Genomic DNA, 68,832 nt, shown 5'->3' on the forward strand with positions numbered 1-68,832 from the left:
AACCGAGAGGCTGGAGAGACAGGGGGGTAAAAAAGGTTTTATTTCCTATTTTTTAAATCTGTTTTTGAATGAATAGAATCACTTCCACTGCTATGCGGTGTTTTTGGGGACCTACCTATTATTTCCCCACTTTCATCTCTTACCACTGCTTTGTCATACGCTCCTAGACCGCTGTTTAAAAAAGACAGTAAGCCATGAGATTTCCGTTTTGATGCTGGGATTTATTAGTGTGTATGCGCGCATTTACAATACAAACCCTTTGGAGCACTGCAGGTCAGGCCTGTTAGTCAGAAAGTCAGGAAGGTAGCGGTTGAATTGTGCCACAGTGGGCCTCACCGTATCATTATCAGGACGTGCCAGACACCTTTTAGCACAGATTAAACCAGCTGTTAAGACAAATAAGAAGAGTAGGGGTTATTGAAGTCATGTCTTTGTTCATGTTTAGACAGTAACATCAAAAACTGCATGCAAGTATGTTTTTTTAATGCTTTTTTCATTTAAGAAATGATTCTCACATTCAATTGCAGGACAGAAATGTCCTACATTGGGACCGTTGGTGTACAGACGACAACATTTGGATTGGGGGTTCAACCAGTCAATGAAATCATCCACCCACGAGTTCGCAGGGATAGCCACATAGGATCTAAAGTTGAGATCATATAAATAATTATTTATTCTCATAATCATCAAATTCAGAAAAAGGTAAGAAACAGCAATACCTTGTTAGTCTGTTGCATTAAAAGTAACATTATCCAGCACTTCCAAGCAATAATTGATCATTTTATTCAAAATTGAAGTTTAAAAAACCACTTCAGTTTGTGTTTTAAGGGGTTCTGTGCTTGAATATTTGGCCATTTTTCTCTGTCTTTCTCTATGCTCAGTATGCTTCAGGAAGCTAACAACCTGTAGCTACTTCAAATGTAATAATATCAGTCTCATACTTAGTAAATTTCAAACCATCTATCTGGATCTGGGATTATGTACTGAATATTTCTAAATAACTACAGCTGTGTTTAAGAAGGCTCAGCAGCACTTTCACTTCCCGAGGTTGCTGAAGAAGTACTGTGTAGATGAGAAACTGCTGGTTTGCCTTCTTTCGCTCACTGAAAGCATGCCAGCGTACTGTGTTACAGCGTGGTCTGCCGGATGCTCTGCAGCAGATAAAAGAAGCTACCCCCAGGGTAATAAAGACAGCATGAAAGCTCACTGGCTCCGCTCTTCCCTCCTTGGAAGAGACTGAAAAAGCAAGATACCTCTCAAATGTCTTAAAAACCCCTAAAAACAGCTGTCACACTGGATACTTGCTATTTGACCTGTTCCCCACTGGTAGACGCTACAGCTCCACCAAAACAGAGGCAAACAGCTCAAGCCCTAACTCAAGCAGGGTTGCTGTAATGCACCATGACACTTTCTATTTAATTCTTTGCTCCTTTTTCATTCATAATCATTCATTGTCTTCTACTGAAAGGCCTGACTTTACTGTGGGAATGACTTTGTTGTTTTATTGTGTGAATGGCTTGTTTTTATGCTTGGGGCACCTGCACAATTAGCATCTCAATTTAACTATTTTATAACACAAAGATTATTAAAGGCGTTCTGATACAAATCTTTCAGTTAAATTTATTGGAGTTCTTAATGATAGATTTATTGTTCCTGTTTTATGAGATGCTGTTTGCCAGCTGATAAGGCTGCTGATAAATACTGGCACTATCACTCAGAGACACCCTTCATCTGCTCTGTGGCAATTATGTTGTTGAGTTTATCATTAACTGATCTGACTGGAAAGTGTGTAACAGGTTGCTACTACGATATCAGCAAGGTCAAGGATATGTTGTGATGTGAAGGACACATGCAGAGTATCAGAACTGTTGCAAGCAACTGGTAGATACAGAGTTTAAGTGAGCAACAATGGTACAGAGTTTGCTTTTAAAGCTTAAAGTTTCCCGTGTTCAGATTATAAACAATAAATCCACTGACTCACCGTTCAGGGTAGTTTGTGGCGTACTGGATCTTCTGAGTCAGCGAGAACTGATCACAACCCACGCTGGAGCAGACTGCATTCATGCCCTCCACAGAGGTGAAGTTGAACCCCTTTTTTGTTACAAAATAAACAGGAACGCCAACTTCAAAGTACTTGTTCAGGTACTGGAAATAGGTCAGCATGTATGAGTCCTGCATCGAAAACAGAAATATCTTTGTGAACAGGTTTAACAGGAAGAAAATAGTGTCATTGCCATTTATACATAATTGTGCTTACTGACCTGAGGCATAGCCAGCTCCTGATCCAAACCCACTTTCACATTCATCATGAGGAATAAGGCTCCACAGAACATAAAGATGAAAACTACTATCTGAGGAGAACATAGAATAGAGTAAATTTATCAAACATCTGTTTAAAAACACACACATCTCAATATGAGTTTGTGTTCATCTCATTAAATTTCATCTCGCAAGATTTAACATCAGTGAGACAGCTGAGGTCAGCGGTTTAGAATAACTGTGGACTGAACATATTTTATGTTGTTGGTGAGGCATTACCACTATGATCCTGGTGTAGCGGTGCAGTAGAACAGGGGCATAGTATTTCTTCATGAATGGCATCAGAAAACCCTTATTTGGCTTTTTTGGACGCTGTTTTGACACTTTAATGCAACAGAGAAGTTCACAGCGGTTGTTGTCTTGGCGCCGGGCATCCAGGGACAACAGCGCAACAAAAGCTGTCATCTGGAGGGCAAAGTCCATGAGCACAGCCAGAGCAGCATATAGAGCAAAGGACTTCACTGCTGGCATAGTGGACAGGGCCCCTGAAACAAACATGGATAGAGGGTAACGCACCAGACAAAACACCAAGTCCAGCTTGGTGTAAAAAATTTTTATTACATTTTTAAAACTAAGGATTCAACTAAGGATATCAGATTATATACCTAGGAAGAAGCAGACAGACTCAGAAAGACTGCACAGGAGCATGCTGGGAGCCACGTTTCCAAGGACACGCCCGATCTGCTCCTCTCGCGTCTCGTGAGGCCTCCGCACATCTCTCTGGAAGACAGGAAGAGTAACTTAATAAAAATTCCACCATGTTAAAAAAATGGCACCATTGTACATTTATGGCACACATAGATATACAATACCTGGTACTCCAGAACAAAGATGAAGATGTTGTCAGCTCCCACGGCGAGCACCAGGAAGGGAACGACCTGAAGGATGACCAGTGAGGAGGGTATGCCAATCCAGGAATAAAAACCCATTGAGGCCAGGACAGAGCAGGCGACCACCAGGATCCCACCCAAACCAACCAGAAACTTAGAGTCCACCTACAGGACAAAGAGATGCAAATGTACAAACGTCTCAGTGAACCCATTGACATTTCTTTATTACGCTGTAGTAAGAACAATAATCCTGACATAGGCATACTGTATCAGCTTCTCCTTATCACGTACAGTAGGTGATATATACCATTCTATCATTTTTTCTCTCTGTACAGAAGCCAGTATAACCCAGGGGCATATTTTATGCTCACATTTTTACAGCAACAACTAAATTCATGTTTTAGCAACTTAAAAAAAAAAAAAAAGCTCCGATCATAACGCTTTCAGCTCTTGGTCAGAGGGTTTAAAAAGCATGTTGTTTCTAGTCAAATATGGCTTTATTTGCCATGTTATCAAGGTTACTGCACACTATTATCTAATCTAGGTCAAATGGACAGCAGCTAACAGTTGCATCCAGCACCACACTTAAATGTTAGCAAAAAATGACATTATTCTGATACCAAATGAATGCACATTAACACTTATGTTAAATCCAAACTTAAGTGTTAAAGTGTAAGCAAACCTAACCCATAAGTGTGTATTCTTATGCTTTGCAGTTACTAGTTAGCATCAACGATGTTACCGAACATTTTTAGCATGCTAATCAGCACGAAACAAAACATACAGCTGAGGCTAACTGGAAAGTAATTTCTTTTGCAGATGCTAGATTTGGAAAAATGAAAATACTGACATAACTGTGCTACATAAAAATGTTTGGGCTCCATCCTGGGCAGACCATGAAGGTAGGTGTTAAGACATTTCACCTAAAACCACACAAGTGAAAAGGCAGAGTGTGGCAGGGTTTATGAACACCCGTTCAAAGACTAATGGCACTAAAGGGATTAACTGCTGATTTGCAAGTTGCAATACCCGGGAATACCTGATGCTACCCATTCTGCGGAGACGTACCAGTAAGCGTTTCCATGAAGAGTGCTCTCCAAGTGCCACAGCGATGTAAACGAAAATTACAGCATAGCTGATCATGAAGATGGGGATATCTTCTGCAGTTGTTCGATTGATCTCGTCCTCCAGAGATCTCTATTAACAGAGCAGAGAAGTGAGTGATTAGATGTGTTAAAGGTCACAGAGAGGCCAACTTAACGTTTCTTAGAAAAACAGCAACAGCAAGTCTTTGTCAGTATGCCTGGTAATTGCTTCATTTTGCTTTCTTGAGCATTTTGATCTTTATTAGATAGGACACGACTGTGAGCAGGCAGGAAACGAGTGCAAAGATGGTGTAATGACACGTACAAAGGTCCCTGGACCACCTCAGACAAGTGACACGCGGCCAAGGCCTTAATGGAGCTTTTCTACTCTGCTTCATCACTCAAAGCATTTTACACCTCATTCACCGAATCACTTTTTTCTAAGTGATTCATTTCTATTTCACATTCACACACATGTGCGATTCTTACTCAGCACAAAGCATTGGGAGGAACTCAGAGTTAATTATCTTGCCCCCAAACACTTTGGCCACAAACCCTCAAACCTGCCAATTCTACTTCTTGAGCCACAGTGACTCACGTAAATCACAGGTAACTGCCCCAAAATCCACACAAATTTCTCATTTGAACTTAAATTTTGTAAATATACGAATAATGCATACTCATAGAGTTTTTACCTCTGCCATGTATGCAAAAGTGAAGCTGTTTTTCCGGTCTTTCTGGTATTCTTGGACAATTTTAAGAAACTCTTTCTCCCATTGCATAGCCACTTTGAATTTAGGGTCACTGCGAGCATAGTTGTTCAGGGAGAAGGTCAGGATGAAGGCCTCAGCACTGCTGAATGCATCATCTGGGAAAAGTCAAGTGTAAATTGTTCAAGTGAGTTAGAAGCGCCTTTTTGTGTGTTGTACAATAATTTCAGGGATAAAACAGTGGTTCTAAAAGTCTCTTACCCTCATATCCTCCCACAGCCAGGAATGGGAAGACTGGAGCTCCATAGTCAGCCATGCAGCTCATACCTAAATCTGTGATGTCTTTGAAGGACAAAGGAGAGCTTGAGGAGAAGTGGAAAAAGGGGGAGAAAGGATGGTTTTATGTGCCGGAAGGTGAAGTTTATAAAAATGAGCGGTGTTGGTTGCAGTTTTTTTAAATGAATGCTTACCCAAGGCAGTAGATGAGGTGGTCTCTCCAGTCCACCTCTTTGGTCACTCCCAGCTCAGTCATGTTCACTTTAGCGTTAATGTGGTCTAGGCTGTTCTGGAAGTACTGTGGCAAGCTGTTGACTGCACAGTCAGTCAAGGAAGGGTTGTTGGGATTTAGCGGCGCAAAGCACACATCCTTCAAACTTGCTGTCCGGTTCAGATCATCTGACCAAAACTGAATATTCTAAAAACAGAATGAGGGGGGTTTCAGTTAGTCAACATGGAATGATGCACCTTTTCAAACACTGTCAGCAGTCAGCTTTGACTTTGAGTACCTGTATTCGTGTCTGGAGTTCCAGCAGCTCAATGATGAGCTCTTTGGACATTATCCCACTAAAGTTTTGCGGTCCAAACAGCAACGAGTCATAAATGTGGCTTTTTCTGCCTGGTGCTGTCAAGATTACTTGATTTGTCCTGTAGAAGGGATCAAAGTACGTGTCGTGGAATTCTTTCTCTTGGCGAGCCCGGCTGTTAGGGGCAGACCAAAGTTCAACTGGATCGGTGGTGAGTTTGATGTCTTTGAGGCCAACAGATAAAACAGCCACGACAATAAGAGACAGGAGGAGGACCTTGAAAAAAGATCAAATATTCTTCAGGCGTGGTGTCTTCGTCTGGCTAACAATATACTTTCTCTTAAATCCACTGTGTAAGGTAAGGTTAACGCAAGAAGTCAGAAATGTGCAAATTCTACTTCAAGTGGCTTTGAAATGGGAACATATCTATACTGAATTAGTAAATAAAATATAGATAATAGGGAATTATTAGTATTCTTTATATTCCAAATGTCACTTTGAACAATAAAAATGTAATCTTCCTCATTTTAGTCCACTCAGAGGATTTGTTGCTATAGCATAACTGGGTTTGGTATGAACAGCATCTTATGATTTGACTTTAATTCTTCCACTAAAGCTAAAAGAAGGCCTAGTGGGTACATACGTCCTACTTTTACTGGATCAAAGTACTTACAGTGAGGGGATAAGAGGCCATGATGGTTCCCCAAATCCGGAACTGTGAGCTCAGGTAAGCCTGAGCAGCCAAGCTGTTTGTCTCAGCACATGTCACCTCTGAGGGATGGATGATCTTCTCAGTCACTTTATCACTGTCCTTGTCTTTGCCTTTACCTCTGTGTATTCCTTTCTTTTTATTTTTTTGAGATGCCACCCACCAGGAGACAGAGAGGTATAGGACAAAGGAAAGTATCAGGAGAATGAGCAAGATGATAGAAATTACAAGGTAACCATTGGTGCCCAGCAGTGTAAAGGGGCCAGCGACCGGTGAAGGAGGTAGCACACTTGGACACGATTCTTGGCAGTCCTGGCAGGAGCAAACGTCCCCTCCTGTAGGTGTGGTCTCATTACACATGAAAGCGACCCCGTTGTAGGGAATCACACCTTCTGGCAACCCTGTGGTGTCTCCTTCTTGTATTATTTTAAAGTCGATGTCCAGAGGAGCCAAACCGTTACTCGAGTCCCCTTGGAAATCGTACCAGCGCTGGGGAGTGCATAGCTTTGACCCATAGCGACCACACATGGTGGCAATGGCATAGCCTCCAATCGTGGCAGGAATCCGGACATTTTTACATGACTGGAAGGAGGTATCAGCAAAAGTCTTGCCGATGAATGCCTGGTAACCCAACACGGCCTCCCTCGTCCTATTCTGCTCAGTGACATTCATCACCCTTGTGACCTTAACTGTTTGGCTCTGGTTAGGACTGCAGGTGTTGATGCAGTGCAGGTGAGCAAAGTTGTAAGCACAGGAAGGGCAGCGGACGAGAACAGCCTTGGACAGGGTCAGGCTCTTTTCCAGTGATCCCAGCTGTTTGATCGTACAACAAGCATATGTGCTGCTCTCTCCCTGGTCAAACATGGGGCACACCTGCAGCAGGAACAAATGTAATTATAAAAGGATTGTAACACGCACTTATTGAGAATAGACAGAAATCTACCTCTGCCACACTTCATTCAAACTTCTTCTCTTACAGCAGTTCACTCCACCAAGAAGAAGGATATACACACACCTGTTTGAGTATCTTGTAGTGGTCTCCAGTGACGAGTTTGGCACGAGTGTAATTCAGACATGGGACGATGGGATCAATGAGGGTGTTATTTAGCAGCGGGTTACGACCACACTCATCATAAAAAACACAATATCCCGGCTCATGCTGGGCCTCTGATAGACTCTGCGTGGACGAGACGAGTTTTCAAGAGTAAGTACAATAAAGGCAGCAACAGCGCTTTTAATGTAGAGTCTGCTTAGAAATCAAAAACTTCTCAGCACAGATGTTCGATTATAAAAATTATTTTCCTACTCACAAACATTACAGTTAACACGAAGCGATAAGCTCAATGATATGTTTTCCAAAAACTTGTATAAGTTTGATAGTGTTTATTATAATGCCTATAACATTTTCTAAGGATAACTCGTAACATCTCACAGCCCTGTCACAATGACTCAAACGCTACACGGTGTCCTGCCAGCTCAGCTTCTTTATTGCCAATTTGCAACAATAAAATGGAGATTGTACTAATAAATTGCACACGTTCAAGGTTAATTATAACCACAAACTACATGCGTGCCTACAATACAAGATAAAAAAATGTAAATACTAAGTACAATAAACTTTTAAAACTAGTGTTTGATTTCTGTTGGAATATAAATTGACTTTTATTTTTTATAGCCAAACACAATGTATTCTTGTAACATGCAATGTGATTAAAGGTGACTGTTGCCAAACCTACGGGGCTTAAAAATGTCATCTCTAATTTTTTACAGTTTAAAGCAAAGGCAAATAAAATGTCATGATATAAATTTAATCACCTTTAACACGAGAATAGAAATTTGGGGGAAAGTCACAAATGTGTGAAGGGCATTACCTTTGAAAGTTTTAAATATAATAGAAATAATAATAATAATAATAATAATAATAATAATAACAATAATAAAATGTTATATCATACTTTGCATGAGAGTATGTGAGATAAATATAATTGTGACGACTACATTTGAATGGTCAGTGATGTAAAATGTGTGAAACAGCTTTAAAAAATCACCCATATAGAAAAATATTACATGCACATATTTATGTATGCATTATGTGCATATGTTCAACACAGTTTAAATCTAAAACCACAACAGTGATTTTACCTGAGACGCTGTTTGCACACCTTCTTCTCTAACCTCAACTCTGGACATAAAAATCACTACTTACTTATATTTATTTATTGTATTGCTTTTAATTTGGGTTTCTTATCTGCGAATGTACTATAAAAATACATATTGATTGCTTGTTTAAACAGTTATATTCATTTAGGATTTTAATTAAACGTTAATCTTTCTAGTTTTAAGTGCTGATCACAGATCAAATGATTAATACATTTCAAACCCCCCCCCCCCCCCCATCATGCTGTTAACTGAAAAAATGTACAGTATTACATCTTCAATATATTATAGAAACCAGTGCACAACTGCAATAAATTCCCCAATAAAAAAAGAAGAAAAAACTTACCACAATATTTATAAAAATGACAAGGGCTGCAAGACGCATCATGATTCCTGAGCACGATTCAACAACAGAAGAGTCAGATTCTTAAATTTCAGTAAAATAGGAGTGTAAGGAGTGTTTCACTGTTGACCTATTAGAAGATGCATTAGGAAAGAAGGTGAGAGGTGATGTGGGTAGTCTCTGTTGTCTGTCTGTCTGTCTATCTTACAGTGTTAGGGCTACGTAAGGAGAAACGTGTTCTGGTGTGATGTTGCTGCCGGCCAATCACGGGCGAAAGCTACCAGTTGCTCCGTTTGATAATTAACACAGAAAATAGATTTTGATAGGGTTGCTGGGGTGATTCAGCAGAGCTGGGAGAAACAAAATCCCACCCAGATGTCTAAGCCACACCTAGTTCTTCACTTGTGCTTCATCTTACATTGATACTTGAACTGATACCACCTGGAAATTTGTAGTTTTATTGACGATAGATAAACATTCTGAGTGATTTGAATCGTGTCAATCCCTTTACAGCAAGAAGCATGTGTAGGCTGTTGTTGCTTGTTTTCAGAGCAGTGCATGTAGGAAACATCCAAAGTACAGCACACTACTACTGAACCTTTAGACCATCATCAAAGTGACTATCTGATCTATAGGGTACAGTGAGAGAACAATACCTGTGTTCCTGATATGATATGATGGATCATTTTTCTTTAAATCAAAAAGTCATTTAGTGCTTTGAATGGTCAGTAGGACTAGAAAAAAACTAAATGAATACAAATATATTACTTTCAAGTCCAGTGATGGTCTGTAAGCATGCCAAGCCGACATGATCAACTTTGTAATTAATGCTCTTATCATATGTCAAGGTCACAGCTGAGATAAAGAAGAGATCCGATGGTCCAGATGCTATCGTCTGAGCTTTCAGGGTGAAGGTGCGTGAGCATTTAAATTTGTGATAAACAGACATGGTGCAGAAGATGGGAAGAAATGGCAAAGATATGAGGATGTTTATTGTTCTTTCGTGATAAGTGGCAGCATAACAGAATTTTGTAACTATTCATAAAGTTTAGGATTTATCAGCATCTCTATCTATCTACTTTGCGCCGATTTTCAGAGCGATTGCAGCAGTTCCTGTGCAATTCCAGAGTTATAACGGGAGCAGGTTTCATTCAGCAGAACAAATCTATTTCTGATGCTACACCGTCCAAACGTTTATCACTAAATTATTTTATTCTCATTCTGTTATATCATGTTTTTGTGACGTTGGTAGATGCGGTGCACCCTGGCATTTATTCTTTATGAGCGCTATTTCTTAAAGGACTCTGCCCAACCATAAAATGTAAAGTGCTGGAAACAGCACTTTACTTCATATCATTTATGTTTGGTGCCAATCAAAGTGATTCTGTGGTTTGTTTGTTTTTTCAAATCATTTATATTTTTTATTTTGTTTTTGTGTGTTTATTTAAACCTGTTTCTTTCATTAGCTTGTGTTTTTGCTGTGCATTCCCTTGCTTATATGAGAAACAACTGTGCAGACCTTGAGAAATTGAAAACATTTACTAATTTTGGAAATAAAAATGAAGAACATTTTAAAGTTAAAATTATTAAAATTATTAAATTAAAAATTATGATCAATAAATCAGGATTTGAAAGCAGTTCCTTTGCAGGACTGGTTGTTGTGCATGTTTTTTTTTCCTTTTTTTTTTCAATTCGGTTTCGATACTTTTCATGCACGAAAGACATGAACATAAATGTGATGTTGTCAGTAACCTGCATTTAAAACAAAATAAAACACCAGGACACCCGATTGTCGCATAGAAGGTGACAGCAAAGGACCAATAAATTAGTGGGATGACCCCCACTGGTGGGCAATCCAGCCACTGCAGGTGGGGGAAGATAAGCAGGGGAAACTGACGGGACAGGTGTGAACCTTTTTGCTTCATGCTAGAAAAGACTGAGGACTCTCTGCACTAAATCAACATTTCTCTGACAATCCAAAAAAATAACTTATATTAAAGAAAACAGAAGTATAAAATATAAGTACTTCATACATATAGGTATAAGTATCGCATTATATGTTTGCCTTTATGTTGTTGTTTCAAAACAGCAGGAGAAATGTTTCATTTAACTTCTGTTTTTGATAATGTTGTAACTGATCGCATCAAATTGAATTAGGCATTAAAAACTATCTGTCATGTGACCTAATGTGATGCATTTTGATGAGTATGATTTTGTTTAACTTAAGAACACAAAGCACATCTTTCAGTGTGGGACACCAGTATGCAATAAACAGCTGAATCAATTTTATGCATGGGTCTGTTATATATAGTAGATCATTTAAATACTGTAACAGACTCATGTGCAATTATGTAATTATTTCTAATGATGGCAAAATACTAAATGTTACACAACAAACGTACAAATTTCTCTAAAAGGGTTATTGGAAATAAAAAGAATGTACCTACTGAAGTTAACACACTGACAGTAACAGTATATTATATATTATATATATATGTTTAAGTTTTTGAAGATTAATAATATTATCACATCGACATGTACTAATTAGCAACAGCACAGACAGTTGTGAGTTTAATAGTCTTAGATTTTTATGGCATAAAAAGAAAAGAGAAAGAGCTGTAGCATTCAGGGTGCAGTCTTCAAATAATGCCTATCTAAACCATTTTAGAAAACAGATTTTGCATCCAGATAGCGTACATTGTCCCCTTTTTATGATGGGCTCCTTATCATTATTTATGGACCTCATGTTAAGCTGAACTGATCTGGGGAGAGCCAATCATCTTGACTTGTTGGACTCAGATAAAGGTGAAAGGTAGTTTCCTTAGAAAACCCTCAGTATCAGATTAAAAAAACAACTGTATTAGCAGATAAATCTGTTTCTACATGAGGGAGATTCAAGTTGTTTAAGTATCTGCAAATAATATCAGTGTTTTTCCCAATAACAGTAGAAATATATATTTATATTAGCTGTATTATTTAAGATGTTATTCAGACACTGATATTTTACATGTAGTTGATTTTTCCTCCAAATTTAGTGGTATTTTTACTTAAACTGTACCTCACCTATACAAATTTTACTTGTATTTTTTTTCTTTATTCCCACAACCGTGCACCAATGCAGTGTGTGCATATATATATATATATATATATATATATATATATATATATATATATATATATATATATATATATATATATATATATATATAGTACTTGTAATTTACGTTTGTTTCATTTTGTTCAACTTTACAGATCTGCTTCACTACTCTCATAACTAAATATTTCTCTTTTTACTCCACAGCTTTACCCGTTCACTTTTCAGCTCATAGCCAATGAAAACCATACATATGCAAATGTTATATTTTCATTTTTCTGGATAAACTGAAAGATTAGATCTTCTATTTTTCCCTGAAATTTCTGAAATTCTTGTTTAGATATCCTCCTGAGGACCGAGGAAAAAATAATCTTCCCATTGAACTTTCTTTGTGATTTTCTTCCTCGTTGGAGTTGAAAGAAGCCGCCCAAACACATGAATTATCGATGGAAAGCCTGGGATGTCCTCTATTTAGTACATCAGGACTTAGTAGGGTAGTTCAAATAAGTCGAAAGATATAGACCAAAAACAAATGTCCATTACAGAAGACAGAGAATAAATGAATAGGCTGGTTCTCAGGAGGATATTAAAAAATGAAAAGATTCTGGAGTCGCTGAAGGATTGTGTTTCAGTGCCTTTTAAATATATTTGGTAAAATTTATTTGTGTATTTATTTATTTTATTGATTACATAAATGTGTTATATTAATATTACTTTTCTGGGGACCACCAGAGGTCAGTATTCAATATACAAGGGTTCGTCAAAGTGTTTCTATAAATTATGGTCTACTGTGCTTATTTTGTTCTTTATATCTTTGGAAAAACCTCATGTTACATACATATGAAGTATTAAGATTTGATGCTAGAAGACACATAGTTGTAACACCAACAGACTGTAATGACATCAGGATCATAAGTTTGTGCAAACTAACAAGGAATTTGACTGGGCTTCACTTTGTTATCTTTGTGCAAAAAAAAGAAAAGAAGCGTTTTTTTTTAAATACGCAGTGAAGTGTGATTATATGACCTCAGCTTTTTTAACTCCTGTAGCTGAAGCTACAAAGTGTTGTGGAACTTAAAGCAATTTCACTCCATCAATACAGCCCTTACTGACAAGTCTGATTTTTTCAAACGAAGAAAGTTTACAAGACGGTTGTGAGGCCTGCTATGATGTAAGGTTTGGAGACTGGAGACTTGGCTCTGACAAAAAGATGTGAGGCTGAGCTGTCGAGCTGAGATGGTCACCTATTAAGACTGATGTGGACAAGGTTAGAAATGAATATATCAGAGTGACAGCTCAGGTTCAGCAGTTTGGAGACGACTTTAGAGAGATTGTTTGGACATGCGCAGAGGAGGGATAGTGGATATTTTGGACAAAGGATGTTGAATATGGAGCTGACGTGGAAAAAGAAAGAAGATTACGGAGAAGAGAGAGATGGAGGCAGACAATCCACTGCAGTGACCCTTAAATGAAGCAGCTGGAAGAAGAAGAAGAAAACAGATGAAGAAGTTTCTTTATGAAACAAAATCGCATTTGTTTCCATTTAGACTTAAATAAAAAAAATACATGGCTGCACAAAGAACTTGTTACTTCTGCATGTTTGTATCATCCTGATAATAAGAATGTTTTATTAAGTATGACACAAACCAAATGAAAAATATGTCAAAATCAGAAACACTTTCTGTTGTATTTTCTAACTGATACTGGCCTGCCCTCCACCCTCCCCATATGAATCAGTACCATTTACAGCTCTGTTCACATCTAGCTTTGCTGTGATTCTTCTCAAAGGGTTGTTGTCCTCTGTGCCGTTTCACACTGCGTGGGCATGAGTGTTTGGACTGTGCTTTATTTGTCATTGAGCAGTCATCAGTCCTCTGCTTTCTTCTCGGCTAGTTCAGTGATTTTATACTGGGGAGCCACTGAAGGGAAGCCGGAGACAACCAGGAAAATGAAAGGGAGAAATTGCTTTTAAAAGGTATTAGTTATTTACAGAAAAAACAAACAGGAGTTTGCTGATTTTTGTGTTTACCTTTTCTTGCTACTGATAGGAGGAGGGGGAAAAAAGCTTGAATCACTGGGCTTGGCAGTGGATGAGTCACAAACAACCTGTGTAGATTACAAAATGGTGAAATCCACATGCAGGGAGTTACTTGTCAATTAATAAAACACTGTGCTCATAGGGAAAGAAGTGTTAATTATTAAGTGTGATAACAGCTCTTTGCCACACATAATGTTTCAAAGCAGATTTTGTTATTTAAAGGAAGAGTGGTGAAACAAAACCTGTCTGCATTTCTGTATGTCAAAATGCTTTTTCACTAATACTGATGTAACAGATGCTCTCTCTATCAGGCACAGTAAAACTATGATGTCAGTAATTAATGTGTAAAGTTAATTTCCACTGAAGCAAATATCATGTCTTCACTAATAGTGCAAAATCAAAACAGCAGTTGCTTCAAGCTGCTTGTATTGTACAGTAAAGATCCTACAATGAAAGAGAGAAACCCCCAACAATCAAACAGCCCCCGATGAGCAAGCACATGGAGACAGAGGGAAGAAAAAACATTTAACAAAAATAAACCTCCAGAACAACCAGGCTCAGGGAGCGGCAGCCTGCACAAGGGGGTGAGGATACGCCTTCACATTACCTTCACATCTGCGAGGCTAACCTGTGTTAGATGGCGAGTTTGAGAGCAGAGAGACAAAGAGCGCCAGTAGCGTAATCTGCAGGTGGATCATTAGTGCACCAACACTGCGTCGAGGTAACTGTACACTGTATACGGGGATCGGTCTAAATTATATGTATTATAGCGCTGCAAAAATCAGGTCGGGTGAACCTAACTCACACATAACATAATAACATAATCGCTGCGTTTACTTTTGAGATTTATACCACTGAATGTTGTCGCTAAGGTTGTCTCCTAACCAGCTGTCTGATCATGGAAACCAGTTGACTACGTTAGCTGTAGCGGTGATGAAAAGCGCCTGTTATTGAAGCGGAAAACGCCTTTTGGAACTCTTATCTATCTGAAACATGAACATAACATAAACCACTTTTTTACATTTATTATTCCTGTTTTCAGCGAGGAGGCTGTTGTAACTGTAAAGCCTTGAACTGATCAAAAACGCGCTGCACCCACAAAACTAACAGAGGCTAAAAATAGACATCGTATTTCTCCTGTATCAGCTTCTCCTCGCTGGCTCTCTGGTCAATCTAGAGTTGAATTTAAAATGCTTCCCCTCACTAACAAAGTATTAATTATAATCTGGTTCAATCAAATCTGAAATGCGTGCCCATGAGAGGAGCCTGGCAGCGCTGACTCTACCAAGATGAACATCTCTTAGTTGAGCTGCTGTCAGGATGCTTGGGGACCTCCCAGGATGCACTGAGCATTTCTTCTCTACTCACCTTTCCCCCCCCTCACTCTCCAGGTATTTATAGGCTGCTACTACAAGTCTATGACTTCTATCTTCTCTCTCTCTGAAGATTTGTCTCTCTGTGCTCCCCCAACATGCTTCCTCATAGGGGATCATCACCTCATCAGGGTTTTCTCTTATACTGAAGGGTCTTTACCTTGCTATATAAAACGTCTTGAGGCTACTTGATGTGAATTACCACTATAAACAATTAAAAAACACCAACTGAAATCTGTCAATGACTGTGACATTACCGTTTCCACTATCAGTGGGAAGCCAGATTTGGGTATTCAGCAAAACATGCAAGAAGTTCTCAATATGTGTGAGGCATTTTTTCCCCCTAGTTATCAAAATAAAGCAGAAAAACGACCGTGCAAAAGCCCATGTTTCTCGCTTAATATTTAACTGCAACCTATCAGTAAGACTCAGGTTTATGGAGCTTCAAAGCTGTGATAAGACGTACTTGCTATAAATTGCTGACATTTGCATTTCACTTTTTGGTAATTAATAAATCAGGCACAGATGACCAATAATCAATATTGAGTGCCAGAAATGCCACTCTTTACTTTGTTAGTGACAATACTACTCACACTACTGTGCAGACAAAAGTCACTATTGTGTGCAGTCCTGAGCTTGCTGAGGTGATTCTACTCTGAATAAACCAAAGCCTTTATTTAGGGAATCAGGAATTTATTCCAGAAAAGTTATCATAACCAGGACAAAAGCCCTTTCTACCCCTATGAAAATACATTAATGTGAGAAGTAAAGTAAAACACATGGCTCATTTTGGAGTTTTTACATTTCAGAACTAAAAATAATCAAAAGTACAAATAGGCAGGTACAAAAAAAATGACATGCAGTTTTCCAAGTTCAAAAGTTAACACTAGCCGAACTTAAAAGTACAGTGAGTATGAAAAGGAAGGGGGGGGGGGGGGGGGGGGGGAATTAAGCTTGCAATTCAAAATCTGCGTTGTTTATTAGGAGGTCCATAATCTCCAGGGCCGGGGAGGCCTCTGGGGAAGCCACCCTGACCACCTCCAGGCATGCTGTTGTTTCCTGGCCCTGGCAACATTGGTGAATTCTCTGCAGCCAAGCCAGGAGTACCAGCTGGACCAGAGCTGCCCCCCAGAGAGTTTCTGTTCATGGGCATCCCATGACCACCCATATGCATCCTCATGTCTTGCTCCCTGTTCTCAGAGAAGTTGCCCCTGAAGCCCTCCTGCTGCCTCTTCATAATCTCCTCATTGCGCAGCCTCATCTCCTCCTCTCTCCTGCGGCGTTCCTCCTCCTGTCGGAGCTCGGCTTGTTTCCTCTTCTGCACTTCCTGATTGTGGAGCTCCTCCATCCTTCGCAGCTCTTCCTGCCGCCTCAGGAGGTCCTGCCTCATCAGCATCACCTGATGCTCGTGTCTGGCTGCCTCCATCTCAGCCTCCAGCTTCTCCTGCGCCTCTTTCATGTTGCGGTCCACCATCTCATACTGCTGCTTCTCCATCTCCATCAGGGCCTTCCATCGCATGGCATACTCATACTCGAAGGAGCCGGGCTGAGCGAATCGTGGCGGCTGCTCACGCTCTTTGTGATACTGCTGGTTTTTGTTGACCAACTTTTCTGGCAGTCCCTCCTCTTCATCAAACTGTTCCATAGGCTCCACTGTAACAGGCCGGGGGAAAGCTGTCAGAAGATAAGCACCATCAGAGCACTTATCCAAAGCCTTTCTTGCAGCTGGCTTTGAGGTGAACTCCACTATGCCCTTCCCCGTAGGTCTCCCTCGGTCATCCACTATGACCACAGCTCTTTCTATCTGGCCAAAGACTGCGAAGGCCTCCTCCAGGAGCTCGTTGGACGCAAACTCTGGCAGATTCTTCACAGTTAAAGCAGCTCCGTGTGTCGCAAACCTCACCCGTATGGGCCTGCCTCTGAAGGGGGTATCATCTAGCTCGGCTCTGGCAATCTCTGCTATGATTCTCGTTTCGAGCCTAATGAAGCCGAAGCCTCTTTCCTTGTTAATAAATATCTCGCTGGCTTTTCCATACTTGGTGAACAGCTTCTCCAGGTCCTCCTCGGTAACACCCGTTGGTAAATTACCTACAAACAGCCTGCTCCGCTGGGTAAAGGTCTTTTCCCCGGGCTTTCTGAAGCTCTGCAGGTCCAGGGTTAAGGCCTCGTTGGGGTTGGTCTGCTCGTTGGGCTCTGGCTGCTGCCCGTTGCTGTTTGTTCCTTCTCTTTTCAGCTGCTCTCCCGGGCGGTTTGGGCCGCGGTTCTGCTGGGGGCCTCTGTTTCCTTGCATTCTCGCAATGGATTTAAAATCTGAAGTAGCAAATGGCTTGTTAAAAACACAGAAACTCTTTGCAAACGGTAGCGCACAAAGAGCTATGAAAATGGCGAAGGTACGCGCTACGCTATTGTGACCTCAATTCGTTGCGACATCGGCGACGTAGTTTATGTGCGACGGTACGAGAAAAAACAACAATAAAACAAAAACGATGCAGTTATTTAAAAAAAATATGTAAAATGTAAGTGTATAAAAATAACAAGGCTGCTTAAAATGTGTTGTATATATGTTTTGTTCCTTACTACGGGTGCTTTAGATTTTTGACTTTTTTTAAATGTTTTCTTACTTCTCGCGATAGTTTGCCCTCGTACATAGAGACTGTCACCGGTGAGCGGGTGATTTCGCGGGAATTATTCCTGTTGCTCGCAAGCTACTGAAAATAATCGTCGATATCTGAAAATATCAACACACTTGATCTCAGAGGAGTAGCAACTGAAGTGCAAACGTCTATTTTCTTCGGTAAGGTCGTTATATCTGTCATATTATATTAATTTTCAGGGTATTCACATGAAAAGTCGGGGTGTTTAGGAAAAACCCAGACAACTTTACTTGCACTTGTAAGCATGTTGACTGTGCTTTAAATTGATAGCCTTTGAAATCTAAAATAGACCCATTTCTATGTCTCCTGTGCTTTTATTCAGGACAGTCATGTTCTCAGACCTAAGTGTACAGAAGGAGGGCTCCTCTCTGCTCTGCCGTCCTGCCTCGGAGGACCAGGGCCCGGTGTTTGAGAGGACGTCTCTGGCTTATAGTCAGTGCTCTGAACGCTACAGAGTTGGGGAGCGGAGCTTCAGCCGCCAGTATGCTCACATTTACGTAGCACGACTCATGCAGATGAGGCCTCTGCTGTCAGAGAGAGCTCAGCAGAAGTGGGGTAAGCTCAGAGCAATCTTACCTACCTACATCAGGGACACTGAAACATTTGATTTCTATTTCTTAATCTGTTTTTTTTTTCTGTTCTGTATCTGTCAGGATCAGATGTGGTTATCAAGAAGCTGTGTGATCTAGAAACAGCGGAGCAGTGTTGCATTGTAGGGACTCTGTTCAAGCGTATGGCCTTGCAGCCATCTATTCTGAAAGAAATCAGTGAGGAGGTTGGAAGTAGTGCTAAATTCACCCCACACATTGAAAGCAGCTACTGAATTGTACTTTAACAACTTTCTTTTTCCTTGCTCTCCAGCACAACCTCCTGCCCCAGCCTGCACGAGCAAAATACATTCATGAATCAGATGAGTTGATTCTGGAGGATGAACTGCAGAGGATTAAACTAGAGGGGAAAATTGACAAAGACAAGTGTGTCACAGGTTGGTAGTTTTTCAGGATGTCAGCATCACATGAGCTGTGGACGTATGAGTCTGATGTAGGTGTTTCTTGTTGTCTTTCTTAGGCAGCGTCATTGCAGTATATGGTGCTGAGAGGAACGATGGGGAGTTCACAGTTGAGGACTTTTGCACAGCGGATCTTCCTTTGCAGAAAGCAAGGCCTGCACTTGACTCTGACAGGTATGAAAACACATCTAATTGGTGTAAATCCCTGCCTGTAGTGATAAACAACATTAATTGCTTTGCCTGCCTTCATACAGGTTTGTGCTCCTGGCATCAGGTCTGGGTCTTGGCAGTACTCATGCTGACAGCATGCTGGGCCTACAGTTGCTTGTCGACATGGTAACTGGTCAGCTCGGTGACCTCGGGGAGCAGAGTGGTGCAGCAACAATTTCCAGGGTTCTGCTGGCGGGAAACCTCCTGAGTCAAAACACTCAAGACAAGGATGCATCAACAAAGGTGGGAAAAATGGTTTGAACCTTGTCATATAGTCACGTTCCTCCCAAGTCACTCATGTGAACTGGTTTACTTAAAACATAAAAATAAATATTTTACCCTTTCTCTGTTTTTTTTTGTTTTTTTCCCCAGGCCAAGTATCTTACTAAGAAGACTCAAGCTGGCAGTGTGGATGCCATTCGTTTGCTAGATGAGTTGTTGCTTCAGCTGGTGGTAAGTCTGAAGATTTTGACACAGTTTACTTTAATGATAAATGTTTATGTTATGATTCATAACATCCAAGAGAGCCAAGGGAGGACCTGTGATACTGTATGAGAAAGTGTGGAAGGAATGATAGATGGGGATGGGATTAAACCAGGGATTGCCTTTGAGCCCTTAGTTTTTTGCAGTGGTGACAGGCTGACATATGAGTTCGGGCACGAATCGAATCTCCATGGAGTATGATATAGTTAGGCAACACTGCGATCTGTAGTAAGAGTAAGGAGCAGGTGGTGGAGGAGCTGGGGAGGTGGAGGAAAGTCAGTCGAATCGAAACAGAATACATGTGTGTGTGAATGACTGGGAGACGGGTTTGAAGGCGAAGGTGTAAGAAGCAGAGGTAGAGAAGGTGGATGAGTTTAAGTACCTGGGGTCAACCATCCAAAGCAAGGAGTTAGGGCTACATCTAAAGATAATTTGGTAGTCAACTAATCTGCCTTTTTTTTTTTTTTAGTCGATTAGTCCATGATTATTTCAATAACTCTTATCTCCGTTTCCTGTGGGCAAACCACCTGTTCTGGGCTCCAGTATCTCATCTGCCCACCAGTGAATATCACCCTGTTATCTCGTCCCACAGCAAATTGGAAGGAAAGCTCTGCTTTGCACAGTCTGCATTTACTTTATTTGTTTTCTGTGAAATTCTTTCACATTTTTTTTTTTTAAAATCCCCGTTTCCATTTTCTTCTGTCCTGCTTTGCAGTTAGCACTACTTTCTTCTTCTTTAGTATTGAGTTCAGTCTTGGCAGACGAAATAGGGGATACTGCCCCCATGGCCCCCTGTAGTGTATTGCATTTAAAAAAACAGATTTACGTGGTATTAGAATGTGACACGTCGACAATAAAATTACATGTCGCTAAATTTTAATTGTTGACGTCATTGATTATAATAAATCGTAGCAGCCTCATAAAGATTACACTAGAGAGGTGAAGAAGAGCAGGTAGACGAGCTGGACATGCTGTAATATATGATGTATTGTATGGAGAGGGTGGTGCTGACAAAAAGACAGGATGTTGAGCCTGGAGGAGGCAGAGTTGAAGATGCTCAGAGTTTCATGGAGAGTGGGCAGGATGGACAGGACTAGAAATGAATTTATCAGAGTTACAGCTCAGGTTGAGCGGTTTGGACACTAAGTTAGAGAGACAGGCTGAGGTGGTTTGGGCATGTGCAGAAGGGTGATGGTGGATAAACTGGACTGGAGGAAAAGAGGAAAAGCACAGATTATTACCGTCTAAACAACTCTACTGTTTTGTTTTTTTTCTTTTGCTACACATTACTGTCTCCTGCTGATTAAGGCCTCGGTTCCTGTGGATGTAATGCCTGGCCAGTACGACCCCACCAACTACACCCTCCCACAGCAGCCTCTCCACCGATGCATGTTCCCCTTGTCGTCCGTTTACCCCACACTACAGCTGGCATCCAATCCATACCACGCCAGCATAGACGGAGTGAGGTAAGCAGCGTCACACATGTTGTTACAGTGGGCATGAAACACTACAAGTATACAGGCTAATTTACACCATAGAGCCCTGCTCTCAAAAACTAACATGGATATAACTCTGTTTGTGTAGCTGGATTTGAAAAATAAGTGCTTACAGTTTAAATTTTCAACGTGTTTAGCACTATTTCTTAAATCCAACTTCACAGACGCACTTAGCCTATGTCAGTTTTTCAGAGCAGGGCTCCATTTATGCCTCATATCCACTTTAATATTCACTTCTAGGTGCAAATATGTTTAGGTTTACATGTATTTGCTTGTTTCCTTGAAGGTTCCTCGGTACATCAGGGCAGAACGTCTGTGACATTCAGAGGTACAGCAGCAGGGACAGCCACTTGGAAATATTAGAGGAAACGCTTCGACTCCGACATCTGGCCCCGACGGCACCTGACACATTAGGTTAGTTGATACAGAATAACACGCAGATCCTCTGGTAAATCTAAACACACTATTGGTTTATTGACAAGATTTTCTCTGAATTGCTCAGGTTGTTACCCATTTTACCAAAAAGACCCTTTCATCCTGGAAGAGTGTCCCCATGTTTACTTCAGTGGCAATGCCCCTACTTTTGACTCCAAGCTCATCAAAGGTTAGTGCATGCCATTTGCATGTAAACAGAAGAAACTTTGTGGATGTTATCATATGATCTGTTTTAAGCTACAAATGTACTATTCACACAGACTAATGTGTAATAAATAATTAACTGTTGCTGCTCGTATTCTCATCCCGCCAGGTCCGGATGGCCAGGAAGTCCTTTTGGTTACCGTTCCAGAATTCAGCAGCACACAGATGGCGTGCCTCGTCAATTTACGCACTCTTCACTGTGAGCCAATCAGCTTTTCTGCCTTCTCTGCAGATGAAGATGAGGAAAGTGAGATGAACGTAAGCCACTGAGGACACAGCTGATGCTTTTTTTTTTCCTTTTGGCCAGAGAAGGATCAAATTAACTTCAATCCAAAAAACACAAGCTTTTCAATAAGATACATTTACCTCATGGGTTCCTTTCAGTGTTTCTGTTAAAGTAACATTTGTGTTTTTGTTTTTTTTCATTGAACTGAAAGAAAACCAGCAAATGAAAAAGAAAGGAAGAGACCCTCGTGGTTTAATAAGAAGCCTTTATTTGAAAAATAACTCTTCTAACCCATCTGTGTCTGAGAAAACATGATAAAAACCTCTGTACTCCTTCATCTGTTACCAAGTTCTCCCACATTTACTGAATGTTCACACTAAAAATATTTCTGCCATATGTGAAGATCGTGTAAATAACAGTTTTTTTTATGTGCATCCACAATAAACTTCTTTTCACGAAGCATTCGTAGAAGTGATTGAACGAGTCAGAGAATAATGAAGTGTGATCTTTGGGGGAAAAAAATCTAAAATGGTTCCATTTCTGTGAAGAGACCTTATTTCAAATGTTGATTAACAGATGTACTATTTTAATATAGCTGATATTCTGTACATTCCCATTGCTTACGTCGTACAAAGACGAGAGCCCTAATTTGATTCTTCAGCCAGCTCTAAGTACAACACGGCAACGTGAACTACAGTTAAGAGAGGACGGTGGTTTACTTGAAACAAGCCACTTGTGTTTTCTTTAATAGTCACTGATCTTGTAGTCATAGTCCATGATGGAGTCTGTGAAGCCGCCAGGAGTTGAGGACTGTCCCTCTCCCCAGACCCAAGATTCATACCAGGATGTGGTGGCCTCTGTTGTTGTGGGAATTGTGGTTGTGGTTGTTGTAGGGGGTAACGTCGTTCTCATCGACATGGCCTTCATTAACTTCCGCTGGCGAAGACGACGGATGAGAGCGATCTTGCGCTTCCGTCGCTGCTCAGGACTGAGTCGAGAATTTGTGGAAGACCCATTACTGGCACCGATCACACTCCTGTGGCCATTGTTGACTGTGGTGTACTGTACTCTGCTATTGCTGTAGGCAATTCGAATTGGCTTGTTGCCGTGGAGGGCCATAATCTGCAGAGAAATTAAAGAAAAAACAAAGAGGCTTTACTGAATACTGCTAAGATGCACATGCATCGAGGCACTTCAAGTTGGGACAGTCTTACCTGTTTAATGCGGTCCCAGTTGGACTTGGCCAGGTTGAAGCTGCAGGCAGTCGCACCCGACTCATAGCCCACCACACAGAGTTTGGTCAACGAGGAGAAGCCCTCAGCTCGAGCCGTCACGCGGTACTCCCCGGGGTTAAGCAGACGCCAATAATCCCCCGTTGGTGCTACAATGGCAACAGTAGTGTTGAGCACAGTTTGAGCTATGTTATATTTTATTACATCCTGAGTGATGGTGTGAACAGTATACTGACCTGTGGTCACGTCGTGATTTATCCCCTCGATAGATACAGTAGCGTTTGCAATAGGGTTCCCCTGCTGATCTTTCACAATCCCTCTAATGCCGCGATGCACCTGAAGTACACAAATAGTTACATGAGTGAAAGAAGCAAAGTACAAGGTACAGTTGCTGAGTAGTAGTTCTCTTCAACTGCTCAGTAAAATCAGTAGTTTCATTTTTTCATGAGTGGACTTTGGAGTAAAATTGAGCAAAATTATACTTGGATTGATCCAAAAAGCTGTGGTTTAATGATTCAGTTATTCTAAAATGATTCCACTCAAAAATCATCCATTACAAAAGAATCATATTTGATCCTACTCCCATTTTTATGTTGCATTTGGGTCTTTTATATGTATAATATAATAAACTGTTTTGATAAGTGGTATATGAATTTAAACACCTGCGATCAACTATTCAAAGCAACAGACAGTTAACTTATACAGCCAAAGCAAACATTTGCCTCCAAGAGCTCCGCAAACTGTACAACATATGACATCCTCTGTCAGTCGACCCTCAGTGGACAAATCTAAGGATAAAGGTGAGCAACCTCGGGAAAACCAATACAGCGTGGGAAACATCTCGGTTGGACAGAGGAGGAATAACTGCAAAATCACAATGCTGTAAATCACAATTTTAGGTACTTTTATTTATTTTTATTTTTTAGAAATTTTAAAATCCAACATTATATCCAGCAGGATGTTGAATAGTCTTTTCACTACAGACTGAAGCACAGTCAGGACAGGTTACAGTTTGTGTTTGTTTGGGACTAACCTGCTCCATGAAGATGAGCATTGCTTCTCTGTTTTTCTCCCACTCATACGCCAGCTCGCTCTGATGAGGGAACTTATCACAGCCCAGGAAAATGGACAGCTCCAAACAGTTGGTGTGCAGGTAGCTAAAGTCATTCATACCTGCAGGGAAGATCAAGAGCGTGTATTGCAACTACTGTCCACCAGGGTGTGCTATAAACATACGTGGGAATTTAAACGCACTGGTCTCTACTTACTGCCTGTTACTGGCTTCCATTTGGCCCGGTTGACAATTCCAAGACCCCCTCCTGGTGTGTCTCCTTGGCAGGAGCCGTGATGGCTGTGTGTCATGGTCAGGTGTGTGGAGGCATAGGAGATAGCTAGCCACCTGAAGAGGGATTCGTCTGCAGTCACGCGGGGCTCATCTTCAGATTCAGCATAATGGTAGCCTGCACTTCTTCCTCTGTCATCGTCTTCTTCCTCCCTGTGCCCATAACCCTGGTTGTACGCGTGATTGTAGCCATGGTCGTACCCAGGGTCATAGCCATGGTCGTACCCAGGGTCGCGACCATGGTCATAGCCTGTGTCGCGACCATGGTCATAGCCTGTGTCGCGACCATGGTCGTACCCAGGGTCGCGACCATGGTCATAGCCTGTGTCGTGACCATGGTCAAATCCATGGCCCCGCCACTCCTCTTCTGGCTCTGCATACCCTCTGCTTCTCCAGTCTTCCACTGGCTCCTCATGGTAGCCCCTTCCCCACTCAGATACATCAAAACCTTCATCCTCATACCTGCAGACATGATTCTAAATGAATCATTAAGCACTATTTTGGTGGTTCACAGAGGTGAAAAATTAGCATTTGGACAATACGTGTGTACGTAAAGGTACAGAAACAACAACAGAACACTGGTAGGGAAACAAGTCATACTGTCTCTTCTTGCGACTCTGAGGTTTCTGGCTCTCAGCAGGCTTGTTGAGACGTAAGCTGTCATAAGGATAGGCCACAATTCTCTCCCCACCCTGGAAGTTTGCACCCAACACAAATGGATAGCTTTTCATCCAGGAGATTATGGCCCTGGTTTCCACAGCAATCTGGAACAAAAGCAGGAAGATCAGGATCACACAGACAGAGGATCAGAATCTCATGTAACATACTTTTGTTTTTGTTTACCACAACCTGGTTAGTCTCAAAGACTTTATATATCTATATCTATATCTATATCTATATGCGTATTTGTTTGTTTGTTGCTTTACCGAACTATTAGCTTCAAAGTGCTCTGGTATAGGCACATGATGGTTGGGGGTGAGTTTAGGCACCATGCCCTTATCCTCAGCATCCCACAGGATACTATTCAGATCAGGGAAGTTCTGGAAGATGTCAAAGCCCTCATTGGTGAAGTGACCGGTGGTCCAACTGCTCAGCTCTGATCCCTGCAGAGTAGAAATTGGGTAAAAGAGACATACTCATCTAAGTAGCCCACTATGTTTCACAGACATTTCCTCTTTGTTTTAGACAGTATTTAAAACATGTTGTCATTAATTGATTGTTTTTTACACCGACCGCTTCAAAAGCTTCCTCCTGTCCGTCAGGGTTGAGCGAAGGCACCAGGTGGATGCGTATTCCCTCCACCAGGCGCTGGGCTCTGGGGTTTCTGTCTTTATACTCTTTGCACAGGTACTGCATGAGAAGCAGGATCATCTCCCGACCCACTGCCTCATTTCCATGGAGACCTGCCGTGAAGCGGATCTCTGGCTCACCTGTGGGGACAACCGGGGCGAGACTGTAATTGTCTGTCAGCCTTAATCTGCTGGTGTCCGCCTGGTGTTTATTAGGATTTGCAGGATACCACAGTGGTGCCATAAAGACCCAGCGTAATTTCAACGAATCAGCATCCCAGACTGTTTGAAATACTGCACATTACAGCATTTGTGTTGTTATAGCACACATTACAATAAGAACACGGCTATCTGCCCGTTTCCTGCTTGAGATCCCACCTATTTCGTGCTCTGTGGGATTGCCAGAGATTATCATGGCAACAATTTCCCGTCCCTTGGAGCTGCGGCCCAGGCTGTAGATGGTGGTGATGTTAGGGCACTCCTCATTCACTGACTTCATAAGCTGAATAGGTGAGATAAAGACAACAGTAAATATGCAAAGCATTGTATTTGATTACATTACGCACTACAAAGCAGATGGTTAATAATGAATATTATGTTATTGTGGAAATGTCATGTTGGTCTCTGGTGGTTCAAATGAAAAACTGGGACAGAATGAAGCTGCAATTTATATTAGAGCATTTAAAGCGGACCTCCTGGAATTCTATCAGCCAGCAGATAAACTTTGCAGGGAAACTCACATCAACCATCTCCGAGTAGCTGTGGTGTTTGAACTGCAAGTAGTCCACGGGAGTCACCTCATTTTGCTTGTACAGAACATTAACTGGATCTGTTTGGAGAAAAGAGCAGCAAAAATTATTCATTTTCTGTGTTTAAGGTGTGTGTGAGTGTGTGGGCATACGACTCACCAGGCAGGGGGCAGCCTAGGACCTCCAGCCTCATACAAAGAGAGCCGTTCCAGCTCTGTGGGATAATTCGCATGTAGCGGGCCACCACGGGCACCGCAAGCTGGTTCATCACTGGGGTGTCCTTATCATTATTTCCGAAAAACAACTGCACAAGAGAGGACATGTGAATGAGGGGGAGAGGAAGATGAGTATTGGTGCTTGTGGAAGTGGCACAGTTTTAGATGAACTCACCCAGTCGGCGTATCCATCGTGAATGGTGGTCCACTCTCTGCTGTCATTGCTGAAAGCCAGGAAGTAGGACGTCACGTAGTCATTGCTGACAGAAGAAGAGGGCAAATTGTTGGGTGTAGGAATGTCAAATGATGCATATTTATGTCTGCGTGTCTGTTTGTCTCTTACTCATTTAAGGAGTCCCGTCCCTGAGTAATGACTCCAGTGAACTCTGTCGCCCTGCGAGCATCTATCTCAAACCAGTGGATAGCATCCTCTGAATTTGCACACCACGCTCCACCTCTTATGTTTTCCTCATCATCGGAGCCCTGGGAGACACATGCTACTGAATACTCGAACCCTTTTAGTATCTTGAGTGCCAAAGCAACATATCTACTTTTGCATCCATTAACAGAAGAATTTGGATACCCCCACCCCCCCACCCCCCCAAAAAAACACATTGTTGATTTAAATACTGAGGACTTAAAAGAATCCGTCAAGCATGTACCACTAAGGCAGCTCCTGGAAGTGACAGACCCAACAATAACAGTATTTTTCAGTGTTGCTGGCAGCTGGTGGTTATTTCAAGGCCTGCTTGTAGGTGCATGGCCCCGCCCTGATTGTTGTGTACCTGCATGTTTAGGCGCGCCCTCTGAGGTGCAAAGTGATACTGAGACATAGAAGAGGCTGAAAGCTGATCTGGCTCGACCTTGTGAGACTCCATCCCCAGGGGAGGACACTCTGCCAAGCAGAAAGAGAACATTTAAATAATGTGTTAATTACATTCAGCAAAAGCTTATACTCGTATACTCTCCAGATTTGAACAGATGTTGACTTACTCTTTGGCTCTTTGAAGACACGTGGCCTGTTCCTGGCTCTCTCCTCTGCCTCCTTTAGCTTCTGCGCTCTCTCTGTCCGTGGCCAGACAAACAGTCTTAATGCAAAATAAATTGCGCTGTCTTGGCTGAATTTTTTTTTCTTTTACTCTGCCCAGAAATGATGGAGGAACTCAGTATTATTTTACAATTTTTATTTGCCAAAAGTCCTCACGGGGACCTGGAGGGCCAGATTACGGTTAAAAAACAAAGCACACCAGATGTTATGATTTAGCTTCTAGTCCAAGTCTGCTCTGAAACTCATCATCATCATCATCATCCCTCTGACCTGGACTTTTACCATGAAGGAAGATTGCAGAGTCTCTCACCCATTGTCATTATTCATATTCTGACACATACTGGAGCGTGATGCTGGTTACATGGCTGACAGTGAGAATGTAAAACATGTTGTAAGCTCTCTCACCCACAACACACACATGCGCCCATTTACACAGTATCTGTAGATGCATATAGTTGTGTTACGGAAGAATGCAACAACTCTCAGAGACGTCTGCAAAATCATTTCACCTTAGACCTAGTCTGGGTCAAACTGTGCACACAGGAAGAGCCTCATTAACAGCAGTCCTGGTGGTGTTATATATCACTTGCTCTGGGCTTTACCCCTTCAACTTTACGCACGGCAGACACGTGGCACAAAAGAGCTGAAATACTTCTCCCTTTGTTGTCACTCCTCTTCATCCCTCACTTCCAATCCGATGCCGGCACAGCCTTCTTAGCTTATCTCACGCTCTTTGCTTTTGGGCCCAGCCCATATGAGATTTCTGAACTCTTTACAGCCCTAATCTCCGTTTTACTTTGGTGGGGTGAACTTTTGTCCCTGTCATGCAAGTTAAAGCAAGTGCCCGAGACACACACATTTGTATGCATGGAAATCACATCTGCATTCTCTTAGTATGACTAGATATGACTGAGGGGAGACAACATCATTGTTAGTACTTTTCCACTTGGGTTCATGAGGCACTCTCTTTGCTTTGACAGGATTACGCAAGGTGGTGCAAATAACAAAAAGAAGAATCCCATGTGGGTCTCCTTACCTCTTTCTTCCCTCTCCCTCTCTTTGGCTGCTCTTTCTCGCTCTTTTTCCATCCACTTTTCATCAGTCTCGTCTTCTTTTCTCTCTGAAAACAACAACAACAACAGAAAAGGAAAGAAAATCACTTATAATTTCATAGAAACAACAATGATTACCACAGAGCCATGCACAGTAGTGTACTGTATATGCATGCTTTTTTTTTGTGGTTTTGCAAGTCATTAAGAAATGCAAACAGGTCATCAAGGAACACTTGAAAGCTATTGACCCAACTGTTGTTTATCCCTTTCTTTTGCTGTTTGCTTTATTGGCAGGAAGTTCTCTGTGACTAAACCAATAATAGAAAACATTCGAGTATGGTTGTGATTCACATGTGTGTGAGCGGGCGGCCACATACTCATCCCGTACTCGTCGTAATCATCATACCAGGTCCCCTCATAGGGCGCGGTGGGCTCTTCTGTGTAAAAGAGAACAAACACGAAGTCAGACGATTCGTTCAGCCCCTCGGAGGCGCCGCTACTTTACAGAGTCAAGCTTTATGGGATTACATGCAAAATTTTACAACTTAGCAGTGGCCCGAATTATTCAACCACAAGAGGAGTTTTCTATTTTGATGCTGGTGTGATGCCCGCTGTATAACGTAGCTGTTAAATCTTCAATTCCCCATTTATGAGAAACATAACTTTGCTGGGCTCTGATCACAGGGCTTTTTGTTGCTCTACAAGAAAACTGTGGAAAGTTTTGTTGACTGTGTGGAAGAAATAAACCCACCCACTCCTGTGTGTAAACTAGGGCAGGTCAGCTCATAGATTAGCTCCAGTGTTATTCTCATGTGTTGCATTTCTAATGAAACACAAAGTATGGGCTGGCTATTTCATTTGTATCTTAATGCTTACTAGAGGTTTCACATTAGTTGATTTTGTCATGAGAGTCTGCAGTCACCTGGCAGGATTTCAACCTTAATTTCTGGGCTGACCTCTTTACCATCAGGTGACGGTTGCACCTCATCTGCAGGAAGAAGAATTCAAAAGGTCAAGCTGAGAGGTGATTTAAGTGTAACAGACAGAGAAATGGGGGAATATAAGCAAGAATGCAGAAGGGCCAAGTATGAGTGAATCATTGGAAATGCTGAAGGAGCATAGGTACTGTACAGTAGTGTGGAAACAAAGAGTAATGAGAGCATGCCATTCAAATCCAGATGAGTGTCACAGGTCTGCACGACACACTGTTTCCAGCATGCATTTCATCCCGTGGAAAAAAAGCCCTCTGTTGACTTCAGCTGGAAGAAATAAAGAGCGCTCATAAAAGTTTTCTCCAATATGTCTGAAAATCGGATCCAAAAGATTAGCGGGTATCTGTTATTAAACGTTATTTAATCAGAAGTTTACGCAGTTCCTTCAGCTTAAACAAACCACCGAGTTTACTGAGTGTCCAGCTGATTAATCACTGAACATCCTATTCCTAATCACTTATCCAAATAAGGGTTGGTAAGAGGCAGAAGCCTTTTGTAGTTGACAGAGGACAAAATGCAGGGTACATCCTGGACAGATTGCTGGCCTACTCTCTGTAAATGTCTCCCATAGTGCAGTTCACTCCTTTTTTGTGTCTGTTCTTTGCTTCTTTCCTTCTGTTTCACAAAGAGTAACACTGTCTTAGATCATCTAGTATGTTTCTGAAGAAAAGAAGCACAAGTGACCACTTTCATGGGGAAATTGAAATATTTAATTTTTTAAATCATGAATTTAAAAGCTTCTTGATAATATCATACAACCCAGCACTGTTAAAAAAGACACCTTTGATTCTGTAACTATTTCTGTACACATGACCTCTCAATTAGCATTAAAAGAATGCACTTTAAACTCTGACAATGATCCTTTTTAACCACTACCAGCAGTTTTTATTTCCACACCGCAAAGCAGTAATGATAAAACAAAGGGGAAATTTTGACCTAATTGAGTTCTTGTTGTTTGACTCCCTCATACTTTTAAAGACATAAACTAAAATTTTACTAACTGCCATTATTTTAAATGTCAAGTTTCACAAGACAGAGAGTAAAGCATTTGTCTCGACTCAAGTTTCCACTGGCAGGGGAGTGCCTAGAGGAAGGATGTGGGGTGGCATCCATCCCCTCTGAAGGTGAGGGTGTTTCCTAATCTTTTAATGCTATTGGAGTACATTACTATTAATGCTACAATACTTAACACCATCAGATGAGAGAATTTACTTTACTATTTCATCGAAGTAAGGTTTTAATTTACTTGTACCTTAGTATTTCTATGTTGTTGTCTACTTCTACTCCATTACATCTTGTATATAAGTGTCACATTTTGTACTCTATACCAGTTATTTTCAAGTTGTAGTTACTTGTTAGTTCGAAGTATCTAAAGCAAGCTTTTTAAAGTACAAGCTGATGATAAAAACCTTTACTATTACTTAAGTGAAGAGTCAGATTGCTTGTAAAAGTATTTTTTGTGCAGCATCAGTTTCTTTAATACCAATTTTCTGCATTTCTGATAAAAAAAAATTATTTAAGACAATTGTTTTTCCTACGGGGCCCCTGCCTTAATCGTGCCCCACACCTTGGCCTACCCCACTGAAAAATTCCTGTAAACACCCCTGTCAGTTAAGTAAATTCATGATATTTCTCAGAATTGTTTCAGCACCCCCCCATTTTGCCACATGGATCTAATTATGCTTTCATCATCTTATTCATGTTACATAAACTGCCTCCACACTAAACATCCTCAATCAAAACAAAGACACGAAAGACTTATACGTACATGTGGCATCCCAGTAATCGCTGTCATCTGTTCCAGGCTTTGTATCAGGGGCAGCAGGCGTTGGGTTTACTTCTTGCCAGTAGCTGTCATAGTTATCGGTCACAGAGGTGTAGAGGTCTGTCTCGTCTGGTTTCATGTAATCATCGTAGATGGCAGGCGCTGAAGTGGGCACTTCTTTCTCTGCTGGTTTCCAATAGTCATCGTAGGCATATGTTACAAGAGCAGCTGGGTCTTCCTCATCTGGTTTAAAGTAGTCTTCATAGGCATCTGTTACGGGGGCGTCTGGCTTCCAGTAGTCGTATGGGGGATCTGTGATCGCAGCCTCAGGCTTTGGCCTGGAGGGTGTGGGCTCAGGACCCCAGTAGTCATCTTCTGGGCTCCAGTAATCAGTTTCTGAGAGGGAAACAGACACAAAAGCTGGCTGATGGTGAGCTCACAAGTCTGGACACAAATATTTTTATGGTTCTCTGGTGTTTTATAATGTTCTGATTTTTGAACTGGATCTGAAATTATTTTTCCTCCTTTCCACTACTACTTAGACATATTTCTAGTTTTAAATTTGTATTTGAATAAAAACAACAACAAATCCTCACAAACAAACAAACAAACACTGTAACCCTCGATGGGTAAAAAATCATAAAAGAGCACAACTTTTTTGCCTAATCGGAATAGGTGCTATATTTACATCTAGGTGTGTGTGCCACATTTCAGTCTTCATTTCAGTGTTGTGATTTAGAGATTTAGGTGTGTTATGTGAGGCTAATGTAACACTGAGCTGGTAGCTGGCTCAGAAATGAGGAGGGGGCTACATTTGATCTTTCTAACTCTAAGTTTTGTCATTTTCAGTAGCTTCTGGGTGCAGAAGCTACTAAGCCTAATGTCAAAGGGAGAACAGCTTTCTGTCTTGACCTCTGTAAACACTTTCCTGTTGAGCTCAGTCTTTCGTTTTGGGTCACGCTGGATAAAAATGGTCTGTTTTAAAAATCTTGGTCATTCCGTGTATCAAAATGGAAGATTATCTGCCGTATAAAACTGCCCTCTCATGAGCTCCAGTTTCACCAAGATGGCAGAAACAGCTGAAACACTCATCTCAAGGCCAGACTTCAGAAACCAATGGGTGATGTCACGGTAGATTCCTCCATCTGTCTACAATCTGGTATTGTACAAAATAAGCTAATGTGGAAGTGACTTAAACTCTCTAATATTCAACAGTGTTGGGACAACGAAGTCATGCTGCATAAAACTTTAATGAGATTAATCATCCCTGTCAAGTTTTTCTGTGGTCATTTTATGGCCTCTGACCCTGGTGTTTGAAATCTTCTTCAGTATTGCATGATCATGATTTGAATGGTCAGATTTTATGTGGACAGTGTCCTCAGGTTCTTACATTCATCCCACACTCCTCTGCAGCTCACCATTGTGTTCACATCCAGCCCTCAAAATGCTTGAGGTTACGGCTTTCAAATCTACAAACCAGAGGCAAATCCACTTCTTTTATGCTCCTGGTCCACCCCAAAACAGACTTGAATGACATAATTTTGCGATTTACATAAATTTTCTCAAAGGTGCAGTAGCACTGACCAAATCCTGTTCAGACTTCGATGCATACAATGGTTGAAGTTTCCATTTATATTGTCATGTTTATATCCCATTTATATTCTTATATTCCCAGCCTTTAAAAAAAAATTGTTAAACATGTTTTTCCAAGCCAGTAGTGGGAGGCAATTTAACACACAGAATATTAACATATTAACATTAACACATATTAACAATATAGTTATATGAACTCAAATTTAGTAGTCAACTGAGTCAATATTCTTCAAGCAGCCCCTGCATGTGTGCCACTCACCGGCATCGGGATAGGGGTAATCTGTATATGGTTCGGTGGGTGGCTCCGTTGGGATCGCTGGAAATATAAGATACAAGATTTAACAACAATCAAATCCAAGTGATCAGTGAAGCAGGCTCAAGGCTTAGTATTCTCTTCTCACTTGTTGTGGTCGGGGGCAAAGTTGTGGTTGTTGTTTTCTTGTCCTTCTTCTTTCCCTTCTTGTCGGTTTTTGGCTTTTTGGTGGCTTTGGGGTCTTTTGGCTCTTTGTTCTTCTTCTTGTCCTTCTTTTTCTTCTTGTCTTCATCAGGTGCCCTCCTCACCCGGCCTAAAATATCTGGAAAAAAGGGGAAAAAAAGAAGCGGCAGAGAGAGAGAGAGGTTTTCCAGAGCCCACTCCTCACGGTTCTGTCACAAAATCTTTTGAAATGAAAACATATTCCTCCTTGCATACAGAAGCTAAAGACACAATTAGTTCTTTTATGAGGCTTGGGTCTGAGATTATGCAACTATTTCTTCACTGCATCACATTGCAGTGTTTCCAAGGAAAGTCCAGACTGCCAATTACATTTCAGTGGCTGCTTGAGGTCCATCAGTATTTCCTTTTGACTTTTCCTCAAGTCCTGTGGCACCTTCATGGAAACCATGTTTCTCTCTTTCCATTAGTTGTGCTCTATTAACCACAGTTCAGCTTTAATGATCCAAAATCAGTCCAGATACTCAATAAATGTACCGCTTTCACCTCAGCAGCATAAGCGAGACTCATCAAAGAGCTTATTTAATGGCTCCAAAAACTGGGCTTATTGCTTGAAGTGTGTTAGCGGGACTGTACAGAAGAGTCAGCATTATTCATGCAGGGCTTGAGCAACTGAGGCAGTGGAAAAGGTACGCGTCATAAAAAAATCTGTCTGCAAGATGCTCGACTCAGTGTCTTCTTCTCTTGTCTGGTGTGAGTTAAACCAGCTCATCTGTCCCGCTCCCTTGTGCGGGGAAGCAGGAGTGGACAGACGAGCACATGGACTTTGTCACGCTGTTGGAGCTGTCAGAGACCGAATCGTTGTGTGTTTGTGTCTGCATTTGCTCCATGTCATGCCACAACTCAAGCAGTACCTCAGCAGCTCTGATATCTTGTCGGCATAACACATCTGTGCTTTAGAAGTACAAAATATAATTTCTTCCACTTACCTGCCTGGTTGGCTTCTGCTTCTCTCTTGGTCTTGATGCCACCCTCCTCTGGGAGTAAGTCTGCTACAAGTCCTTGCTCTCTTTCTGGGTCATCCGGCGATTCGTCTCGCAGCTGATCCCCAGCCTGCCGGAGAGAAACTATTCCCCCGGCGCTCTCTCCTCCTCTAGGGATCATCAGCAGGCAGCACAAGGCCAGCAGAGCCGCAGACGCAGTCACAGCCTGGATCTTCATATCTGCTGCTCTTCCAACTCGCACAATCCTTTGGTTTGGAGTTTGTACAACCGCTCAACACTCACTCCAGTTTAATTGCCAGAAGGTTAAATTTCACCCTTAGGCCCCCTTGTGTGCTCTTTCCTTGTGATCCACACTTTTACTCGAGAAGGGAAACCTCTGCAACTCCACACATACCCACACAGCCACAGTGTCAGCCAGCCTCAGACTGCTCTAGACAAGAGATGGAGTGGGAGGGGGGTAGAGATACACAGGGAGGGAAGGGAGGTGGGTTGTAGAGACAGACGGAAAGAAAAGATGCAAAGCAAAGCAGTAATCCAGTCAAATTAATAGACAGGGTTCCTAATTACCCCGAAGCCAGGGTCAGCTGAAAAAACAGCGCAAGGCTAGAGGATCCCCTCCACCTGGCCGACAAGTCAGAACAGGTGCAGTGCTCAGACAGGAGTTGGAGGGGGAGGATGAAGGAAGGCAGGTGAGGGCCCCAGACTGCAGGGTTTGCACCTCCTGGAGTTAAACGCCAATTTTTCTTCGTCCTCGGCTCTGGCTGAATTCCTCAGTCACCACAAAGCAGCAGGAGAGGGGAGTGATTCCTAGGACATTGAATTCCACAAGCCGAAGAGGAGGAGGAGGAGAGAATGGGCAAAAGGGGGAGGATTGAGACAAACACAAGCTAATCCTCAGAGTGAGGAATTCCAAAAAAGAAGAAGAGGAGAAAAAAAAAGGGAAACAGGCAGGAGTAAAACATAGATTCTTCTTTGGTACTTAAAAAAAAGGGGATCTCTGCTTTCCATCACTTCAGTGTGGTGCACTGTCGCTCATTCCTCTGAGTGTTACGTATTTTTCTTTCTCCTTTCTGGAGAAAAGGTTGTGTTACACAAAAGGGTGGGGGGTGGGTGGGTGGGGGGGGGGGGTTGGAGTAATACACACGCTGGGCAAGAGAATTGTCTGAGCAGATGACAGAATTAACATTTGCTGTGTTTTTTTTTTAACCATCCCCCATCCTCCTCTTACTCTGTCCACTGTTTGGAGAGCCTGTCAGGGCCTTTAAATTCTGGGTGTGTAGAAAAGGTTGCAGCTAGTCTCAACGAAGAATGACTGATCCATTAATAAGTCTAGGCTAAGAGTTTAGATCATTTCAGTTTCTAGATTTAGAATCCAGATATTAAGCAATGTGGTAAAAAGCATTGTGAAGCCCGCAGAACTCCTATAAACTCTGCTTAGGAGCAGAAAAAGAAGAGATGTCCTCTGAATGGGTTTCAGACTGTGATGAACAAGACAGATACACAGGTACAGACGTCCAAGTGCATGAAAACCTGCTAAAATCATTTAGTTCGTACTGTCTCAGACTCAGAGGACAGTGACGCAGAAAAGGAAAACAGACTGCGTGGGATTTGATTTTAAGAAAACTATGGTGTTGTGCAATCTTATCGATGGGGGATATGACTACTGCTGTGAAGAATGCTGCAGAAATCTCGGACTACAGTAAGGTCAAGCACAGGGCTTCTGAGCTGGAACTAACACAGAGCTGGATAACTTTAGTTATTACTATTGCTGTTATTATTACAGCACAAATGGAATGATTTTATTTGTTGGAAGCTAATATGTTACAACAGTGTAAAGGATGTGAATGATGTTATAGATAATGCAACAGTTCTAGCATTTGTTTTTTTTGGCAGCTATAGTTTCTGAAGGAAAGTCAGTGGATGATAACCACAAAGAGAAGATAGGCAACCCTACAAGGCCTTAAATCAACCTGCAAAAGGTGACATGGCCACAGGTAGTACGCACACATTGTTTGATGTCTGCAGTGCAGACAAGAGAAACCAGAGCACAGAGTCGACTGAAAATGGGGCTGACATCAGTGTTGTACGTGTCTGTAATTTCCTATATGTCAGCATTTCAAGCAGAGTGCTGTGCATTATGTTTAATGTGTGTGCACACAGACCTGAACTGAGCATCAGAAACTATTGGGCAGGAAACAATGACATCAGAGAGAGAGAGAGAGAGAGAGAGAGGAACAGAGTTGGGGGAGGGAAGGCGAGAGTGAAAGTGAGAGAGAAAGACTGTAATCCAGCAGGCTCACTAGGTACAAATGGAAACAGATTCATAAAAGTCAACCCTGCTCTGTTCTCGTCATTCTGACTTGGATGCCAGAGGCCTTGACACACCGGTAGGATGCTGGATATGTGGCTGAGTTCTCTGTTTCACATTATTAATCCTTTAAAGGGTTTCTGAGTGGAATCATGTCAGTTAGGTTGCTCTCAGCTGAAATCACTCCTTCAATAAAACATTGCTAATGTAAGCATGGAAGGGAAAATAGGTTAGGGAAGGGTGATTTTGATTCAGGTCATAAGAAAAGGGGGGAAAAAAGGCTTAGAATTTTTCTTTTCGTCCTGTGTGTGTCTGCTGTGATTCAGCAGATCCACCACATCCCAGTCATCTGGGACTGTGGGACTGGAGCCACAAGTCTGATTAGGCGCAGATGTAGAGCATCCAGTATCAAGATTCCATTGAGGCATCTTTGTTAACTCAGTACAAAAGTCTCTTTCGTTTGATTTACATTTTCAACACACCAGCATGTAAACAAGCCAGTAATTTGCTTATCTTATGAAAGATGAGGGGCCTGCCAATACTGCCGATTCCACCCCACTGAAGCAGCGCTGGGACTTATGAGGCTCACTAAAAACTAAACACTGGAAAGGCAAAATGAATCAAGATCAGGTTTAATTTTAATAGGAGTTCACCGATGTTGTTTTGAAAACTAAAAACACTGACAAGGAATTGGAAAAACAGATCAAACTTCAGCTTATGCAACTGAACAGATTAGTCTTGGCAGACTCGCTCTGTGCGTGAGATTATTTTTGCAGCACCACAATAAATGAAACACCATGTGAGTCATGTAGCTCTATGGCAGCATGTTAAAAGTGTGCACTCTAGTGGCTGAACTGCAGAAAATGTACTGACGCACTGCAGAGTACAGATAAGAACAGAGTTAAAAACCTCTGCAAAAGAGGAAAAAGTTGCAGGAAAAAAAAATAAACACTTCATTAGTTGCTAAAAAATAAATACATTTATTACCTTTTTAATCCATCTGTAAAGTTTCTTTTTAAAAAAAAACAAAAAACCCACCACATACATAAAATGCTCTATCGGACTTAAATATGGCGACTGTGGAAGTCGTTTGAGTACAGTGAAATCACTGTTTAGTAAATACGAACAGCTGATGGACATGGTCAGCAAAAGAAAACCTGGGTAGACCATGACATTTAAACAATGCTCAGTCGGTAGTAAAAAGCCCAACACGTGGGAAGAAAATATCCCCTACACCCTTACACCTCCACCACCACCAGTACTGTAAATGTTAGATATAAAGCAGGATGGCTCCATGCTTTTTCCAACATGTTATCAGTCTTCTGTTGTCCGCTTTTGGTGAGCCTGTGTAATTTGTAGCTTCAATTTCCTGTTCTTGGTTGACAGAAGCAGCCCCCGGTATGGTCTTCTGCTGATGAAGCCCCTCTGCTTCAATGTGCTGCACATTAAGAGTTGCTCTTCTGCATACTTTGGTTGTATCGAGTGGTTATTTCAGTCACTGTTGCCTTCCTCTCAGCTTGAAACACTCTGGCCATTCTTCTCTAACCTCTAGTATCAACAAAGCATTTTCCCTAAGAACACTGCCACTTACTGGATGTTTTCTCTTGTTCAGACCACTCTCTGTAAACTCCAGATAGTTGTGTTGGGAAAATCCCAGCAGTTTCACAAATATTCAGACCAGCCTGTCTGCCACCAACAAACACACCACACTCAAAGACACTTAAACCAGCTTTCTTCCTCATTCTAATGCTCACTTTGAACTTTAGCAGGTTATCTTTACTGAAAGTTAAGCTTTCCACATACTTGATGGCCACCTTTTTATTTAACTTATAAGATTTAAGAGGAAGTTATGATGACTCAATGATTTCCCAGAGAAACAGTTTTTAAACAGCATTTATTTAGCTTTCTCCATACAATACATTTAATGTACAACAGCACATACTGTATTCTCAAATAACTCTCAGTATAAAATAGGGCTTCTACAATCAAGGTACAGTCATAAAATGCTCTGAGGGACATGACGACAGCAACAGTAAAACACCTTCATATAAAGCGCAGGATATTGAGAGAAGTGATTGTATTTGCCAAGCTGCTGCTGTAGGAAGCAGAACTTCAGACCCCACCTCTCAGAGCATCTGACATCCTGCAAGAACCCGTTTTATGTTTCTCTTGGTTCTGGTTTGTCAACTGAAGCGGCTCCAAATGATGATCAAATCATAAGAACATGATCTATTACTGCTGAAAATACAACTTTTGTTAACATGGGAGGATAAAATCAGGCCTTGTTTGGCTATTATATACACATAGGTGATAATACACCAAAGTCAAAGTGCACTCAGCATTATGACTGATGATCAAGCGTATCTTAACAATCATTTATTGAACTGTTTGTGACTGGAGCTGTAAAAACAGGATTGTTTCTGAGTGTTTCCTGACACAAAACACTGAATTACAGCAAAAGTATACCATACTATCACTGAAGCCACAAGAAAGCGATCTTATTTCAACATTATAAGTAAACATCAGCCAATTATAGAATGTCTTTAAAAGGAATTTTATCTGCAGATGTGCATCGGAGTGCGCGTGGGCCTATATAGCGTCGATAAATGTGTCTTTAAATAGAATACACGTAACACTGACCAGCTTTTGTGTTAGTTTGCTATTACGTAGTGCTTCTGGTGGAGGATATACATTACATATCATATCCAATTAGTATGAGAGAAGGCCTAGATACAAGGAAACGTAAAAATAGAGAGAAAGGAGAGATTTGTCTCAAGTCTTGAGGTAAGCAGTGTGTTTCGATATAATGCCCTACAGACAATCATACAGTTACAATCATTAATTCTCTATATACAAACTTCCTGATTTACATACACTGTACTGCTCCTCAGTTTGTAATTGAATAAAACTAAATATGAGACTATGGTGCAAACTTTTTCAAGCGAGGAGGGGAGTCTGACTTCACAAAGCCCGTTTTCATGATGTGGGTGATAATGAACGTTACAATATGGCTATTGAAGATGGCCTGCTTCCTCTTGCATACGTCACACATACTATCAAATATCTACAACAGTGCAAATTTTCCTGATCGATCAAAACACTTGCAAACAATTGGCAAAACTACATCAGCTCACTTTTGAAGTTGTACGGTGGACGAGAAGAATGCAAGTTGGCGATGGACAATTGTCTGAATAGATGCCGACATCGAAAACTCACATGCCTGTGCATTTAACAGTATATATTAATTAATTTGGCATGTTTTAGGGGTAACATTAACTCTGCGTACTGTGTCACACAAATGAATAAAGTCTACCGTGGCACGATGGCTCGAATGAAAGACAAAAGTAAGAGGACAAACCTGCACTCTGCCCCGCATAGCTCTGCTTGGATGTAGGCACCGGGTTTACTATCACCTTCTTAGAAGACAAGTTTTAGCTCAGAAACATATCGAGCCTAGCCCACATCTCTACAAAACACACGCTGTGCCACCTAAATGTGCATCTACTCGAGGAGGCTTCGCAAAAAAAAGGGAAAAAAAAGAAAGAAATGTATGTGCTATAGTAATAACAGTTTGCGCACTCATTAACACTACAGACTGTAACTGAGACGCGACATCAACAAGCTTTTACGAAGAGGAGGAGGCTATAGGATGCTACAGTACTAGTGCTACCTGAACATGCTACAGATTGAGACTACAAAGATGGAGGACTGATTCACATTAGCACAAAGCAGGAACCAGCTTTGCTGAGGAGCTCTACCCATTTCAGCCCACAGAGCTGCTTGCAACCAGCTGTGCCTGGAACCAACATTTGATTATTTAAAAACGCAAACCAAAGGTTGTGTGTGTCTGTGTGTCGTTTGTTTTAGGAGAAATATTGTCTTCACAAATGTTATGAACCATTTTTAAAATGACAGAAGTACCATCTATGCAGCTTGATGGATCAAGTACTTAGTAAAGCTGGCTTATTGTGTGCAGAGGAAAGCACCCCATCTGTAGTCAGTTCCTGTCATATGAAACACACATAGAAACATACTCACACACATTCGCTTGCACAAGTGCACAAACCCTGAAGTTAGGAACGATTTCTATCATCACACGGCACTAGCGTTTTGATAATCTTAGAGTAAGAGCTGGGATTGCATACTGTAGCATACATCTCCTGGGAGAGGCGCCCTTCATCAATATCAGCTCATTTGTTTTTAACCACACATGCATCCACACACAGACACACACTCATACACACTGGAATAAATTTTCAAACTGGTCAAAAAATAAAAAAAAAAAATAAAAAAAATTTACAATCGCATGCTTTTTAACGGAATGTAAGAAAGCTCAAACCAGAGCTTCGGCTACAGCTGGGACCAAGCTGAAGCCAAAGTGTCTCCTTTGCTTTAACCAGGAAAAGCAGCGACTTAAGAATTTTGTTCTGGTGGAATTTCATAGTGTTCAAACCGTTCTCACCATCACCAAGCCATTAGTCTGGTAACAGAATTCTGAAGTGTTTTGACACACAACTGTAACGTTATGATTAAAGGGACAGCTGTCCCTTAATAAAGGACTAATATATAGTTTATCTATATAAATAGATAAACACACACATACACTTTATATGTTTTTATATATTATTTAAAATATATTCCCCCATATTAAGTGGGAGCTCTGGACCTAGTCTATTAGACCTCTGGCAACAGACACCTACTTAAAACTGACTACAACCTCACATTTCGACTGATGTCCAAATGACATATGCCATTCACACCAACAGCAAATGCAAGGTGATCAGACCTTTAAAGTAAGCTGCATTCAAAGCCTACAGTGTAGCTGTGAAACCAGTATCTATTAACATTTTCCATCTTCCTCTTCCCACTCAAACTAATGGAAAACCTGCTATTGTATTCTCTAAAGCAGGGATTCAGACTAGTTCATTTTATCTTGTATTACCATAATTTCAACAGAGCCTTTAACAACATACCAGTCATCGCTGCTCTTCAGTTACATTGCATGTGATGGAGCAGTATTTTGGTGCAAAGAAGAATGCCAAGCCTTTGGGGAAAAAAAAAAAAAGACACTCTCTGCCATGCTTCTCTATAACATTTAGATAACCTGGATAAGAGATCCTTGGAGCAAAATTGTGTATATTTTGTACTTTTAGACAGGTAGACTTCAACCACAATAATTTGGCAGCTATTGATTTGGCTACAAAATCCACAGAAAAGTGCAAATATTCACTTTATTTTGTTTTTGTGACATCTTGAGTTTCTGACCTCTTTATATCTGTTCTATGCACCCATGCTTAATAAATAAGTTAATAACAAAACTCAAACATAACTCTGAAAGATCCCCTAGCATAATCTGATCAAAGTGCAGCACCCCAGCAACAACGGAAGGAGTGGAAGTGTTTGATAAGGTTCAGATAGCAGGTTCTAGATCATGGTCTTGTGGGGCTCTTCTTCTAGCTCCGAGTAAGCCACTCGCACATAAAGTAATAGATAGACTCACACACACAGAAACACTCGCATAGAGTCTAGCTTAGATCAGTCTGGCCTCTCCCTCCATGTCTGGCGGTAGATCACACACTCCTGTGAAGTGCATCTCCTTTCCCTTGCGTGCCTGTGCAGTGCCAGCTTTGGCCCCTCGCTCCCCCAGGCTGGGAGAAGGCTGTTGAGCCACAGGGTCTGGTGACGTCCCACGGGGGATTCCACCTGCCCGCCTCTCTTTCAGGAAGACCTCTAGCCGGCGCAGCATCTGCTTGGGGTTCTTTTTGGCAAACAGCTCCACCTCTGAAGGTTACGAAATACAGAAAATGTGAGATTTGCGGAGGAATGGTAATATGTGTTTTTTCCAGTGTGGAATTCAATGGATAGACCCCTAACTTAGACTAAAGGAAGACTCTTGACATTTGGGAAATCCCATATTTGCTTAGATGCTGAGTGTTGCTTTCAAACAATGATACCAATCACATATTTGTCTCTAAATATGAAGCCAAAAGCTGCAGCTTAGGTAAGAGGAAAACTATCAACGGTGTGTGAAACAGTTCACTAACCAATAACCAATTATTGAAAAAGTTCAATAATCTCATCTGTGTTAAGGATATGAAAACAGAAATGTAAAAATCACAGGTTGCCATCTGACAAAAGGCTTTGTAACAGGCTGACCTTGGACCTGTATTTTTTTTTTTTTTTTTACTTTGCCCTTTAAAGCAGATTAATTTTCTGAGGTTTCCAGTCTTTGTGCCAATTGGCTTCTGACTGCAGCATCACAAGTAAGAGGTAGCATTAGCGTGATTATAAGCACAACCTTTCAGAACAAAGCCAGAGTCAGCGATGGTCTTCTGCTGGGTCTTCCACAGTTGATAAAGGTGCAGATACGTGGCAACGTAGAATTCGTTCAGCACGCCGACCACTTGCTGACGACGATTACACTCCCTGGTATGAACAAAACACAAAGGACAGAGGGTGTCGTGACACCCATCAAACACACTTCTGAAAATGGGATAATTAAAAAAACAAAACAAAACAAATATGAGTCTCACTTGGACAAGGCCTCCTCTCTTAGTACTTGCAGAGCGATGCGGGTCATGTTGATTGACATCACACTAAATGGAAAGTTCTAAAACAGACAAAAACACAATGAATTATTGTTAAAGCAGTAAGGGACAATCATTAAATCAAATGAACACATTTTCCCACTTTGGCTTGAACAAGCTGCCTTGTGAGAGTAAATTTTACTGCCAGGTAACACCTGTGTCGGGTGTTGTGATAATTTGTAGATGTCTCTAGCCAAGGGTAGAGTCTCTGGGTCCATCACAAAATATAGAGTATGCATCAGTCCCAGGAATCCAGTGCCACGTAGGTCAGTGGCAGGGTCTGTACCTGCAGTAAAGAAAGTAAATAAAGGCAAAGCAGCATGATGTTAGCACAGGAGTGATGTCATATTATTAATTATGAATTGAGAACTACCTTTTTACAACAAAATAGAGAGTGTCTTACCCTGAAAGCCAATGTTTTCCCAGTGTACGCCATACCGTGGACAGTCCAACTTGCTGCCAATCAGCTTCTTATAAATGGTCTGGAGGACACGCATGTGGACCATTTGGCTGTTGTCAACAGGGCCTGTGTAAAGAAACACACATGTGCAAAAGACCCAATTTTTGTTTTTGGAAACACTTAAGGAGTTTTAACTACTTGTGTGATGTTTAGACCAAACAGACCCTTCTAACACACACTCACACTGTGCAATGGCAAAGACGAGATCTCTCTCCTCCAGGAGCTCCCTGTGAAGTCGCGGAGGTCCAAAGAGGAAGTGTGTGATCGCAGCCAGACCAGTCCTGCGAATGGTTGGCTGGATGTTCTTCTGCAGGTGGACATTGAGGAAAAATTTGAAAAAGTGTACTCATTAAAACAATGTATTTATTTGTTTTCAAATGCATCATCATTCTCATACTTTATATTTTTCTATTTACTACACTTAAGACTAGTGATTTTTATGAATAAGATCTAATTCAGATTTCCTCTGTTTGTCATTCTACTTTCTTTGCAGTTTTGTTTTTAGCATTCCTTACCAGCAAATCCCCAAGGTCTGTGGTCTGAAAGTACTGCAGGGCTTCATTGAAGGGGATAAGTGGGGTTGGGTTAAAGTCCTCAGTGAGAGCTGGGAGATCAATATTACAGTTATATTATTATACCATCAACTAACAGACCAAAAATAAGCAAAGTCATTATCATTCTCCTACAAACGGCAAGATTTATCTGACCTGGCTGGGTGTGCTCTAGAGCCTCCCACTCCTGCCTGGCCTTTTCCAACTCCACATTTTCCTTATCATCTGTAAACAAAACAAAGTTGAAGAAAGAAAACGTGCCAATTCAACAAACAGCTTCATTTGGTTCACAGCTTTAACTTAGCACTCCAACAGGGTGAGCTATTTTGCTATGGTGACGTCCACCCAGTCAATCCCCTGTCATGAATCCTTCTTGTCTAACAGACCTGCACCCTCCAGGGTGCGTCCTGTGCTTCCTAAACCCAGGCAACCATAACTCCTGGGTCAGGTGTTACCTGCAATAATTGCTCTGTATCTAGGACGCACACGCGCGCGCGCACGCGCACACACACACACACACACACGAGAAGAGGATGTGAGACAAAAATCAAGGTTGTTCATGTTACCTTCAGGCTTGGGCTGGTCTCCAGCTGCCAGGGTTTGCAGAAGACCATTCTGTTTTAATGCTGAAATCTGGAAAATAAAATATTTGGAGACATTAAATTCAAGGAAGTGGCGTGCTGTTTGAAGTCAGACAGTAACAATAGGCTTTAATTACCGGCAGAGATCTGAGTGGTGCGCTGCCATTGGTGTGGTCTTTGACATTATGACCAATAACCAGTCCATTCATGATCTATAAAGCAAAAAAAAAAAAAGAAGACAATATGTAGATTTTTTTAAAAGGACACAACACAAGCAAAATCTAATGAGAATGAATCAATGAGAAGTGATTTTTAAGTGTACTCACAGGCTTATGATTGGAGTGTCCATTGGTTATCTCCTCTAATGGTTTACATTCATGAGACAAACCATTTAGACCCTAACAGCAGAGCAGCAGCAGCATAGAACAGGTGCATCAGAAAAACACAATGTAAAAACAGTGCAGCATTCACCCCCTCCATGACAGAGCAACACATTATTACTGGAGGCCATATGCAATTCCTGAAAACTAATACACATATGATTAAAAAAAAATTTAAACAGTGAAATATTTAGTATAATAGGCCAAATTAAATAACAGGTATCCTTTTGAAAGTGGCCTGCTTGGAAACATGCCACTTTTACTGGGATGCTTCTTGTGTGAGGCACACTTATGCTTAAAAACTATGAAAATAATTTAAGGGTGCACATCCACTGGGGAAAATGGCAATAACCTGACTTATGTTGCACCGAAATTGCAAACACACTTACTGATCCAACTGTTTACAAATGAAACTGTACACAAGGACAGCAAAGAGGCCAGGGAGTTAGAGGTAATGTTTTGGCTAGGAAACCAAGCTGGGGATAAAGGAAATGCGCTGTCAGCTGCCACTGATAACAGAAAGGACCTTGACCTTAGACCTTAGGTTAAACACATAAGACATAAGGACTTAAAGCACATCATGTGACATTAAACAAAAGTGCAGGGCAGGAAGGGAAAAATGATTCCTCTGAGAACAATAAAAATCTCCGTAGCAACAATGGTCAGACGGCAGTACTTCTGTTTTGTTGACCAACACGGCAGGTGCTGCTTTCGGTTTTAATGGTTTTAAGTTCCTGTAAATCTAAACACTGGAATGAGATTAAAACAAAGGTCAAATAAGGTTACCTCAATGCGGGAGGCGACATCAATGTCTTCTTCCATTGCATGTGAGCGCGTTGTCTGCTGAACTTGTTTCTGATCCTGGCCTCTAAAGACTTCTGAAGTCATAAACTGAGATTGGCTGATGAGTTGATGCAAGGGCCACCATGGCTTCAGCTGCACACACTTGTAGCTACTGCAAGTATCTATGCGTTTATCATTTTCCCCTCATATATGTAGACAACACGACATCCACAGTCACCTGGTCGATTTTAGAAAGGTGTCGCCGGCAGGAAAAAAAAGTGTTGTTTGAACATCATATTCACGCAAGAGCAATAGTTGTGTGGTTTTCGATGCCAGTCTAACCACGAGTATGGATGCTGACAGGAATCTACAGATATCAGTCCACGAGAGCTGACTGGAGGAAATGGCTACCCATCAATACACAAGTTGCCTGGAAACCTGCCTCTTTTCTCTCCACCACTGACCAGCCCTGCTCTCTTTAGCCCCTCCAGAGGTGCCCGAAACCTGAATAATGACATTCCTGTTCAGGGCTGGGCTCTCCCTGTCCAAGACACTTCATCACTTTGGCACTTAAGATAAATCCAAAGTATCCCAGGCAGTATTCACAAGCACCGAAGCAGCCCTACGTCTCTGGCCTCACGTGAAATGGCATCGAACATCCGAACTCCAGCTGTGCAACGAGATGTGGGGTCATGAAGAGTTGTTGTATGGCAGGAGACACTGTGTGAAAGGCAGTGGTTTAAAAACGCAAAGTTAATAAATGGCTACACAAAAGTAACAGAAAAACCAACCAACAGGCGACAAAGACACAGAATTATGGGTTCTTCCCAGCACGTTTGGCTCATCATATCAAAAACAATAAAACAAGCAAAGGTTCATCACGTATCCTTTAAGTCACAATACATCACAACACCTGGAACAAAAATAGTTCACTTATGCGTTTACCTGTTAGGATGGGCCAAATTATTTTGCTGTGAAAAAAAAAAATCTAATACCTGAACTGAAGACCCTGTTTCTTCCAATGTTGTCTCTGTGTGGGAGGGTCAGAGTATATTGCGTGGTGTAAAATAAATACCTCCTCCCAAGCACTGGTTTTCATACTTATATCTCAAGAATATTTTCAATGCATGACTTTAACTACTCTTTTCTTTTTTCCTTCTTTCTTTTTGTTTACTTTTTTACAGCGTAATATTGCTACTTTTACTAAAGCAAAAGCTCTGCACACTTTCCCATCCGTTTAAAAAAAAAAAAAAAAAAAAAAAAAAAAATCACAGCAATTTTAAAATAAAAGGATAGCACTACAGAAATCAAACACACAGCCGCGACAAAAAAACAACAACAACAAAAAACTAGCGAATAAGTTCAGCTTAGTGAGGTGACAGCTGCCTACAGTAACGCTCCGCCGCTCTGACAGCTACCATTATCTGTAGCAACCGAAAAGCTAGCATTATGTCAGCTAGCAACCCCGCAGGCACAAAGACGCAGCTACAGCTTCACCTCAAACGGAGAATGCCACGGCGCATATACTGCATGCAAGTCCGCCGAAATTTACGGCAAACACCACAACATTTTAATTCGTATATAAAACAATCACCTGCATTTAAGGACTCCAGTCCTAGTTAGGTTTTGACACACGAAAAGCCAGCTGCCAGGCTAACTAACGGGCTAGCAGTAGCTCTGCTGAACTGTAACAGGGATGGAGGGGGGGGTCTGTCCCCAAATCCAACAGCAACACGAGAATAAATCTGCTTTTGTCTCCAAGTTCCGGCAAATGCAGCAGAAACATTGCGTCCCGCGGCCTGTCTGAAAATATTACGTGATATGAAGCATTTTAAAAGTACCTCAGTTTATGATTGTTTCTCCCTCCAATCTCAGCTTCCCTTCCCCCTGTTGTGTCGAAAAGTGATTGTCTGCCAGAAAGTGATTGCCGTCCGCGGGAGCGCGCGCAGCTGCTTAAAGCTGCAGCGCCCGGATTACTTGCGTTGCCAGCTACTTCCGTGCAACTGATATAACGTGGGGGAAAAAACCCCAAACACATTTATGCCTTTGTTATTAGGCAAAGGTATGCATTTATGGAGCTTTAACGTTTCTTGTAACCGAATTATGACGCTTATCAGAAGGTTGCTTTCAGTGTGTAGCGCAGTCACGAATGACTACACGCATCACGATGGAATAATTAATGCCTACAGGTTTAGTATGTCTACTCTCGTTGTTCATATTTGTTATAAGACTGTCGAATAGTAGTTAAAACAATAAAGACCTATTGTGCCAGTATCACCATGACTCTTTCTTGTTTGTTCAGAATAACGACTGAGAACATGGCATTTTAGCGCTACCAAAAAGTGATTGTGGCCTATAACTTGTCACTGAAACAATATTTCGGCTTCAAACTTGTTGGATATATTCCAGAAGGGTTACATGTGATATATTATATCCCAAAAACTCTCCAAGAACTGCTGAATAACTTGTACAGGAACAATAAAACTGATAATATGCAATTTCCAACCTGCCAAAAAGTGATTGTGGTCTATAACTTGTCACTGAAACAATATTTCTGCTTCAAACTTGGCGTATGTCATTCAGAAGGCTCATATGTCAAATATTACATCTCAAACAGTCTCTTAGAACTGCTGGATAACCTGTAAAGGAACATTAACATTGATAATATGCCATTTTCAGCCTGCCAAAAAGCGATTGTGGCCTATATTTTGTCACTGAAACAATGTTTCTGCTTCAAACTTGGTGGATGTCATCCAAAAGGGTTATTAATTGAAACGAAAACCAAAAACAAATAACAATTACATCCAAGTAAAGAAGAAACCACCAGTTAAAATAAACTAACAAATAGACCAGAAACAGGGGGTATAGCGGAAGCTCAACACCAGTAAACCATGGAACAACATATATATTAATTCTTTGCATACAGTAACTATGCTAACATGTTAGGAACCACAAAATAATTGAATAATCCTACAAACAAATTGCAATCAAAGCTGAACTCTAATGTTGTGAACAACACAGAAACACACACAGCAACACGAACATAAATTAATTTATTAATAAACAAATAAACAACCAATAAATGTCTCCTATAATATTTATTGGTTGTTTATTTGTTTATTAATTCATTAATTTATGTTCGTGTTGCTGTGTGTGTTTTTGGTTTTCGTTTCAATTAATAAGTGCTGTATTGGAATGACATTTTTATTACCGTTTGTTTTGTCTTTCCTATTACTTGGTATTCCTAATGTGTTTAAGCAGATCTCCTCCCACCTGTTTCCATTTGGCCATTATCCTTTTTTTGTATTATTTTTGAATTACAACATTTTTGAAATTTGACGTTTTATGCACAGGTTGAAAATGACATATTATCGGTATTAATGTTCTTTTAAAAGTTTTTCAGCAGTTCTTGGAGAGTGTTTGGGATATAATATGTCACATGTAACCCTTCTGGATGATATCCAACAATTTTGAAGCAGAAACATTTTTTCAGTGACAAGATATAGGTGGTAATCACTTTTTGGCAGGCTTAAAATGGCATATTATCAATGTTAATGTTCCTTTAAAAGTTATTCAGCATTTCTTAGAGACTGTTTGGGATATGATGTGCCACATATGATCCTTTTGGATGATACCCAACAAGTTTGAAGCAGAAATATTGTTTCAGTGACAAGATATAGGCCACAATCACTTTTTGGCAGGTTGAAAATTGCATATTGTCAGTTTTATTGTTCCTTAATGGTAATTTAGCAGTTCTGAGGGACTGTTTGAGATGTAATATTTGACATATGACCCTTCTGAATGACATCCACCAAGTTTGAAGCAGAAATAGTATTTCAGTGACAAGATATAGTCCACAATCACTTTTTGGCAGCTTGAAAATGGCGTATTAATGGTCCTTTAATAGTTATTCAACAGTCCTTAGAGACTGTTTGAGATATAATGTGTCACATGTAACCCTTTTGGATAACATCCACCAAGTTTGAAGAAAAAATAGTATGTCAGTGACAAGTTATAGTCCACAATCACTTTTTGGCAGGTTGAAAATGACATATTATCGGTATTAATGTTATTTTAAAAGTTTTTCAGCAGTTCTTGGAGAGTGTTTGAGATATAACATGTCACATAGGACCCTTCTGAAAGACATCCACCAAGTTTGAAGCAGAAACATTGTTTCAGTGACAAGTTATAGACCACAATCGCTTTTTGGCAGGTTGGAAATTGCATATTATCAGTTTTATTGTTCCTGTACAAGTTATTCAGCAGTTCTTGGAGAGTTTTTGGGATATAATATATCACATGTAACCCTTCTGGAATATATCCAACAAGTTTGAAGCCGAAATATTGTTTCAGTGACAAGTTATAGGCCACAATCACTTTTTGGTAGCGCTAAAATGCCATGTTCTCAGTCGTTATTCTGAACAAACAAGAAAGAGTCATGGTGATACTGGCACAATAGGTCTTTATTGTTTTAACTACTATTCGACAGTCTTATAACAAATATGAACAACGAGAGTAGACATACTAAACCTGTAGGCATTAATTATTCCATCGTGATGCGTGTAGTCATTCGTGACTGCGCTACACACTGAAAGCAACCTTCTGATAAGCGTCATAATTCGGTTACAAGAAACGTTAAAGCTCCATAAATGCATACCTTTGCCTAATAACAAAGGCATAAATGTGTTTGGGTTTTTTTCCCCCACGTTATATCAGTTGCACGGAAGTAGCTGGCAACGCAAGTAATCCGGGCGCTGCAGCTTTAAGCAGCTGCGCGCGCTCCCGCGGACGGCAATCACTATCTGGCAGACAATCACTTTTGGGCACAACACCGGTAATTTCGAGTGCATCTTGGGAATTGTGGTTTCCTGTCCGACTCTATCTTCATTACGTCATCGCATTCTCGAGCTCAGGTATACAGGAGCTGTGGGACATCGAGACGCCTTCCGTTACCTTTGATTCTCGCTCCTTTTTCTTGCTCAATATGTAGTAAAAAATAAAAAATAAAAATCTATTCCGAAAAGAAATAAAAAGGAAAAACGAAAACAGAAATAATAAAATAAGGTTCTGAAAATTCTAATTTACTTTTGACTTGGCACTTTCTCCCTTTCTATAAGATGAAAGAATGCGCCTAAAATTCAGACTTCAATTTAGACCACACGAGGGCACACAGATGGAAATGGGTTTGAAAAAAAAAATCAAGGCTGTCAGTGCCAAGGAGATATTTTTTTCTTTTTTTAGTCTTCCTGGTTACACAGCTTATCTGCACTGGATAATTTCCTCTTTCCTATCCAAGAATCCAAGAATTTTTTCTTTTTAGTGAAAGACTATCTCTAAATGGCTACAACTCACATTACATCTACTTACCCCCGGAACATTTGGTATGCGGTAAACAAGCTGCACTTGGGGATGCTATGCTTTAAAAATTTAAGTGCATGCAGTTATATGCAACCAAACTGGACCCCCGGATTTCTCAAAAAGCCCTATGGGGGAATTTGAAAATGGCTCCCATTTGACCTCACACTCTAAACTAAGGCTTTAGTGGCATGACATAACCGCATCATCCCGAGTAGTACAGGTTAATATATTTTTTATTAGAAATGGGAAGTCAGACCTATACTCTGCAATTAAACTAATCCAGGTCCCTGCTATCTGCCCTGCCAAGAAAATGAGCAGTTACAAAACATTTTGGATCAACTAAAACTACACAGAATAGGCAAAATGTTACACAACTGGCAGTAATGGAGGAGAGATTTCCTGTTTGGGCTGAAATCCACTGTTACTTGATCTTGGGGAATGTGCTGCTGGCTCGCATAGGACTGCTAGCTGCTGGACTCCTTACATTTCGGAGTGGCCAAACACCTGCTCGTTCTGGCAAACGCTCAGCCTGAAAACTCATCAAGGGATAGGAAGACATTTTTCATGAGCTACATTCATCACGGGTTTAAAAAGAGCCTCTAAATCCATCCATCGCCTCCCCGTCAAAGAGGAATAATTCTTATCATTATTGCTGTGCTATTTAAAAGAGGAGTTTTGGTTTCATGTTGAGCTTGGTGTTTTACTTGTGTGTGTTTTTTCCGTTACTGGGATTTGAATTTCTGTCATTTTTTAAAAATCTCTGTGATCAAATAAAAAAGTCAAGCAAATGGCACTTAAAGTGTTTAATGTTATCTGTTTTTTCCCAACAGGAAAGAGCAGAGAAATCATTCATCAACAGCATAATAAAAAGCACAAAAACACACACCCTAATGATTCTACTGTCATTTATTCAACACCGCTTTATGTTACAATAGCTCATAGCCAAATACATCTGCAAAATATCAATAAATAAAACAATGAAATAACAGTGCAATTTCGCAGAAGAGGTAGGGGCAATAAATGACTGTTTTCTGCCAAAGTGGGATGATGATGATGATGTATGAATATGTCAGAAAGCATACACTGACTTTTGCAGAAGGTCTTACCAGGACGGTGAGTCATTGAGGCCAGTGAAATTGTGACATGATTATTATTCTTCTATTTCCTTTTACAGTTTTAAATTGTTTTAATATTCATTTTTTACATGCTTGCTGATGAGTACCTGAATCAGACTTAAAACATTCTGTTCAAGGGGAAATGACTAAATCGTGTTTTCCCAAAAGAGAATTCCAATCTCTGTGACTTTTCAAATTTAACAGATAAATTCTCCAAGCTTGGCCTGATCAAATTTAGAAAAGAAAACAACAAGGAGTGAACAACACCAGAGCCACAGGTGAAAGGTCCAACCCAGACTCTTAAGATCAGTAATCCACAAACCCAACATTGCAGTTTATAGTGGTGTGGTGCTGGATATACATTTTAAATGGCATTCAGTTTCTCTTCACTTTGCAGTTTAGTGTTCACTTTGTGATCAGAACTCTTAAAGGTGTTATTATGTGCTCTAAAAACCCCACAATTTTATTATATGACTGTCGCCTGCCTTTAATCAGTAGCATTATATTTACAGGGCACTTGTTTGAGACTGAATCTCTCTGAAGGATTTTAGCCTAGTTGTTTTAAAACACCCAAAAAGGGACCTGAGACACTAAAAGCCAAAGGCGATTCCTAACCTGGTTAAAAACAATGAAAGCACACAGTCTGTAAGACTGGTGTTAGAGACAATCATGGCAGATTTTCTATTTTTTAGGGAAAGAAAAACACACATTTACCGACTGCAGCAGTTTAAGCAGATAAATATGAGTTTTGTTTTGGGTTTTTTCTTTTGTAAATGAGCAGAGGCTACTTTTCTGCCACGTCTCTGGTGCCAAAGCTCAATAGACATCCAGTGTCACCAGGTAGGAGACATCTCCACGGAAACATTGTTAGCCATCCTTTTCCTGAGGTGGCTGGCAAAGTCCACCTGCGTCTGAGCGAGCACTTTGTTTATGATTGTCTTTGGGATCCAGCCCTGCCAGTAACAGAGACAAAACCAGTGTCAGTTTGAATCAAATGACGCTTTTACACAAATCTAATACCAGTGAAAGGGAAGATGCAAACTTGATCATTCATACCTTTAGATCTATACTTAGTAACCAGGTGAATTTGGTCTTATTTGGGTCTTCAGCGCAGGGCTTCATAACTATGCAGGTTGGCCCGTTTTCCGCTCTGAGAAATGTAATGATTAACAGACAGTGTCACTTTAAAATAATCTGCACGCAAACAGTCTGTGCATCCATAAAGTAATGCCCCCATTGCTTACCTGACAACACCCCTCTGCTCAGGCATCTTTGGGTGCTGAGTGGACATTCCTGCCAGGAAGCAGGTGGAGCCTCGCCGCTTGGCACATCGGACACTGACAAAGTCCCTGGGTCCCACCACATTGCCGGGGGTCTCTGCGGATACCTCATGGGTGATCATCGTGTCCTGGCCGATCTTTTGGAGAATCTGGAGAATTCCAAAGTAAAGCATCATTAATTAACATTTCTGGATATATTTGTGTAACATGTTGTAAGTGTACGCTTTTAAAATAACAGAATAAAAGAAGCAATAACCATTAATTTTTCAACTTTCTTACTTTGACTTCTTTCACATTTGGGTTCCACTCCCCCATTTGCTCCATATTTCCAACTAGCTCTTTGTAAAGATCATCAGGATGTTGCTCCAGCATCACTTCTAGCTTGAACACCTTCCCGACATGAGGTAGCACTTTGCTCAGGACCTTGTCTCCATTCGCCTGCAGAAGAGAGGGAATGGGGACGAGAAGTGTTAAAATGTGAAGTTTCATAGCGGAGCTAATACAAAAACACTTGACTTTGATGCCAATAATGTATGCACGCACAGCAACAGTTTCAGTGGTCCAGCCGTCCTGCTCGCTGAGGATTCTGATGGCCTTTTGCAGTGCATCTTCACCTTGTTTCAAATAAGACATCTCCTCCTCATTGTAACCCTCTTCTTTAATCTGAGAACCTTAAAACCAAATTTCAATTATCTGAATTATACCTGTTTATGTCTTATTCTATGATTAAAAAAATCTGATCATGCATGACCTTTTTTTTCGCATTACAGTGACTGAAACAATCACAACAACTCACTGAGAAGAGAGTTTCGACGGTGGACTTGGCTGATCCAGTTACTGGGGCCTGGACCTGCCAGCTTGTACAGCTCATGATGAATGGCTACCATGGCATTCTTCCTCAAACCTGGAAAGCGCAGACAGAAAATACTCCGTCACTGTACCAGAACTTCCAGAAGGATTATCGAACAACATCTGTCTTCATTTTTTCTTTACTTATCAGGCTGGCATGTAGACTGCAACTTGGAATTTGTGGATGAATTTGTGGATTCGTTCACTCACCTGTCATATTCCTCATGTGCCGATAGGAGATGCCAGCACACAGTTTAAAAGTAGCAGGCAGCATTTTCAGTTTCGAAGAGCGATGAGAAAAAACTGTGTGAAGGCAAGAAGATTGCAGAGATTCAAACTCTCTCTGAGCTGTGAATGTTTTAAATGGCCCAGCTCCTGGGTCCATATATATAGGAGCACTGCCCACAAGGCCGCCTTGCTATCACTGTGCAGATAAACACACACACATTTCACTGTACAAATGGCCATGCCACCAAGGTTGCATCGCGCACGCAACAAGAATGCCCCACACTCTCACAAACACTCTGTGGGATTGTGTCCAGCATCCAGGCCTCCTCCTCGCTCACTTAAGCAGACACAGACATTAGTATATCAGTGGGTGACACTGGGAAAAAACAGCCTTTCGTCAGCAATGAAAACACCCAAAAGAGAGGTCAGTGCGAGAGACCCTGAGTGACTCATGCATCCCTTCATGGCCCATTACATGCTAAACACTCTCTGGAATTTGAGGGCAAAAATTTTCCATTCAGTTAGGCTTGTTTCTTCTCCCAGTATGACTGAACCCTGAATGGTACTTGGAAATATAAATGAGTGAAATGATCAGACATTAACTTTAATGTTGTGCTTGGAGACTTTGGGCTCCCTTTAACAAAAACAACAGCAAAATGTGTTTGAAGATGGCTTTAAATGGACAATGTTCGTAAGACATCTGCTGTAAAGGGTTTTGCTCGTGTTTTTAAGTCTCAGAGACCTTAACTGCAAAGGTTTCAGCTATGGATAAATAGGGTGGATTTTCATAAACTATCTCAGTGGCTATTTCTGAGAATCTTTTTAAGGTTTTTAGGATTTATTGTTGTATATTTTTTTCTACAGAAAATTTTTAGACCACATTTAGCTATGTCACCATGTGGGGCAGCATTGTTCCTTATCAGTGAGCAAATAAAAGGAAGATGCACAGGCCACGGCCCTGTGTTTCTTCACACTCTACATTACATATTAAATGATTTCCCTTTGGGAATTTTTATTTACGTTAGGGCAAAAGATAAAAAAAAAAAAAAAACTTTTAAGAACAAAAATGGTTGATTTTGCAACAATATGTGTAAAAAGCAAGCATTAAAACCACATCTATGCACTGAGCTGTAGTTATCCAGAGCAAAAAGTAACCCTGAGGTCGAAGGAAGTACGTAACTGTGGGTGATTCTGACAAAAATGCATATTCTGAGTGTTTTGACTGTGAAGAAACAGGGAGAGTGTCAAAATGTTTTGTTTTGTTCAAGTGCAAACTGACAGGAAGTATGAATAACAATTTGCTGCTGAGAACTGAACATCCTTAAACATCTTTTTTACATTTACAGTATTTATCACGGCCGATATTCTGACAACAGCTCATACAAAACAGATGTACAGAAGCGTTCCTTATACTAGGAAAACTGACTTTGTATAACATACTTTAGGATTAAACAATAATAAGAGAGCAATAAAATTTTAATGCAAGCAACCAAACTTCACTATGAATCTTTTGCCGCCTGCCCATTACATCACACTTTTCTTGAAAGTTCTTCCTGAAGGCTTGGTTAATCATCAGATGCTGCACCACCATCTGTGAAAAACATATTTTATCAAACTGCTCACGTGTTTCGTGAACCTTGCTTGCTTCTTCCAAGAAAAACCCTGGCTATCTAACAGAAATATTGCCTCAGTGGGCCCTGCACGTCAAGCATGCGCTCAGAGTCAGGGGAACAGTCAAGTGAGTTGCAGGTCATCTGATTAGTGAACAGGAACGCATGCAGAAAAAAACCCCTAAAAAATCACCACTATCAAATAAATAAATTACCAAAAAAGCCTTAACCTACAACCTTGTGTCCCTCTGGCTTGATGACAGGAATCATCTATCAGTCCATTTGGCCTTCTGCAGGGTGACTTTTTTTTATTTACCATGGGAACACACACTCCTAGTGTCTTAACCATTTCTGGGCCACAGTGGACACAGTGCAGATTCTAGGCTGGTAAAGGTTAAGGGGTCAGACTCTATGTCTTAAAAGAAGGTACATTTCTGTAAGTGAAATGGTAAATGGCCTGTATTTGTATAGCGCTTTACACTACATTCAGTCATTCACACACTGGTGATGGCAAGCTACATTGTAGCCACAGCTGCCCTGGGATGCACTGACAGAGGCGAGGCTGCTGGACACTGGTGCCACCGGGCCCTCTGACCACCACCAGTAGGCAACAGGTGAAGTGTCTTGCCCAAGGACACAATGACCAAGACTGTCTGAGCCAGGGCTCGAACCGGCAACCTTCCGATTACAAGATGAACTGCCAACTGCCACGATCGCCCCAGTGCTCTAGCTTTTGATCCTGGAACAGGGAGTCATTACTAACTGATGAGATGTAATGCAGTTTTAACATTTCGGCTTAATATCCTCAACATTTGTTTGACTTGACACTAGGACAATTTTTTTCTTCCTTTTCTTTAACTTTCATATCATATGGATTGAATACTTCTGCATAAATAAAGGTATATGAGATACATAAAAGGCTATGCGAAAAGATGTTGTGCTCATTACTCAACCTCCAGCATTAAATTTCTGTTCTTGTGAATTCACAATACTGAATAAAATCAGGACCAAAGTGGTGAATAACGTAAATATGTGACATGTACTGGATGTACAGTTATTCCCCTAATAGTCTTGGAAAAAATAAAGTTTTCATAGAACATTGTTTATCATTATTACTTGCTTTTATTTAGTTTAATCTCTTTATGCTATTTTAACTTGAATTTTGTTCTTCAAAAGTGTCGTATAAATAGGGTTGCCAACTCCCTGAAAAATAAATAAGGGACACCTCGTGGCCAGGGCCGGGCAACCCAGTTCACCCTTCCCAGTGTGGTGAATTTTGTAGCTCTTTTTTTTGTGTGTGAAATAATTTTTTAACCATTTGACTTGAATTTGATTTAAGCAGATGCATATTCTTTGTGATATGACCATATGGGAAACAAATGATCATTTAGCCATTTATTTTTAGCTCAAAATGACAACATTAACACAGTAAAACAGGTCTCTTTCTTAAACAGAAGCCTGTCATGCTTAACTTTTGAGAATATAAGTAAATCTTTCTTTAAAAGAACTCTGTCCTGCTTAACTTAAAATTATATAAATTAATAGAAAGCAATAGAACGAAAAATATTCTTGTAACAGTGCACATATAGTGCATTTAGTACAATTGGCTTCAGTTGAGGTATTATTTCAGCTTTTCTAATGCTAATCAGCTGCTCCTGTTTGTAAACCCACTTGTTCCCATGATTACGCATCATAACTCATCATCATTATTAATCTATGTATTACTTTTATGTATTAGTGATCTATTTGTTGTAATCATCTATCCTTGCAGTTGTTTATTACACAAAATAAATTATATTATCACACTTCTGGCCACATAGCGCTGATATTCACTGCACATGCCCATATTAACCTTAACCAGAGGGTTTAAAAAAACAAACCAGTGTTTACATACCATATCTGCTTCTGCCGTGGCCTGGTGGACAAAAAATTGGTTAAGGGTTCCCCGAGCTTTCACGCCCCTCGTGTTCTTCATGTGCCCACCACTAGAAGCATGCCTATGGAAAAAGTGCGCCGGCACACAGTGCAGTGCGCTTTAAATGTGTTATCATGCATTTTCCCAGCCAGGTGTTTTCCTTTTCCCATTCCTCCTTATACTTTTGCAGCCTTTTTTTTCTTCCTTTCTCTGAAGGGAACATTGCTGCTCTAATGCTGGGCTTACACTGAGACGATTTTTGAGTCGTGCGACCGATTTGGTGATCGGACCGATTTTGGCCCTCATTGTGCATCGTGTAGTATACGTGGGGTAACGAGAAGCGATTAACACCTCACGACCAGCTCCCGATCATCAATCGCTCGTGGGGGTGTCACCACAGCCGCTCACACTGCTCAGCGCAAACACTAAACGCCGTGAAAAAGATGGAGCAGCACAGCTGTGCAGCGTGTGATCTGGACACAAGCGATGGAGGCACAACTTGTAGAACTTTGGAAAGCTCATCCGAGCCTTTTCGATGTGGCATCACAAAATTATCACGACCACAACAACCGTGAAAATAGTTGGATTTACATTGCTGCTCAATCACAGCTGCCTGATCAATGTTTTTCATTAGCAATTTAGCAAAGTTGATGGTGGTGGTGTGTCTGTGTGAGTGAAAGACAGAGAGAGAGAGCGACAGATTTTCTGTTATAACCTTCATGTTATGGAGGCACAGTGTGAGCACTCAGGTCGCATCAGAGCATCGGGCGGTATAGTGTGAGACCTGCATCGTGACATACGAACTTCTAACCCCTGCGAGTCAATCGTGCAGTTTGAGCAGGAGCTGAATAACGTGACTGAAAAAATCGCACAGTGTTTGCCCAGCTTTAGGTGTACTGTCATCCGAGACTTGCACCGCAGTGTCGGCGTTTGTTTCCCTGTTGGCCATGCTTCTTGTTGTGGTCATCTGTTGTCTTCCGGTATTTTCTCCGTAAGCGACCTTTCCTCGACCAATGAGATGAGCGGTAATCTGAATTGTCATACTCGAATTGTCATAAGTGTGCTGTCAGCTCATTGGTCACAAAGCAGGAGAGGGGCTGGGAATTATGTTTTCAAACAAAGCGTTAATTCCATTAACATTTATAGACTACTTTTGATTCTCACTGTATTACGGGACAAAGTGCGTCCCTTATTAGCTCAATACGGGACGTGTACTTTTGTTTCTAAATACGGGACGATTCCGTATTTTAAGGGACGGTTGGCAACTAGGGTTGCCAACTCCCTGAAAAATAAATAAGGGACACCTCGTGGCCAGGGCCGGGCGACCCAGTTGTCTTCACCCTTCCCAGTGTGGTGAATTTTCTAGCTCTTTTTTTGTGTGTGAAATTATTTTTTTTAACCCTTTGACTTGAATTTGATTTAAGTAGATGTGTATTCTTTGTGATATGAACACACGTGAAACAAATGATCATTTAGCCATTTATTTTTAGCTCAAAATGACAACATTAACACAGTAAAACAGGTCTCTTTCTTAAACAGAAGCCTGTCATGCTTAACTTTTGAGAATATAAGTAAATCTTTCTTTAAAAGCACTCTGTCCTGCTTAACTTAAAATAATAGAAAACAATAGAAAGAAAAATATTCTTGTAACAGTGCACATTTAGTGCATTTAGTACAATTGGCTTCAGCTGAGGTATTATTTCAGCTTTTCTAATGCTAATCAGCTGCTCCTGTTTGTAAACCCGCTTGTTCCCATGATTACGCATCTTAACTCATCATCATTATTCATCTATGTATTACTTTTATGTATTAGTCATCTATTTGTTGTAATCATCTATCCTTGCAGTCGTTTATTACACAAAATAAATTATATTATCACACTTCTGGCCACATAGCGCTGATATTCACTGCACATGCCCATATTAACTTTTTCCAGCCAGGTGTTTTCCTTTTCCCATTCTTCCCTTTCTCTGAGGGGAACAAACATTGCTGCTCTAACGCTGGGCTCACACTATGCGGTTTTAGGCCCATTTTGAGCCGATTTTTGAGTGATCGGACCGATTTTGGCCTTCATCGTGCGTCGTGTAGTATACGTGGGGTAACGAGAAGTGATTAACACCTCACGACCAGCTCCCGATCATCAATCGCTCGTGAGCCGCTCACACTGCTCGCGCGCAAACACGTAAACGCCGTGAAAAAGACGGAGCAGCACGGCTGTGCAGCGTGTGATCTGGACACAAGCGATGGAGGCACAACTTGTAGAACTTTGAAAAGCTCATCCGAGCCTTTTCGATGTGGCCTCACAAAATTATCACGACCACAACAACCGTGAAAATAGTTGGATCTACATCGCTGCTAAATCACAGCTGCCTGATCATGTTTTTCATTAGCAATTTAGCAAAGTTGATGGTGGTGGTGTGTCTGTGTGAGTGAGAGACAGAGAGAGAGAGCGACAGATTTTCTGTTATAACCTTCATTTTATGGACGCACAGTGTGAGCACTCAGGTCGCATCAGAGCATCGGGCGGTATAGTGTGAGAGTACATCGTGACCTACCAACTTCTAACCCCTGCGAGTCAATCGTGCAGTTTGAGCAGGAGCTGAATAACGCGACTGAAAAAATCGCACAGTGTCTGCCCAGCTTTAGGTGTACTGTCGTCCGAGACTTGCACCGCAGTGACAGCGTTTGTTCCCCTGTTGGCCATGCTTCTTGTTGTGGTCATCTGTTGTCTTCCGGTATTTTCTCCGTAAGCGACCTTTCCTCGACCAATGAGATGAGCGGTAATCTGAATTGTCATACTCGAATTGTCATAAGTGTGCTGTCAGCTCATTGGTCACAAAGCAGGAGAGGGGCTGGGAATTATGTTTTCAAACAAAGCGTTAATTCCATTAACATTTATAGACTACTTTTGATTCTCACTGTATTACGGGACAAAGTGCGTCCCTTATTAGCTCAACACGGGACGTGTACTTTTGTTTCTAAATACGGGACGATTCCGTATTTTAAGGGACGGTTGGCAACCCTATTGGCAACCCTACTTATAAATAAACCTTACTTACTCAGTGCTTCTATAGGAATTAAGAGGGAAAGTAACAGCCAGGTGCTGCAAATCAATAAACTTGATTAGCTGGGTATCACAAAGTATGTTACAAGGCTACATCTAAGACTGCAGTCCTGAGTAAGCATGTTAAAAATGAAGGTTTATTAATAATGGATTGGATTTATATAGCGCTTTTCAAGGCACCCAAAGCGCTTTACAATGCCACTATTCATTCACTCTCACATTCATACACTGGTGGAGGCAAGCTACAGTTGTAGCCACAGCTGCCCTGGGGCAGACTGACAGAAGCGAGGCTGCCATATCGCGCCATCGGCCCCTCTGGCCAAGACCAGTAGGCAAGTAGGGTAAAGTGTCTTGCCCAGGGACACAACGACCAGGACAGAGAGCCCTGGGATCGAACCGGTTACAGATGCGATTCCCAACCCCCGGAGCCACGGTCGCCTCTATTAGGCTACAGTACAATTAGAGAAAGATTAAACAAGTATGCTTTTGTCTTGTTTTTTCAGAGGGAAGAACACCGTAGTGTGTAGGGACGGCACCTTGCTCAGGGTTACCTCAGGGTAGCCGTTCAGTGGATTCAAACCCGCGACCACTCTACCTACTGAGATCTCAAGAGAGCTGTGCATAAACAGTTGCCTGCAAACCTCAATGAACTGAAGCAATGCTTTAAAGATTGAGCCAAAATGCCTCCACAGTGGAAAATGGAGGCATCCACAAGGAAATGAAGCTATGATAGAGTGATATTAACACAATGTACGCACTTAAAAACACAAACTCTGGCTATGGATGAGGCCTCATAATGGTTTACAAAATATATTTTTTACACATTTTGCCCCTTCATTTTGTACTCACATTTAAACATCTACATGGCCTATGAGAACTTAGTTACTGCACAATGATTCTCTGCATTTATTTGCCTGTAAAATATTACACTATGGGAATGCAATATTGCTGATCATCTGTTTGTAAAGGAAACATTAAAAACAAACCTCAATCAGGGTTGTCAAGCTCATACAGCTGCTTTTATCTTAAGGGGAGCCAGACCATTGAAACTACACGATGAAAGCATAAAATTACAGTCTTTATTATATTTAATATAAACAGTTTTTGTTAATTTACTGTAGACTCACAAATAGTGGAAGAAAAAACAAGAACTTTCCCAGTATTTGATTGTTTACCTGTTAGTTAATTACTGCACTGGGCAGTCTTAATCAATAACGCACTAAAGCTATAAAAGTTAAAAATCTATGCACTACTTTCCAGAAGTGTCCAGTTGACCAGGTTTGGAGTCTTCGCCTGGCTGATTCTGACCCCTGGCCTTATATTTGACACTGGTGCCCTAAATGACAACATTCTTACAGCATAGTAAAGTTGTACGAATGCAGTATATATCACAAAAAGAAAAAGTCTTTGCAACCAGCACAGAGCAGGCAGGGAAATAAATAGACAAACTGTAGAGTACTCAAACTATAATACAGAGTTTATTGGGACTTGAAGGACACAGTGGGTTTGGCTTTCACATGCACTCAGCACTTTGCTGTATATCACATTTAAGAAGGAAAATTCCCTCATTGATTCACTCCTCTCCATCCTTTTGCTCCTCCTTCCCTTCACTTCCAACAAACCATGTGAGTTTGTGTGTATTGGTGTTGACACGTTCCCCCAGCGAAGCAAACAGAGCATGACAGTCAGAGAATAAACAAAGTGCTGATATTTGTGTGGGCATTGTCTGAGAGCTCATGCTAACAAGGAGGCACTTCAGTCTGATTCAGATTTTTTTTTCATATCAAGTACGCAGAGGGAAAAAAAAAGGCTTGTGTGAGATTGGTAAGGACGATTAAAAAGTATTGCATGGACCAGCTTTCACTACCTCAAACAGGGAAAATACTACATTCTTAAATTAACAAGAGCCTGAACTCTTCCTCCCTTTTAACTGGCGGTGCTGCTGCGAGAAGGCCACTTCTATGCGCGGAGATCCTCTGGTGTCTCCCTCTCCTCCTCCTGGCTCTAGCATGACTGAACTGGACTCATTAAGGGAAAAAAAAATCAAAAGGCAAACCTTTCACATAGCTGTGTGTCCAACTGTAATCGAAGACACAGGGTATCAAGAGGAAGACCCTTTAGATTTGTGAGGCATTTTTGAAGAGCGAGTTGAGGGTAGGTGTAAGAGGGCTAAAACATAACATAACCTGAACAGCAAATGTCTATGCAGCAGTATCTTTTTACATGGACAAACAAAAAGGCATAGGGAGAACAAGAACACTTTAGTTTTGGATGTAGAAAAACAAACGTCATGTGACAATATCACGACAATAATGTGCCTTAATGATCAGAGGTAAAACATTTTCATTTGGTAACAAAACAGCATGACATTATTTGAAATTGTGCAACTTGGTCAGGCTGAGTGCATGTGTTCCTCTCCACTCTGTGGGGACTGTGCAGAAAATCTGAGCAAAACCGAACAAAACAAAAACAACAAAAAGAAAAAAAAAAGAAAAAGAAAAGAAGTAGAGTTCTGTTTCTGTACAGCATGTTAATTAGTTTGTCAAACTCCACATAATCTCAAATATAAAGTGACACTGTAAACTGAGGGAGGGGGGGACGTCTGCGTGTATATGATGGTAACATCAGTGGAATGAGGTATGCAAAAGCGAAAGGGATACAGCTGTCCATACTTACACTTGTCCATGCAATGAAAACACAACACGAGTCTCACAATTCTGAGGGTGCGCGTCGATCTGATTGTGTATGTACTGTATGCATGTATGTGTGCTTTAAGCGGTATGATATGTCTGCAGGCTCATATTTAGAGAAAGAAAAGTGTCGAAAAGGGATCACGCATTGTGATCCTCCTGTTGTTCCAAACAACGGCTAAAAAAAGCCTAAACAAAAAACCTTCAATAAAACCCCAAAATTCAACAATGACAACAGTATCACAAAACTAAACCGTAATCTTTGGCCTGAGTGTACGGCAAGGCAATGTACATTTATGTGTTGAGGTTGTTGAGGTGATGTGTTCTGAATGTTTAGGAGTGATCTGAGGTATGGCAGGTGAAAAAACATGTTAAAGTTGTGCAGATGGCGACACCTGGGGAGGCGGGGGCGGGTGCTGTCGATAGATGGAGAGATATCGGTACGAGATACAGGCCAGAAAGAAAGTACACGACTGAAAGTGACTGGAAAAAAAGATAATCTTTTCTTCTCTTTTTTGTCTCGAAAAACAAATAAAAAAATAAAAAAAAAAATAAAAAAAAAATAAAAATTCACCAAGACCCCATCTTCGATTCCCTGTGGTGGTCTTTATTATACAGTGGATCCCCTGAATATTAGCTTGTTTTCTATCCTTTTTTTTTTGTTTAATTTCATCACTATCAGTGGCTCTGTTCTACAGTCCAACAATCCTGAGGGTAGGTAAGGTTTGTCTAAACATTTCCAAAAGTCTCTGCAACACTGACCATCCTACTTCAAATGCCCAGGACATTAGGGCATGGTCATCCCCCCTCCCCATCCCACCCCTCCCTCCCTCCCACCCAATGGACTGGCCATCAAGGCTTTTTAGACCGGCTGTTGCTCAGGCCCCAGCAGTGGACCAGTCAGCAGGAGGGAAGCCCTCGGTAGCTCCTTCCCTTTGCACGGTATATGTGTGTGTGTGTATGTGTTCTGTGTTTGTGTATGTGGGGCGCCCACACAGACACGATGCCACTAGGGGGCAGAGTTGGACATGGAGTCCACAGAGTTTACGCTGGAAGACTGCACACGGCTGTTGGAAATGGACACCTCTGGGTGCTGCGGCAGAAAAAGAGAGATAGATTTGCGTGGGTTAATCGAAATTGGCTTTGCCTGCTTTCCAAATGCGCCTGTCCGTTCACTTACATGCCTCCTGAAGATCCTGTCCAGCAGGCTGCGTCGAGGTGGCTCTGGCGGCTGGTTCCAGTCCAAATCTGGAGATCTCATTCCATGTGGCCCAAACACATTCAAATCTCTGAAACACTCGGTTTCTATCATCTGGATAAGATGAGAATAAGAAGCAGAAAGAGGAAAATGTGTGAGCTTTCCCAGCAAGTTGCGAGAAGCGCACTGAGCGTTTAAAATGCCGTATGACATGAACGCGCTTACCTCATTCTGCCACGGGATGGAAACGCTGCCTGTAGAGAATTTGGAGTAGAAGTCATTGTCTGTTTGGTCCAAATTGACTCCCTTGACTGTGGAGAACTGCTCTATGTCCAAAACATCCTTACAGTACACTGCCCGAGGCTGAGAGAGGGCAATGACCATGAAAAAGATTGGGTTGAAGGGAAAAACAGAAAACAAGTTTATCTTAATAGATAATTTATCATCATGGAATTTTGGTTGCCGTTTCTGATTTTTTATTTTATTTTTTATGCTGGCTATTTTTGAATATTTCCACTGATATAACAAACTTAAAAAAAATGTCCTTACTGACGCAGGGAGTGTCAGTAAGGATACTTGGTTTTAGCAGTGAGTTTGATTTAAACCCCCAGTGCAGAATAATATCAACAACTCACATCAGGCACAAAGGGAGGCTCCACCATTCCAGCCTCCATCCTCTTGAAGTTGATGTTTTTGAAGAACGAGTGGGCCTTGACGCCTGCTGCTCCATCCGCCTTGCACCCCAGCCTCTGCTTAGGGTCTTTGGTGAGCAGCTGGGTGAAGTAGAAGCAGAGATGAATCACTCAATTGTTCATCATTCATCTCTCGCTATACAAACATCTCTCCATCAAGCCTCACCATTCTACAGATGGCCTTGGTGTCCTCTGTAAACTTGTCGTTGTACTCCTCCTCTTCGTCCTGCACCCTCCTCTCCACTTCCTCCCGTTTCACTCGCTCTTTGCGGGCGCGGAAGGGCGATCGCCCGGCGGTCATCTCGTAAATGAGGCAGCCCAGTCCCCACCAATCAGGACTCATGGCGTACTTTTCGTTATTTATCACCTCCGGAGCTGTAGACCCAAGGGAGAAACTTAATGAAACTTGCACATTTTACCCATCTCCTTTAAAAATGTTGAGTACAGTGCTTCTTACCCATGTAGCCTACTGTCCCCACTCTGCCTCTAATGAGTTCTCCATCAGGCACTTTGATAGCCAGCCCCAAGTCAGAAATGCGAATGTGTCCTGCAACACAGAGTGTTAGTGAGGTGAGGTGAGGTAAGGTAGAACTGCTGATGTTATCCACATGTACCTGACAGGATCTTTGTGCACAACTAGCTGGCTGTAATTTATCATAAGATAAATGTGCAATTTAACATGCAAAATGCTGCATCGCAATATTTACGAATAAGAACTGCTGAAACTTCAAGACTCACCGTTGTCATCTAATAGGATATTCTCAGGTTTCAAATCCCTAAAGATGACACAGCATGCAAGTGTGTTAAAGCATAAAGTATCAGTTCACAACACACATTATTAAACAAAATGTTTTAAAAAACATTAACATTCAAAGGCTTTTCTCTTCTGACTGAATTACACCTTAAAATGCATTTAAGACTGTGTGAGATTTACCTGTAGACGATCGATTCCCTGTGCAAATGCTCGAGACCGCAGCAGATTTGAGCAGCGTAAAACTGGACCCTGTCTTTGTCGAAGCCAGGCGTGCCCATGTTGTAGATGTGAAACTTCAGGTCGCCGCCGTTCATGATGGTCAGCACCAGACACAGGGCGTCTTTGGTCTCATACGCGTACGCTAAGCTCACCTGGTTGAAGACAACAGTCATGCAGAAGCCGCAAGGCATCAACGCTGCACTTTATTCCTCTTAATTTTCTACTTACGACAAATCTACTGTTGACTTTCTCTAAAATCTGCTTCTCGTTGAGAGCCATGGACTCTCCTTTCCTCTTCTTTATCCTCTTCTTCTCAAGCTTCTTGCAGGCGTACATCTTCCCCGTTGCTCGAACCTGGCAGGCACATACCTGTGGATTAAAGACACCGTGTTATCTCACATTTCACTGTGAAATGGCAATACTTTTAATGTCAACATCAAAATTTATCTCCGGGTCTCTCACCTCTCCAAATCCCCCCTTTCCCAGCACTCGGTACTGTCTGAACGTGTCCTTAGTGATTGGTTGCCTGGAAAAACACAGGCACAGCAAAACCCATTAACAGATGTTCATAGTATTGATTAAGACAGGCATTATGTGCAGAACTCAATACCATCCTGAGTCTGTTTCCTGTATAGATGATGGAACCTCTTGTACATAATTTCACTTTCCAGACACGGATACAATCAAGGCTGCTCTGAAAGCCTGCTGTTTACTCCCAACTGCTGTTTATTTACATGCTATCTGCATAAAATATTATACTGTTTAGAATGAGGTGTAATTCTATCCAAGTCATTTCTTATCTGGAAAATTTACCTTCTTAACTTTTTAAATTATGGTTGCTGGGGCTGTCATGACATCTGACTTTCATTTCATGATTATCACAGAAAGTTCTAGATACAATATTATTGCAATATCATTGTATTCAATTCATGTCTCATTTTATTCATTGTGAAATGACTTTAAAGAAAAAAAATAACAACCCCAAAACCCAAAAGGTTGGGATTGTGTGCAAAATGTAAATAAAAACAGAATGCCACCACTTGGAATTTGGATAAAGCCATATTTTATTCACAACAGAACACAGAAAACCTATTTGATGGTTAAAATGGAGAAAAAAATGGAGCTCGTTTTCAATTTTACTGCAGCAACACGTCATTTTGCAACTAATTAGGTGATGTGGCAACAGGCCAGTAATATGATTGGGTATAAAAAGAGCATCAGTTTCTCAGTAAGTATATATAGGCAGAGGTTCGTTTTTTTTGACGATGCTGTTCCCTCATCAGACAATATTCCTCTCTAAAAAGTCCAGCAGCTGCTC

At 41.2% G+C, this 68,832-nt stretch overlaps 7 protein-coding genes across 11 annotated transcripts in view; 1 reads left to right on the top strand and 6 right to left on the bottom strand.

The window, feature by feature from the left end:
* The window catches only part of npc1l1 (NPC1-like 1), an 11,294-nt gene extending 2,160 nt beyond the window's left edge, over positions 1-9,134 (bottom strand). The window contains exons 1-17 of the mRNA XM_085474912.1: positions 8,960-9,134; positions 7,472-7,633; positions 6,421-7,329; positions 5,730-6,023; positions 5,415-5,638; positions 5,206-5,306; positions 4,930-5,102; positions 4,218-4,346; positions 3,132-3,314; positions 2,925-3,039; positions 2,539-2,804; positions 2,262-2,351; positions 1,982-2,172; positions 516-643; positions 257-386; positions 116-171; positions 1-10 (exon numbers count right to left, since the gene is read on the bottom strand). The exon at positions 1-10 is cut by the window's left edge and continues 141 nt beyond it. Of these exons, the coding sequence (XP_085331038.1) occupies positions 1-10; positions 116-171; positions 257-386; positions 516-643; positions 1,982-2,172; positions 2,262-2,351; positions 2,539-2,804; positions 2,925-3,039; positions 3,132-3,314; positions 4,218-4,346; positions 4,930-5,102; positions 5,206-5,306; positions 5,415-5,638; positions 5,730-6,023; positions 6,421-7,329; positions 7,472-7,633; positions 8,960-9,001 (3,203 nt within the window). The 5' untranslated portion in view covers positions 9,002-9,134. The remainder of the gene's footprint in view (positions 11-115; positions 172-256; positions 387-515; positions 644-1,981; positions 2,173-2,261; positions 2,352-2,538; positions 2,805-2,924; positions 3,040-3,131; positions 3,315-4,217; positions 4,347-4,929; positions 5,103-5,205; positions 5,307-5,414; positions 5,639-5,729; positions 6,024-6,420; positions 7,330-7,471; positions 7,634-8,959) is intronic.
* Positions 9,135-16,139: 7,005 nt separating this feature from the next.
* Positions 16,140-17,870, bottom strand: nono (non-POU domain containing, octamer-binding). Its single transcript, XM_085474919.1, has one exon. The coding sequence runs from the start codon at positions 17,749-17,751 to the stop codon at positions 16,423-16,425; it is 1,329 nt and encodes a 442-aa protein (XP_085331045.1). The 5' UTR covers positions 17,752-17,870; the 3' UTR covers positions 16,140-16,422.
* Positions 17,871-18,128: 258 nt separating this feature from the next.
* Positions 18,129-22,637, top strand: pold2 (polymerase (DNA directed), delta 2, regulatory subunit). Of its 4 annotated transcripts, none has more exons than XM_085474916.1 (11): positions 18,129-18,260; positions 18,443-18,670; positions 18,769-18,890; positions 18,977-19,100; positions 19,184-19,298; positions 19,379-19,577; positions 19,707-19,787; positions 21,126-21,283; positions 21,600-21,727; positions 21,816-21,917; positions 22,062-22,637. In XM_085474916.1, exons 2-11 carry the CDS (start codon positions 18,445-18,447, stop codon positions 22,220-22,222), a joined length of 1,416 nt encoding a protein of 471 aa, XP_085331042.1. In that variant the 5' UTR covers positions 18,129-18,260; positions 18,443-18,444; the 3' UTR covers positions 22,223-22,637. The 4 variants fall into 4 exon arrangements, with proteins under 4 accessions (XP_085331042.1, XP_085331041.1, XP_085331044.1 ...); XM_085474915.1 differs by having other exon boundaries at positions 18,129-18,255; positions 18,438-18,670; XM_085474918.1 differs by having other exon boundaries at positions 18,129-18,255.
* aebp1b (AE binding protein 1b) lies at positions 22,426-35,703 on the bottom strand. Its single transcript, XM_085474913.1, has 22 exons — positions 34,878-35,703; positions 33,857-34,030; positions 33,715-33,771; positions 31,866-32,258; positions 30,028-30,093; positions 29,483-29,542; positions 29,090-29,173; positions 27,999-28,070; positions 27,791-27,900; positions 27,349-27,488; positions 27,181-27,265; positions 26,950-27,094; positions 26,782-26,870; positions 26,420-26,543; positions 25,986-26,182; positions 25,679-25,855; positions 25,353-25,516; positions 24,679-25,214; positions 24,444-24,583; positions 23,647-23,746; positions 23,393-23,559; positions 22,426-23,300 (listed from the first exon to the last, which is right to left on the bottom strand). The coding sequence occupies exons 1-22, from the start codon at positions 35,107-35,109 to the stop codon at positions 22,923-22,925; spliced, it is 3,690 nt and encodes a 1,229-aa protein (XP_085331039.1). The 5' UTR covers positions 35,110-35,703; the 3' UTR covers positions 22,426-22,922.
* Positions 35,704-39,075: 3,372 nt separating this feature from the next.
* On the bottom strand, positions 39,076-48,529 carry elmod3 (ELMO/CED-12 domain containing 3). Of its 2 annotated transcripts, none has more exons than XM_085474920.1 (13): positions 48,384-48,529; positions 46,546-47,262; positions 45,706-45,777; positions 45,517-45,591; positions 45,365-45,431; positions 44,955-45,023; positions 44,763-44,851; positions 44,431-44,554; positions 44,191-44,313; positions 43,943-44,073; positions 43,734-43,810; positions 43,499-43,626; positions 39,076-42,981 (listed from the first exon to the last, which is right to left on the bottom strand). In XM_085474920.1, exons 2-13 carry the CDS (start codon positions 46,645-46,647, stop codon positions 42,731-42,733), a joined length of 1,308 nt encoding a protein of 435 aa, XP_085331046.1. In that variant the 5' UTR covers positions 46,648-47,262; positions 48,384-48,529; the 3' UTR covers positions 39,076-42,730. The 2 variants fall into 2 exon arrangements, with proteins under 2 accessions (XP_085331046.1, XP_085331047.1); XM_085474921.1 differs by lacking the exon at positions 48,384-48,529 and adding an exon at positions 48,137-48,367.
* Positions 48,530-52,788: 4,259 nt separating this feature from the next.
* Positions 52,789-55,775, bottom strand: star (steroidogenic acute regulatory protein). The gene is made up of 7 exons (XM_085474922.1): positions 55,355-55,775; positions 55,092-55,199; positions 54,839-54,966; positions 54,575-54,733; positions 54,260-54,444; positions 54,072-54,165; positions 52,789-53,968 (listed from the first exon to the last, which is right to left on the bottom strand). The coding sequence occupies exons 1-7, from the start codon at positions 55,527-55,529 to the stop codon at positions 53,849-53,851; spliced, it is 969 nt and encodes a 322-aa protein (XP_085331048.1). The 5' UTR covers positions 55,530-55,775; the 3' UTR covers positions 52,789-53,848.
* Positions 55,776-65,495: 9,720 nt separating this feature from the next.
* Positions 65,496-68,832, bottom strand: part of grk5l (G protein-coupled receptor kinase 5 like) — a 27,848-nt gene continuing 24,511 nt past the window's right edge. The window contains exons 7-16 of the mRNA XM_085474923.1: positions 67,977-68,040; positions 67,743-67,883; positions 67,476-67,666; positions 67,280-67,317; positions 66,999-67,088; positions 66,708-66,916; positions 66,485-66,622; positions 66,075-66,212; positions 65,832-65,963; positions 65,496-65,744 (exon numbers count right to left, since the gene is read on the bottom strand). Of these exons, the coding sequence (XP_085331049.1) occupies positions 65,661-65,744; positions 65,832-65,963; positions 66,075-66,212; positions 66,485-66,622; positions 66,708-66,916; positions 66,999-67,088; positions 67,280-67,317; positions 67,476-67,666; positions 67,743-67,883; positions 67,977-68,040 (1,225 nt within the window). The 3' untranslated portion in view covers positions 65,496-65,660. The remainder of the gene's footprint in view (positions 65,745-65,831; positions 65,964-66,074; positions 66,213-66,484; positions 66,623-66,707; positions 66,917-66,998; positions 67,089-67,279; positions 67,318-67,475; positions 67,667-67,742; positions 67,884-67,976; positions 68,041-68,832) is intronic.

The sequence above is a fragment of the Copadichromis virginalis genome, linkage group LG12, assembly GCF_057382275.1.
Source record: "Copadichromis virginalis isolate Kocher_CV1m ecotype Utaka linkage group LG12, C_Virginalis_male_GT1.1, whole genome shotgun sequence".
Classification (NCBI taxonomy): domain Eukaryota; kingdom Metazoa; phylum Chordata; class Actinopteri; order Cichliformes; family Cichlidae; genus Copadichromis; species Copadichromis virginalis.

Coding starts and splice junctions, on each gene's coding strand:
- nono (XM_085474919.1), bottom strand. CDS start 17,751: ATGCAAGGAAACAGAGGCCCCCAGCAGAACCGCGGCCCAAACCGCCCG.
- pold2 (XM_085474916.1), top strand. CDS start 18,445: ATGTTCTCAGACCTAAGTGTACAGAAGGAGGGCTCCTCTCTGCTCTGC. Junction 19,101..19,183: donor CAAAGACAAGTGTGTCACAG/GTTGGTAGTTTT, acceptor TGTCTTTCTTAG/GCAGCGTCATTGCAGTATAT. Junction 21,284..21,599: donor GCCAGCATAGACGGAGTGAG/GTAAGCAGCGTC, acceptor GTTTCCTTGAAG/GTTCCTCGGTACATCAGGGC.
- aebp1b (XM_085474913.1), bottom strand. CDS start 35,109: ATGAAGATCCAGGCTGTGACTGCGTCTGCGGCTCTGCTGGCCTTGTGC. Junction 25,215..25,352: donor CAGAGTCGCAAGAAGAGACA/GTATGACTTGTT, acceptor TCATGTCTGCAG/GTATGAGGATGAAGGTTTTG. Junction 23,560..23,646: donor AAATCACGACGTGACCACAG/GTCAGTATACTG, acceptor TTGCCATTGTAG/CACCAACGGGGGATTATTGG.
- elmod3 (XM_085474920.1), bottom strand. CDS start 46,647: ATGACTTCAGAAGTCTTTAGAGGCCAGGATCAGAAACAAGTTCAGCAG. Junction 45,778..46,545: donor ATGTCGCCTCCCGCATTGAG/GTAACCTTATTT, acceptor CTCTGCTGTTAG/GGTCTAAATGGTTTGTCTCA. Junction 45,432..45,516: donor CACCACTCAGATCTCTGCCG/GTAATTAAAGCC, acceptor TTTATTTTCCAG/ATTTCAGCATTAAAACAGAA.
- star (XM_085474922.1), bottom strand. CDS start 55,529: ATGGACCCAGGAGCTGGGCCATTTAAAACATTCACAGCTCAGAGAGAG. Junction 55,200..55,354: donor GCACATGAGGAATATGACAG/GTGAGTGAACGA, acceptor TGCGCTTTCCAG/GTTTGAGGAAGAATGCCATG. Junction 54,445..54,574: donor CAAATGTGAAAGAAGTCAAA/GTAAGAAAGTTG, acceptor GGAATTCTCCAG/ATTCTCCAAAAGATCGGCCA.